This window comes from Nanorana parkeri, unplaced genomic scaffold (assembly GCF_000935625.1).
Source record: "Nanorana parkeri isolate BGI_ZX_2015 unplaced genomic scaffold, ASM93562v1 scaffold59, whole genome shotgun sequence".
NCBI lineage: Eukaryota > Metazoa > Chordata > Amphibia > Anura > Dicroglossidae > Nanorana > Nanorana parkeri.
The window spans coordinates 888,650-960,738 of NW_017306327.1; positions in this window are offsets into that span (position 1 = coordinate 888,650).

The window sequence follows — 72,089 nt, forward strand, 5'->3', positions numbered from 1 at the left end:
CGTCACCGGACTCCTCCCCCTTGCCTTCGTTAGCCGACGGAGCCACTTGGGCCGGTGTTGGATCGAAAGTTCCAACTTATCGAGTTTTCGGACCACCTGACTTCTGGTTTACTTGGAACTTAGAGGTTTGCCCAAGAAAGTTATTCTGCACGAGCGCCAGCCAATGCATTGCCCTATACACATACACCACAACAACGAAGTATTAAAATGAGCTAGGATCACAGTACTCCAGCACGTTATTAATCTGAGTTGTCCCACTCAAGCGGCGGCCATATTGAGTGGGGCACGTGAGATTAATAACGTGCTGGATTAGTGTGATCCTAGTTCATTTTATTACTTCATTGTTGTGCTGTATGTGTATAGGCCAATGTAGTTGGATCTGTATGTGCGTTATAATTAATCGAAATTAATCGATTAAAAAAATTTCGATTAATCGAACACGAAACTTTTAATCAGTAACAGCCCTAGCAAAAACATGTTTATAAAAACTCTTTTCAAACAGGTTAAAACTTACCTGTGTCTTCGTCGCGCGCTCCCATCCAAACATCTGAAGAGTCTCAGGCAGCCGCAAAGGATCTTGGGGCGGGGCGCATGCGCACTTCAGATGTTCGGCCGGGAGACGAGGAGAGACACAAGGTAAGTCTATGGAGCAGCATGCACCCGCACAGACCCGTGGGACAGGAAGCACCAGCTAACACAGAGGAGTCAGCGCTGGATCGGACACCCGCACCAGCGCAGGAGGGACAGCTGAAAACGACAGTAAAGAAGATGATCGGATTAAGAGGCATAATTTAAGGTAAGTCCCTACAGAAGGATTGGGAAGGGGCAAAAACACGTGCAGTTGGAAAATTAGTGCAAGCTCAGGTGAAAACTGGGGCACATGTTAAAAGACAAGTTGTGTTAAAAGATTTGCACATTAAAAAAAAATGATCTAAGAGGCTAAAACTGTCACAATTGATTTGATAAATTCCCCCCCACTTTGTTTATTAGTTTAATCAGATGCTCATTTTTAAACAATTGCCTGATTTTTAATGAAACCAGAAATGTTCTTTAATCAATTCTTAAGTGCTTTCGGTGCAGTCACTAATTGGTCTTCACAACATAAACCTGAAAAGGCAACATATCACTTTTTTTATGGTTACTCATTGACTCATTGATGCTTGTTTTTGGTCTTCGAAGCTGGTCTTCGTTTTGCTGAATTGAGCCTCAAGTGCTTTTGTAGTGACAGAAAATGATACAATGAGGGGAAATGTGGCAGAGGTCTTTCCATTTGAGGTGACCAAGAAAGATGGGAAGGGAAAGGGCAGAAGGACATGAGAAAGAGCTGCTGTTATTCTAGTGTCACATTACAGTGTCTGAACTGGGTTTTCACCATGTGGTCAGCCACTGGTAATTTATATTCTTGAAGTTCACATGTCACCACATTAAAAAGCCTGACAAGACATAGTAATGAGAGAATATTAATTTGCACCCTGCATGACTAAAGTCTTATACAAATACAATCTTCTTACTGTCTACCAAAGCAGTCTAAGCATTGTTAATTGCTCTGAAATGTTATTTGAACTGTTTTAGCTCCTTTCTACACAGTCTTCAGTTTATCTTACAAAGTGCTAATTCTTAAAGTGATACTAAACTCAGGATTTAAACCTTGAAAATGCATTCAGGTACTTCATTAACAAAAATGTATCTTATTTTGTATCACTCAGCTGTAGATACTCAAATCATCTCTGAATTCATGCTGACGCTGTCCTTCCTTCTGAAGGGTGGCTACTTTTGTTCCCCATGGTCCCTGTGTGTGCTGTAAAGTAGTCACCGCTCCAAGCTCACTCCTGTGATGGACTACAATCTCAATATAAATGAGTAAACTAAACATGAGATTGTAGTCCATCATGGGAGCGGTGACTACTTTACAACACACACAGGGACCATGGCGAAAAAAAGTAGCCACCCTCCAGAAGGAAGGACAGTGTCAGCACCAAATCAGAGGATCTACAGCCGAGTGATACACAAATAAGATACATTTTTGTTAATAGTTAAAGTGACATACATTTTTTCCCTCCCCCCAATGTTAATGTTAGCACTTACCTTAATTGATGTCTCTTAATCCAATCTTCCACTTCTTTCCTGATGTTTTCATCTGACCCTCCAGCGGTGCTGCGGCTCTCCGATCCAGCGCTGACTCCTCTGACCTTGCAGGCACTTCTGATCCCAGGGTGTCTGCATGCGGGTGCACGCGTCCATAGACTTATCTTGCTTCTCTGCTCGTCTCCCGGCCGAGAATCAGAACTGCGCATGCGCCTGCCCCAACATGCTTTGCGGCCGCCCGAACAGTTTCGTTTTCTCGGGCGGGAGCGCGCAGCGAAAATAAGGTAAGTTTAAACCGCTGTTAAAATGTTTTTTTTTTTTTTTAACTGTTTGCCTATATCTACTGCTTGATAGCAGTAGATATAGGCAAAAAAAACTGGAGGGTTTAGAACCCCTTTAAGATACTTGAATGTATTTGTAAGGTTTAACTCATGAGTTTAGTTTCACTTTAAGTACAGTAACCCATGGCAACTATTCAGAATACAAGTAACGATCTCTCACAAGTGGAGTAAACTCTGATTGGGTTCTACAGATTACCATACTGAAACCTGAAGCCAAAACTTTGTTTTAGTTTTGTACAGAGAAAGGGTGGGTATAACCCGAGTCAGCTTCTTTTTTTTTGTACATCTGTGTCCTGTTGGGGAGATTTCCCTTCACTTCCTGTCCGATAGCCACAACAGGAAGTGAGAGGAAATCCCTCCAAAGAGGGAAATTCCCGGTGGTAAGCAGGGTTACTAGAACTAGTTGCTCTTATTGGAATATTTCCCATCTATTCCTTTTCAGATAAAACCCCAAAATGTGGGGTTTCTTTTCACTTTCAGTGATAATGGTCACCAGGGCAAATAGTGAGACCTCCCTAAGAGGACACAGTAAAAACCTGAAAGGTGTTTTAAACCTTCTCCACTCTATCCATAACTATAAAAAAATAAACAATAAAGTTTTGGCTTCAGTTCATTTTAAAGCTGAACTGAAGGCAAAAAGCTGAAATACATATGAGGGAGCTGTTTATTTGCCAAAGGATCTATCCCGTGTTAAGATTCACACAGCTCTGCTACAGCTCTGACTGGCAAGGCAGGAGACCTATTTTTTCACCCCCTAAAGATCATGTACCAATCCCAGCCTGTGACTGGACAGTGAAAGGAGAAGAAGCGGACTAATTAACTAATTTTCACTGTCTGTTCTCTCCTCCTATTAAATTGTTCCCTCTGCTGCAGCACAACTGATTGGCTCCTTATCCTGCTTATTTCTCTCCCACTCTGTGCTCTGCTGTATATGTATTGCAAGAGACTGATACCAAGCCAAATTCAGTTATTTGCACTGCTTGCATTTAAGAAAAAACATTTCAAGATGTATTAATAAATACAGATCTGCATTCATTTGTGTCTATTTTATATCTGCCTGCCAACTCTTTGCTGAATAAAGCAGTTAGTCACTAATTCTTGCAACGGTGGGTAATACATTTAAACTAGAAACTTTCAAATTGGGCTGTTTTACTGTTTTTTACTGTTTTGTCTTAGAATATATACTTTCTGTAGCTGAGTCCTATAGTAAGAATCATACATAATGGTTTGTCCTTCTAATGTTCATTATATGTTTGTTTTAGGCAAGCATGGGATGCTGTGCTTTATATAAAAAGCTGCTTTTAATCCCAATCTGACGCTCCTCTGAGTATTATAAGTGCTATCTTGAAGCAAAATTGCGATTTGTGGTCTTTAATATATTAAAATGTTATTGGAACTGATAAGAGTAACTCCCTGACGCGAGTCACCAGCTAATACAGTACTCTTTCTGGAAAGGGTTGTGTTCCTTTATTTCCTAGGAAACCAGTTCAGTACATGCAAACACAACATAGTTAAGAAAGTGCTGACCAATCAATTCATTACTACCTATAGACTAGTATATTATATGGCAAGTGGAATATCTATTTTACAGGCACAGCAATTAACCTTTGTTCAGCTTTGTTGACAGCTCTCTAGAGTTCTTTAAATCAGATTAAGCTAAATAATAATTACAATAAGAGAAAAACCATGTAAAAATGGCCAAACAGTAACTGAGATTTCACATTACAAATTTTTTGGGTATCATTTTGCAGTAGACTCTGCATATCCTAAAGATAGAATGAGCAGTGTCAGATCACCATAGTTTTTGCAAAGGACATTTTGGGGATTATTCACTAGAGGGTGAAGAGTTTGGAGAAGGCAGAAGAAGTAAACAATCTAGGACAAAATAGCTCAACTGGAAAGTGAGCTGAATTGGAGACTTTTTCCAAATCAACTATTTTGTCCTAGATTGTTCACTCCTCCTACCTTCTCCAAACTCTTCACCCTTTTGTGAATAACCCCCTTTATCTTTACTGATCTAACAGAGATAAACAGAGATAACCTGCTGCTCTCCATCACTACAGACAGACATGTTAGCCATTGCACTTGAAACAACAAGCAGCTTCTATATATGACTTTAGACCCGTGGTGCCCAACCTGCAGCCCAAAGGACATATGCAGCCTTTTGGTACTTGTTGTGCATCCCTCAAATGCCAGCAGTCTGTATTGTGAGCATTGATTTGTAAAGGGAGTGCAATGGTGGTGATCTCTAGCAGTCCTTTGTAAGGTGTCTCCAGTCTCTGTCTGTGTCCTGCAGAATCTCTATTCTCCAGGTGTGGTGGGCTAAGGCAGCAATAGCCAAATATGTCTCCCATGGGGATATTATTGCCATAGTGCAGCAGGAGCCAGAGCTTTGGGACACACAACATCCTATGTACTGGGATCGAGTGAAAAACAGAAGACCCCATTGGAGGTGTACAAGGCACTAACACCAGATTGCGAACTCCTCACCATAAAAGAGAATAGGGATAGTTGTAATAATTTAGGCAATAGTACCATATACCAGAAATGGAAGAGAATGTGAGGATAGTGCAAAGTCCAAGTAAGGAAATGTACCGTACTTATCTAAAAGACAAAATGGTGGCAATGGAAAAGCAAAGCAAAAGAAAAACAGCTTCATTTGAAAGTGTACAAAATATTTATTTGAAATAGAATACTGTAGTGTAACCACTAAACTATGTATTTGGAATGTTAACAACATACTGGGGGTGGGGGACTAGGTCCAGGTCTGGTATTTGTAAAAACATTTAATGTCCCTGGCAGTCATGGCGTTTTATATTGTGCAAGTATTTTTAATGTTGTCTCGCCTTCTTCTAGTACAGTGGTTCTCAACTCGTGGGTCGCGACCCAAAAGTGGGTCGCGACACCCTCTGCAGTGGGTCGCGGCGTCATGTCTGAATAGACCGGCCTGAGACTGAATAGAGAGGGGGAATTTGTGGTTCAGCCTGTGGAACCTCATGTCAAACTGTCCCCTCTCTCCCGGCCTCCCCAAGGCTCTCAGATAAAGTGATATGGCCCGTGGAGAGAGGGGACTATGTCCTCACTTTCGGGCCGGCGCAATAATATCAGGAGCCGCGGCTCCCGACAATTAAGTTATAGTTCCGGCCTGCACTGGAGAGTACAGCAGATATCAATCCGCTGTATCTACTGTACTCTCCAGTCCAGATAGTTCAGTCGGCTGGAATCAGAGAAAGGTAGGCAGGCAGACAGGGAGATGTGCACTGTGGCAGGACAGGGGACACTGATGGATATTATATTTTAAATTAATTTACTATCAGTTGTTTACTAATCAAAATGTTTATATATATATAATGTTGCTGAATACTGCACAAGTTGTTTTGTGTAATAAATTTAAATGTTTCAGAAATGAAATCATTTTTGGGTCACGCCTTAATGACCAAGGAAACATGTGGGTCCCGAGGTTACACGGGTTGAGAACCACTGTTCTAGTACAATGTGGAGTTCCCTCTTCTATGAGAGCCCCTCTCACTGCTGAGTACTTGGGTCCCTGTTGCAGGAATTTGGCCTCATCCTTCAGGGCCCCCTGGTCTCACCACTGGCACAGTCTACTCTTCGTGGGCTTATAGGCCTGCCTGTCCCACTCATTTTTTATTTCTAGGGTGTAGGCGCTCAGTATGTAAAATCTTTAAAGAGAGAGTCTGTGGACACCACTTTCTTCCCACCTCAATCTAATTCTTGTCCTTGTCCTCATTGCACACAACAATGGGATTAAGTGAGAACTTAATGGGGTTTGTCTCTGTAGTTATTGTTCCCTGTAATTTTATCTCTGTAGTGAGTTGTATCACTGCAAACCACACAAGATAAACATGTTTTAATAGCAATAGACTGTCATCAGGATTTTTTTTCTTACTATTTCATACAGAATTAGCAAACAAACTGTTGTAAGCAAGTGTTTTTGGAAAAAAAAAAGGTTTGTTTTTTTTTCAAAATGATGCTCTCGTCACTTTTTTCTGCAAAACAAATATAAGCACAACTTGAAGCATGCTTTATTCTATAAACTACCTAACTGTTACAATTTATACTAGAATCTGCTTTGGTAATCTGCTAGTAAAAACAGAATACTGGTCAGCATTACAAACAGCATAGAAGAATGATGGGTTAAAAATTATCCTTTGACAGGCTTGGACATATAAACATCAGACAGTTACTGAATGAACCTGTCAAATCATCAGGATCAAGTGATGATTGGGTTACATAAAAGATGTAAAAAGGCATCAGGATATATAAAATGATCTCCAGGAATAGGCTGTAAGAAACATTTCCTTTGATTCTGAACTTTTACACAAATGCATAAAAGGAAGTTATCCAGACAAATATGAGCAGTTCAAAGTAACATAGTAGTTGGAAAAGAGTTGTTCACCAAGAAGATTAGATGTATATCTCAGTGTGAATGTTCTTTTTAGAACTCAGCTAGATAGCAAACTTTTGTAGTAGCAGCATACCAGCCTACTGGGTTATGTATTATCCTGTATGTTTAGCAGCTTGAGTTGCTCTCAACACACATTTTTATGTTTTGGTATGTTGGCTTGTCCTTTCATGAACCGAAATGAAACTCAAACGAAAACAAGCCACAGGACAGTATTATATAAATCTTTAGGGCCGGTTCACACCATACCCAGTGCGTTCCGGCGCCTCAACTATGACCCCTGGCATCCCCAGGGGGGCCAAGCGTTATATTCAGTCTATGAAATGAGACTGCTGACATACTGCAAGATATGGTCAGAGACTGAGGACATGCTACGAGTGAGGTTGGAGACTGGAGATTTGCTTTAGAAGCCATTTAGAGACATGTTTTGGGTACGTTTTATGGGACATGTTACATGACACTGCTAAAGATCATTGCTATTGCAGCATCATTTAAACTAGGGCCAGAGGGTCAAGCAGTAAGTACCAAAGGGCCACACCAGGAATCTATAACATATAGTTTGTCTCCAGATGCTGATGCTGTAACAGCAATGTCACTCCTGTAGAATAAAAATAAGAGTTCATAGATTACATTTGTAGCTGTTGCTGCCAATAGCAAACAATCATGTATCATCTGGGCACATGGGCATCACATATACCTTTATGTATAACTTCCCCATACAGAGTACCTTAACATTTACAGGAATGTGTATTCAATAGTCATGGGAACATTTCTACACCGTAAATGCCTCCTGACCAAATCCAATGTTTAGCCTATCGTGCTTCCACTAAACCACACCTTCTCTTGGACTACTAAATATAAAATTCAACCATATTATTGATGCAGCTAAGACAACGTTTTCACTATGTTTTATGATAAGAGTGAGTAGAGTTGCTCTTACACTCAACATATAGAGCATCAGCCTGTATAACATTTTATATACACTATCTCTGTGTGTTAGCAGATGTCCACTGTAAAAGGTTTGAGTCCGAACCCAAATGAACCCAGATGTTTCATATATGAAGGCTAGTGCACCCAGGAACCAGGGTTGCTATTTGCTAAGGGAAAGTACGTATTGACAAATCCTACGCATACACTAAAATTGATGAAGCTAAAATGAGCTATGACTTATTTTCAAATGTGACATGTGACCCATTCCTTTTCAAAAGATTGTGCATTAGGCGTAGGTTTTTTTTTAAACTTAGCATTAACTTATTATCTTTACTTGGATGGGTAGCTTTAACCTAAAGGGAAAGCTTTTATTTTCACACTTTACCTCGTCTGGTACACATACTTTCACTTGGAGTTAGGTGTGGTTGTCGTCCCCCAGTTTACAAAGTGTGAAAGGTAACATTAATTAACATCACTCTACTTTACCCTGGGACATAGTTCATCCCTAGGTCGCATCGATTAAAATCGTTTTATGTGGCCACAGGTCAGACATCAGTAGAAAGAAGAGAAACAACACAAGCTGTAATTTGGTACAATTAGAGACTACTGCAGTACAAAGCCCTACAAAGTGACATGGTGCATGCCCTGAACTACCTCTCACCCTATAAAAGGTGCTGACCCCTCAGACCACAGACCGAGGTCAACAGCAGGCCAGCTGAAGGAAGGAGTCCTGGCTAATAGTATAGTCATGGTATGGTTTATAAATACCATGGCTTACTGAAAAGTGCAGAGTTGTCAAGTGTTCATGCTTTCCAAGGCCAGCTCCAGGTTTTGAAAATGATTCTTGTAAATAATTGCCACTAAATAAGATCCTGAGTTTTAAAACTTACCAACTGTAGCATAAAACCCTTTTGTATATTACATATATGAAATGTAAATATAAATAATAATTTATTAATATTTTTAGGCCTTTTTTAAAGTAAAAAAATTACCATGGAGAAGTATTTATAATGTAAAAAATATAACTTTTCCAGGTGAAGGGTATATATTAGTTTTGAATACAGTAGGGAAATATTAAAACATCTGTCTCCGGAGACACCTGCGCCAGTGGCAACTGTGTAAGTCAGTGGCATTCCCGTGACTTTGTAGAGATTTCTACCTAATTCCTGTTGCTTCTCTCAGACAAGAATTGAAGGGAAATCTCTCCAATGCAATGCAGGCATCAAAAGATAAATGGATGGGGGTTTTAATGCTTCCCAACACTATCCAAAACTAAAAGTTTAAACTATATATACATTTTATTATGCATATATTTGCCACTGAATGTTTTGTGTTTCTTCGAATGCCCAAAACTCCAAGGTGGGCAGGAACAGAGCAAGGGAATATAAAGCAGATATCTCACTAGAGTGCCCGAGAGATAAAAGATGCCTTCACTGGGTGACTTAGTCCGCTAGACTCCCTTTTTAATTCAAGTATCACTATAATGCACATATGCTGTTTGTTTTGACCTGTTATAATGTTATTAAATATACAGTATATTAAATATACTGTACAAAGAAAGGCTAGGAACTGTTTTCAAATATAATAGCCACTATTAAAAGATATTAAAATATATCTACTGTCCGACTCAGGCTTCCTGTTACACGCCCAAATTGTAATGAATATGGTAATTTTTTCTGACTCTAAAAACCTAATACAATTGCTGTTCTGGGAAACAAAAAGCAGACACAAGCAAAAATCTATTTATATTGAATCCTTTTTTTAATTGTTGTGTTTTTTCCTGGAGTTCGCCTTTAAAAATGGGAGGGAAATTGTAAACTATATTCTTACTGTGCACTTTGTTTTAGATCACAACGTTATTTGGCTGGTAAGGCATACCTGGACCAAACGCCCTAGCAGGACTAATGCCAGAGGTTGCCAATGCTTGTTCTAGTTGCCATTGTCTTCCAGACTGAGTTGATGTAGCTTTAATCAGCTGTACAAATGTTATACATACAGCAGTTTTAATTACATTAATTTAAAAAATGATATCAAAGTAATATACTACTATTACCTGTCTGCTAGGCTTACTGCTCCTGGGTTAAGTGTTTGCATTTTTCACCAGCAGTCTAATTGACAATGCAGACTAGTAGGGATGAGCTTAGGGCTCAGGTTGGCCATGAAATCAACCCAAACCCAAGTAATTTGTGGCTCAAGAAAATGGGGAACTAATGTGGCTCTTTTCATATATAAAGGCAACCAGTTACTAATAATGCACTTCATGGCCTCTGAACCATGATCACGTGGCTTTGAAGGGGCAATTATGTGGATTTTCTTATGTGCCATCCCTCTCCCTATAAAAATCAGGGTTCCAAGCAGCCCTTATTCAGTGTGTGTTGGAGTAGACATAGAGCAGTTAGGGAAAGATCACAGACTGTTTGCAGGGAAAGCTAGTTGGTTCTCCTATTTGCTGAAAACCTCTATATTTACATTGACTGTCCAACACTCATTGTGTTTACACTAATGTTTATTTTGTAATTAAAAGCTGGCTAGTGTCTCTCATATTTAATCGAGGGGCTAGTGAAAGTGGTTAAATACTGTGCGTGTAATCACTACAATATTTTGGGGGCATTTTTCAGTCAGATAAATAAACTCTGTTTTTGATTTTTTGATTAAAAGCTGGCTAGTGTCTATCCTGTTTAAAATGAGCTCTAGTAAAAGTGGTTAAATACTGTGCACAAAGTCTCTACAATATTTTGGGGGCTCTTTTTTAGTAAAATAAATGCACTGTAATGTTTACAGTTTAAAGCGGCCAGTGTCTTTCCTGTTCAAAGTAGGTCCTACTGAAAGTTGTTAAACACTGTGCATGTAGTCACTGTGACATTCTGGGGGCTTTAGCTAAATAAATACACGTTAAGGTTTATTTTTCTATTAAAATTTAGCTAGTGTCTCCCCTGTTCAAAAAGCGGCCTGGGTGACAGTGATTAAATATTGAGCATGCAGTTTCCAAAATGTTTTGGGGGTTTAGTCAGCAAAATAAACACACTGTAATGTCTATTTCATAGGTAAACCTGGTTAGTGTATTTTCTGTTCAAAATGGGGCGTACTAAAAGTGGTTAAATACTGTAATTGTAGTCACCAAAATGTTTTGAGAGCTGTTTTTAGTAAAAACAAAACAAAAAAACACTGTATTGTGCTGAAGTAGTTCACAGCTCATGGAGGGGGGATTGGGGACAGATAGAGCTTTCTTTTGGTGGTATTTAATCACCACTGGGGTTTTTATTTTTTACTATATAACAATAAAGTTCCAAAAATATAGAAAAAAAACTGTTTTCCACTGTTATGTTATAAAACATCAGTACCCAATTTTTTGGTAAAATATAAAAGACGGGGTCACGTCGGGTGAATAGACACCAAACATGTCAAGTTTTTAAATTGTGTGCGCCCGCGAAATTGCAAAAAACTACCATGCCTGAAATTGGCCATAGGCGACGCTTTAAAAGCTTTTACCACCCATCAGTTTAGTGTTATTAGTGATTAATGGCCCAAAAATGATTTCTCACACTCTGACATTCACCGCGATATGTAAAATGTGTGGCACAATCAATGTTTTTGCACGTAGGCCCAACCAAAGCATATTTACATTTATAAGTGCGTGCACGCAGGGGCGGGGGGCTTTAAAATTTTTAGGGTGTTTTTCTTTTTTTTATGTGCGACTCATTTTTTTTAAAACCTTTCTTTTGTTTTTAAACTTTTTTTTTACACTTATCTTGATTGCTATCACATAGGGGGCTAAAACGACCCTTATGTGATAGCCAATATACATTGACAGGTCCCCTTTATGGGGACATCAGGGGTCTCTTTGGTACCCCCACAGAAGCAGATGAAGCAGAGATCTGCTTCACCAGCTTCTTCTCTGGCTATAGCAGCCAAAGAAGAGACAGCTAAAGGCGGAAGAGATGTAATACACATTGCTTCTGCCTTTAGAGAGAGAGGAGGTGAGATAAGCGGTGGGAGAATGCTGATCTCTCCACCTTCTCTGTACAGGCAGCTGCTGTGCCGGTCCCAGGCCCGCAGGGGGGACATCGGAGCCCGGGATAGCTGGCAGCGGCAGCAGAGGAGGGGGGGGGGGGGGGGGGGAGAAAGTGAACAGAAAAAAAAAAGACCAAGTGTCCTCCGGCCAGCTCGTCACGCCGAAGCAGCAGGTCGAGCTGGCCGGAGGAGACGAAAAAAAGGGGGGGGCTGCACTGTGAGTGGTTAAATAAAGTGATAGGCTGGCTGTAGAGCCAGCAAAATGCTTGTATGTAACAGCCAGTAATGGCTGTTTACACTCCCGATGGGATTCTGTTCGTGTGCGCCCACTAGGGGGTGCTCGCAAGCAGGAAAAAAAATCACGCACATGTACGTCCACCCGTACCTTAATTTATTTTACCTTTATTTTTATATGTTTGCTGGTGATATAATCCCAATTGTTCTACTCAAGTTAGGGTTGTTCTATTTTTTTGTCTAAACTCTTTCTCTCATCTTTAATAGATCACATTGGATCTGTGTCTAAATAAATATCAGTTTAAACACGGTTCACCAGGTCAGTAAAAAGCATAGACTATTGGACAAAACTTGTGAAAAATAACTATTGGCTTCAAGAAATTTGTAAGCAATTCTAATAGTTAATGGCTGTCCCATTTTCACTGTCTTCTCCGTATAATTCTTCCTTTCTTCAGCTCATATGGGATAGCCATTAATACGAGTAGTGCCCTCAGGTGCGGACTGTACAATTCAGCGCCACCTCCCCAAACAATAAAAGGCCTTCCTTCTTTCATTAACTCCTTGTCCTCATCAAATGATTTGTCAGCTGCTTAAAGGTTCCGGCAATTTATTTCTCTAGCTCCAGGCAAATAATTTGACAGAGGCATGAGGTTCTCAGGAAGCTGATAGCAGTCTAAATTACTTGGTAAATGCGATAGCTATGGATAGCTAGTGAGGATAACAAGGACTTCTTCATCATTGTGTGGGAACTAGACAGTGGTGCAACTGATCACTAGGCTCAGTCAAATGGATTTCCCTATTCTGAACTTGCATTCCTGTGATGCCAGATTCCTCTGCTTCATTAGTAAAGGCTATGTGGAATTTTCTCACCATAAACAGAAAATATAGAGTTTTATTTTGCTGACATTGCCCAAATGTCAGCTCTTTGGGGCAAATCTTCCTCTTTGAAATCAAGGGCTCCGTCCATATTTCATTTAAAATGTTTCCATATGTATTTTCTGATGTGGATGGATTAATCCCTTAGTTGCTTCCTGTGGTATTTGTTGATGCTAAATTTAAAAAAGGCTAGTCTATATATACATTATGTATACATTTCTGCTACAGGGCTCTGCAATGTTTGCTGCTGCAATGCTGGTAAGACTATCCTACTGCTGTATGCAATATGTGTGTAATAACATCTGATAACATGGTGCAAGATCATTTATCCCTTCATTAGTAATAAAAGTGATTTTTTTTTAAATTCATAAACAGAATGCAAAAAAAAAAAATTGTTGCGCTTTGGTTTTTTTTTTCAAATTCTCTGGCTCTTATCTGGCTTAGCCCTAACATTGCTGTTGAATGCACATTCATTAAACATTCACTAATCACTTAAACCTCAGCTATAGCCAAAACTTGGTAACTTGGTTAAATCTTAAATTGGGGACAAATGCAGAAATAAAATGTTTAACTGCTCCATTTAGTAAAGCGTTTTGAATTGTGGCATGTGTCCCCATTAGACAAATTTCTCTTTACTTCCTATCTGAGTAACACAGAGATAGGAAGTGAATCTCATCAATATGGCTATAGACAACAATGCACATTTATTAAATATTCACTAAGCACTTAAAGAAGAACTCCTATGTGCATTAAAAGATTAAATAAATGTCCACACATGTATGTCTAAATATCTGTGTTAGCCTCTCCAATGAAACAGTATTGAACTCTGAAGAAAGTCCCTTCTGTATTTCTTGCTTTCAGGCTTCTCTGCTTTTCACCTGATAGAAGACTGATTTGGGGGCATTACCAATGTACCCTGTCCTAACCCTGGCATGATTTTAACAACCCTGCAGAAATTGTATGTGTACATGCTTTGCACAAGTACATATACATATGCGCTTGGATCTATTTCACATTTTTCTCCAAAAAGACCCTATATATTACCGGCACTCTGAAACATTTGTTATGTTGCTGGGCTGTACAACATAATTGGTTGTTATGGTGCAGGTGGCCTGGTTGCCCAAACCATGAAAACAAATGATGCTGTGTGTGGCCTAGCTTCCTGCGTCCTAGCAATCAATAACGCTGCCCCGGTTTAGTCACTCAGGATCTTCCCGGACTTCAGTGTGCAGATGATAGCGGATTTGGGGCTGGCGGGGCTCCTACCAAGCCAGGGTAAGAAGGAAAATTAAGAAAACTAAAGTATGTCCTAAAATTGTCACTGCAAGCAGGTTTCCTTTAATCAGGTAAAATAATATGCTTCCAGTATCTAGAGTAATGTTGCATTGTAGTACTATGCTCACTATGGGTGTGATCATGATTAATTAATCCTCTGTGTTTAGGCTCCAGTTGGAAAGGAGCTCTCATTGGAAAGGGAGATCAGTGTATATTTTGGATACTGGATATAGAAATGGCCCTCATGCTGAGTTGGTGTGTTATCTCCCTTGGTTATACAGACAGTTAGCAATCTGTAAAAATGTTTTTACCAAAATCCCTAGCAGTGAAGATTCTTACAGTCAATGCCTGGTATGGGCTGTACTAGTGAAATGTTAATGTTGTTTTCCAGTGTCAGTTGCTGGGAAAAACTCCCCAGCGCATAACTTCACACTTCTGCAATCAGAACCTTTTTTGCCATGTGTTTGACCAGTTTTCCATTATGTACTTCTGTTTGTAAGCTTGACATTTTGCCGGATTTCTATTGAACATTAAGTTGCACCCCTAATAATAAGGGACCAGTAATAGTATAGGGATTCATTCTCTAAGCTACCTGTTTAGTGTGGTTTTGCTCTTGCTCGACCTAAGAGGCTGCATACTAGCATAATGTACTGCTGGGATTTGTAGTTCTCTATAGCTGGTGGTATTCTGCATTGCTATATATTGTATTTCTGGGATTTGTCCCTCTGCCTTGGAGTCAGTGGCAGAACTGCCAGGGGCCCAGCATTTGCAGCTAGGACCGAGCCTTGGTGCTCCACCACTGTCCTGAAACCATTAGTTTGTATTATTTTAGAAAAACTGTCACATTACACTAATTGGTATCGGTAATTGGTATCGGTGAATACTTGAAGAAAAGTATCGGTACTTGTACCTGATCTTGAAAAAATGGTATCGGTGCATCTCTAGTACCTACAGACATTAGAAATAGCTTATGTTGTTTGAAGCTGTTTATGATCAAATTGGGTAACATTAGTATGTATATGCACTTTTACCAAAACCTTATGGATGGGGCTTCTTGGCGAAATATTGATTAATCAGGGTGGATTTTTTTCCGGCTGATAGCTATTGTTGTTTCGTGACATAGGCATTCCCTGGTGGAGTCAACAGACTGCTCCCCCTGCCGCTTTATTAGCAGCAAGCATACATGTATATTTGAGCAGCACTAACTGAAGTGTAATCTGATGACCATATCATAGCCCCTTAGGGTTTATTGAGCAATTGTGTAAATGTAGCCAACTTGCCCTAGGTTGGGTGACTACTACTACTATGCTGCAGACATGGATGAGTATGAAATAAATAAAAAAATAAAAAAACACGTCATTAGAGAAATACAGAGGCTGCCTCCATGTTAAATTTCTAGTTGCCTGGCTTTTTTTTTTATATTCATATTAGTATGTAAGCACTCATATTGCCTTCTTTAGAATCACTGTAAAAAGTAATAAATATAAATGAATGCTTGATAGTCAACAATGTGACAAAGTGGTTTGTGGTCATCAAGATTTTCTAATTAATAGAAAATGTGTCTTGGGAGGGTGTTGCCATGAGATTGTATAGTTCACAAGATGTCACCCAGGCCTGCTGCTCCTGCTTGGCTCTGAAGTTCTCCACTCAAGCATACCATTAACATTCTTTAGATGCCTCAGGCTACCTAGTCTCTATGACATTTCCATAAGCATGCTTTTCTTTATTTCAGTCTGTCATCCAGGTGCCTTCCACTATAAAAGTACACCACTGAAGTGATATTAGAGTAGATATAAAGTGAAAATGCATCTAATTTTATGTGCATAACAAAACTATAGATTTGCAGGTAAAAACCAGTGTTAAGAGAAATCACAAACAAAATGTTGTGACTAAGTTACAAACCCTGTTTTGAGGATAATATGCCTTCAATCCATTCCACCTGCACTGTGTTCCAGTCACAAACATTTCAACGCGTGCTTAAGAGAGGCAGGGTAGACTGCAAGTGACAGTGCACCAGCCGACCACGGCAAGAAAAAAGCGATGTTTACACAAGATGGACACCTAACCTGCTCCATACTATGTATTTACTTCCAAAGCACAAATTTCCACTTGACAACCACCGCGTGCACATCTGTACATTTTAAACTGTATGGCCATTGGGATTAAAAAATAAATTTGCTTGTATCTCCAGGTACATAAAGCAAGTGACTTGGGGGGTTATTCACTTAGCGGCCGAAGGCAGCCGAGTGAATAACCGAGCCGAAGGGAAGTGAGCCGACCACTGTACGGCTATTCACTTCAGGTTTGTATGGCTGATTTAAGCCGTACATCGGCTAAAATCAGCCATACGTCAGCTGCCTTTGGTTAGCCGAACATGCTCTGCATGTAAGGCTGAGCTGAAGTGCAGAAGGAGTTCGACAGCTCACTCACTCCGGCAGCTCACTCACTTCAGCTCGGCTATTCTGCTCGGTACCAGAGTCGTCCTGGCCAATGAATAACAACTGGGCGGAGCCGACCATGACGGCTCCACCCAGTTGTTATTGTTTAATGACAGATCAGCGCCCCCAGGTCATTTGGGGACGCTAATCTGTCATTACAACTGGGCAGAGCGAGCCGTGAGCCTCCCAGCTGTCATTTGCGTGGAGATCGGTCGTCCTCGGCCGACCTTTCTACACGTTTCGCCCAGTCGAGCCGAAACATATGGGTTCAGCTTGGCTGCTTTACGGGCTATAGTGAATAGCCACTACCGCAGCCCCTTGGTTCGACTGAACCAAAGGGCTCAGGCGGCCGAAGCGAGCCGAAGGATCAGTCGAAGCTACAGCTGGATCCTTTGGCTCCTTCGTGAATAACCCCCTTAGTCCCCTGCCACCTAAGTGACAGTACTGGTGCTAGGTGATTGGCTGATCATGCACCAAGCACTATAAGGTGTGGGGAATCCTGAGCCCAGTGCAAGTTCCAAATCTTACATGAGGCTTCCTCTTTTCTTTCCAGATGGCCAAATGGAGTGGAGGGACAGAAAGGAAGGTTAGAATGTACAGCTGAAGAGGGCAGCAGTTAAGTAAATCTGCAAGCACAAGTTCGCTTATCATATCTACAATTCATGGTAAAATAGAAGGATAAAGAATATGGCACACCTAGGATATTTTACACCCAGTGATCCCTTTCTGCATATTTTAATAATAATCATGAAAATATATGAATAATAACGTCCAGAAAATTATCCCAGACTGTGATATTTGTAGCGACCTCTAACACTTGTCATTGGAAAAGTGTCACCTTTACATGTCAGGGGTTATATGCCCCCTTACATTGGTAGTCAGTGTAGGCCAGAGATCAATCTATCATTGGATGGTTGATTAAATGTAGCTACACTAAGAGTTTCCTAAAAATGTACAAATAAAAGAAAACAACCATAAAGAGTCATTGGAGCAATACAGTATATTGATAGCATAAGACTAACATTAAATGTTCTAGAGTTTTCCATATTCTGGTACCAAAATATTATGCAGATACCATCATAAGTGCAGCAGCATCATACTCTAAATGAATTGTGTAGCTTAAAGGAAACTCAAGCGAAAAATAGGTACATCACAAAAGACAAGAACCCAGTGATTCAAAGAGGGCACTCTTTGGATCACTGACTTCAAATGTAAGGAAATTTTCAAAGTTAACAATCCCCCCCCACACACACACACACACACTGAATCTGTCACAATATTTACCTCCATCTAACCCCTTCTTCCTGCTGGTGCACAGTAGAACCCCATAGACCTTGGGCCTTTATATAGAGTGTCTCCTGCTTTGGAAGATGGCCCCATAGATGCCTTTGGGGTTTAGTGGTTCCATAGACGTCTATGGTGTTTAGAGGTAAGAAGAGCCTTGCAGCATGTAAACACTGAGGCAGTGCATAGCTAAACTAGGACAGTATACAGCTGAGGTAGAGTAGGGTGGGTTAGATGAGCACACATTGGGGAGTAGAGGGGGGAAGGGTAGGTATACTTTGTTTGAATGTTTCCTTAGCCTTTAAAGGTGGTTCATAATAAAACAAACAGGGAGGCTGCCATTGCTGACCTCTTCATCTAAGAATGCTAGTTACAAGTCTTGATAACTCTCTTGTTTAAATGTTACTGATTAGGAATTGTGACTTCGTGTTCTGTCCCCACTACATGCACTCTGTGGTCTGTGTATAGCTCGATCGGCAGTTAAACCCTCCTGTTCTGCAATAAGCCAGACTGAGTGAAATCTTAATGCTTTTTTATTATTATTATACAGGATTTATATAGCGCCAACAGTTTGTGCAGCGCTTTACAATATAAGGAAGACATTACAATCACAATACAATTCAAGACCAGATGGTAAGGAGGGCCCCTTACAATATAAAAGATTGCTTTATTAACAAATCAGCGTGGGTGAAACTGGTGAAAAAGAACATAAAATCAATATGTGAAATAGAAAAATATAATGGCAGCCTGTCCAGCGATGCTGCCTTAGAGGGATGTAGGTCCTTTCCTCCAAACATGTGCTGCTGACAGTATTGGATTCTCTTCCTCAGTCTGTAAACTGGAGTCTGAACTCCCAGAATGCACATGTTCCCTTCTCCATGACCTGAAGCATGCTAAGACAACCAGTCTGAGGTCAATGTAGACAGAAGTGGTTTCCTTGGTCTCCATCTAGTGACCAAATTTGGAACTGCAGGCAGATATATTTGGAAAAATTCTCCAATTCAGCTTACTTTCCAGTTCAGCTATCTTGCCCTAGATTGTTCACTTCTCCTGCCTTCTCCAAACTCTTCACCCTTTTGTGAAAAACCCTGTTTGTGTTCTGCTCTAATTATTTAAAATATTGAAGACAGCAACTGCCAGACAACTAGTATTATCAGGCAAAGCTCAGGAGTGGCATCCTCTATATTTCTCTCTGTACAGCTTTACCTTGATCACACTTACATTGGTGGCCTGCATTTTTCTGCACTAGATCAACACAGCTCACTGCTAGTACACATAGAAAACAATGCAGTTCACACCACAATGTGGGTGTGATGTGCGGTGCAGTGGACTGGATGGTGCCGGAAGTCCTCACACCACAAAGCACTGTACTACTATGCAGAGATCTTGAATAAAGTGTAGACTTTGTACACTGCCAATAAAGTTGTAAAATGAAGTAACAGTGTCTTGTATCGTAACAACATTTTACCATGTGGCTAGTGCCAGCTTATCACAAAGTGTGCAATTCAACCAGCATATACTGAAATAATTTATAATCACTGGTTACCTCCAGTGAAAACTACATGCCAAAGCCATCAGTACATCTTGTTTACTATTCTTCTCCATTATTAGTCTTCCTGCCTATATCATAATTCGGATAGCACAAAAATACATTTGTATCATTTGTAAGCCTTCTTTATCAGATTTTCTCACTGCTCGCTAAAGCCTCGTTCACACCAGATTGTGCCTGGAATGCACTGGATCGCATTGCAGCCGGCTCAATTTGTTGTGGGGCAGGAGGGCTATTGCAAGCACTATTTTTTGGACCGGACAGCAGGCATTGATGTGCCTTGCATTCCCGTGCGGCCGGAGGGCGTGGCTATGGTGCCATTCACTTCAATGGACCACCACGCCCCCTCCCGCACCACAACAAACTGAGTCGGCTGCAATGTTATCCAGTGAGTAGATGAAAACCCTAACTAGATGACAAAAGCACAATATATCATAAATTATGCATTTTTTACTCCATAAATTAATCATCCTCATTTGCATCTTAGTGCTGCTGATCTTCTTCAGCCTTTTCAGCCACTTCATGTCTGCATTCACTCACTCCAGCTTTGCCTCCATATCATTGCTCAAGACTGACTTCCTGATGGTGACAATGGTAGACATGACCACTTGTAGTCTCAACCAGAGGCACATGTGACCAGGTGGCATAGCAGGAGCACAATTGGGAGTTGTCATCCCGATTATAGGTAGTGCTTGCACAAGGACCTTTGTAGCAGGATCACATTTTAAAACTCATTTGATACTTTATTGATTGAGTTTTCCTATCATTTAAAGAAACACCGTCACCTTGTGTCCATGCAGGGCAAAGTGACAGTGCTCGGGCATAACAGTTGGCTGGTAGATCTAGGCACTGTCATAGTGGAATAGGTAATATGCTCCCCCGTACCCAGAAGTGGTGGGTATTTTTTCTGGCTCCAGAGGGGCAAAGAGCTGCAAGGGGGAGTGGGTAAGGTAAAGTAACACTGTCACTTTATCCAGCATAGGCAAGGTGACAATATCGGTTTACCTTTGCTGACCTGAACTCACTGATACCCCAAAAAAATAGTTTAGAAACTCATTAAGATGATTCCCAAATAAATAAAATATACCCTATAAAGGTCATAGTAGAAAATATGCTATTTATGCAAATAATCTTAACCTGCAATAAGATGGAAGAGAGGAACTGAATGACTTGTAGACGCAGCAGTTTTTTAGGAGCTTGCTCATCCCTACAAGTGGTATATGGATAAAGTAAATAAACATACACACAAAAAAAACTGACTTTGCTTTTATTATTTTGTTTTATTAGACGGTCAAGTGATAGCAATATGGTAGTGCAAGCTAAATGCTGGCGCGCCCTTCAAAGTGACACTTGTATTACCACAAAAGTCATTAAAAGTTCAACATCAACATGCATGAGCAAAGTCCTACACCCTTATCATTAGATCAAATGAATGTTATAGCATTCACTCAGATAAACATTTGCTAGGAAAATCCACCTACTGAGTTAAGTCCTTTCAAGCAGATGTCAAAATATATATTTGCGGTCGTGAGAAAATGACATTCCTAATGTAATGTAAACTAATGGAAACAGCAACTAATCTTACCCAGCCTCTAGATTCATAGGTCTATAGAAGCTTAATGCAAACATTAATTCTTGTCTGTAAGAATATGGTAAGTGAGATGTAAAGGAAACCTGCACTGAGATACATACATAGGCTGCCATTGGTGACCTCCTTCTATTGCCAGGCTGTCTCTGGTCAGTACATTCTGAGCATCAGACTCAGAACAAGCATGCAGTATGCAGAGAAAGGCAGAACTTCTGGTATGCATTTTTATTATGGGTTTAGTAACTCTGAAAGAATTAAAGCATTTTAATCACTATCTGAGCCAAGCAACTAGCAATTTCAAAAGAGAAGCTCAGCAATGACAGTTTGCATATTTCCTATTTCTTTTACTAAAAATTTATATTATCCAACAGATATTTGTTCATGGTATTTTGTTGTTTTCCAAAGACGTTAATAGACTCACTGACATTTAGGTTGTATAGGTACATAAATTCCTTCTTTGGACCTTGGTTCAGCCATACATTATATGTAACACATGTGCTGTATATTACCACTGTACAGGACAGATGTGGATTATGAACTAAGGCCCCATTCACACTGAGCGATTTGCATTTTGCGCGATATCGCGTGTTTGTCCTGCGATATCGCGCAAATGCTTGCATTGAGCAAGCTAGAATCGCTGCAAAATCCGCTCCAAAAAGGGTCCTGCTGTAGCGACGCACGACCCGCGACAGCGACAGACAGTGCCCCATTGCCATGCATTGGAGTGCGATATCGCGCGGTAAATAGCCGCGATATCGCGGGGCCTAAAGGTCAAAAGTATTTTCCAAAACATGTAAGGTTTTATGGGATAAAGATGCTCATAAATATTAGGCATGCCTCATTTTCAGAAGTACAGACAACAATTCAGTTGCGTACAGAGCAGTGAAGACTCTAGAAGATTTCTTTGAATTGAACGGTCTAACACCCGGCTGACAATGGTGCACAGCCTGAAACTGCAGGTCGCCGGAGTTTTGTTAAAAGCCCAGGAGATATAGCTTCTCAGTGTACAATGAACTTACTAATGTACACTGTCACTGTCTGTCCAAAGAAAAGTCAACCACTGGATTTCAGACAGTGTTATGATCTGGGGTTGCTTCAGTTGGTCAGGTCTAGGTTCAGCAACGTTATGTGCACAAACAAATGAGGTCAGCTGCCTACCTGAAAATAATGACCAGGTTTTTCCATCAATATTCTAAGATGATAAAGCCACTATTCATCGGGCTCAGATTGGAGAAAGAGTGGTTCAGGTAGCATAAGATATAATGTTCACACATGGATTGGCCACCACAGAGTCCAGGCCTTAACCCCATTGAGAATCTTTAGGATGTGCCTGAGAAGACTTTATACAGTGGTCAGACTGTCCCATCATAACTACAAGATCTTAGTGAAAAATGAATTTTACTACAGATGGAAAAAAATTGTGTAACATTGTATAAGCTTATCAAAACTATGCTATGGCGAATCTAAAGAGAGTCCAATGTAATATTAGTGTGACTTTTTTTTTTTTGCACAGGCATTGTAAAATGCCATGTGGATGGCTCAAAATGTAGAAATGCTGGGAAATTCTATACAGAGATGTAGGAAACAGTCACATCTCCAAATTTGGGACATCTTAATTTATTAGTTCTGACTTTGCTTACTTTACATATTTATTTCATGATTGATTTCCTTTATGGAGCATATACTAATACTGTACAGATCTAAATTTGCATTAATACATATCACCCTAAAACAAGAAATTAAATGTTACCAAGAATAGAGCTGCTAAACATTTGTCCATTTCCAGGCAATTCCCACTTACAAAAGTGATAGCTGTATGATGAGCTGAAGGGCAGTGGTGCTAGATAGACAAACACCATACTGACCTGTTTTAACTATACTGGCAGGGATTTTCATCTGTCAAACTAGTAAGCTAGTTCTGGTTCTTCTGTACAGGTTGAAACCCAATCCATTGTCTCCACCTACTCAGGTTTATCTGTTTGGACTGTGGCTTATGCAGAAGTTCAGGTGCACAGATAAATACTGTATATCCCATGGCATAAACTCCTCGGGGTTGGTTTCCTAAAGGCAAATAGGCTGTTCACTTTGCAAGGGAAATTGCACTTTGTAGGGGAAGTTTCCCTTAGCTTAGGGAATGAGGTGAAGCTCTGCTGACTTTCATCATCCAATCACGAACAAGCAAAAATACAGGGTTTATTTTTCCCTTCCTTGCACGTGGGTATTCTGGCAAGGTGAAAATTCCCCACATTCACTAAGGTGAAAATTCTCCACATTCACTAAGATAAGGGGAATCAGCCTACTAACAAAATGAAGACAGTGCATGGTGTAGAAGTGGCTAGAGGGGTAGTGATGGAGAGATATACCAAGAAAAGTAGGGAGAGGAAAGACTAAGTATTTTACATTATCAAAATGCACGAGTAAGTAAAGCAACTCAAAATCTGTGTGTTTTCAGATTAGGTGAATAATGACTATTTGCTTCTGTGTTGTATGTAAAAAAGAGCATGTTCAGTCATGTATGTCGTCACCGAACTTAAACTTTTGGTGGACTCTTTTTCAAACTGTATACAGAAAACTGTCAGCTACAGTACAAGATAGTCATGATAGTATTAGTAATAATAATAACAACTCCATGAACATAGCTCACTAGTTCTTCACAGGTTTAATTATAAGCACTACACTTTGCCTTAGGCTAAAAAAAATATTCTACCTGTTATTATTATCTCTAGGTGTGGCGTGTCAAAAGTCATGCAAAACTAAGATAACAATTGCTAATGTTTGGTCTGTATGATCTGTCTGCGACGTGTACTGTAAAAGAGGAACGGCACTGAGAAAGAACATTTAAACTGTGCTCTCATTCAGTACTTCAGATCTCCGGGCTGTGAGGACATGCAGGATCTGGCCTGGAAAATCAGGGACCAGAACATAGACCTCAAGCTTGAGCTATTCTCCCGCAGGCTTTTGAGAAGTTGCGGTTAAACTGGGCATGCATGTGTGGTTAGACTGTGTTGGAAGCAGACATACCCTGGCTCCTGTGCCTGTTCTGGGACAGTAAACCTGTACCTATTCACTGAACCTGCTTATAACAGGATATCTCTTTACTTGGTCTCTTTACTCAAATGAACAGAGAGAAAAGTGAAAAAAATAGACTGAATGCTTTATACTCTATATATAGTAGACAAAATACACTATAAATGTTATCTTTTGTACATATTGGTTAGTTAAATTGAATGTTTATATGTGTGAACTTTGATAATAATGCACCTGTATGCCAGGGCTTCATTATGTTTCATCATAGTATGATCAGACCTTAAAACTATTTTTTTAATTTGATATGAACATCCATTGGACAGTGCACTTTAAAAAAAATTCTTACAAAAGTAAAAGTATCTCTTTTTTTAGCTGGCAGATATCAATCGCCCAACTTGTCTGATTGTAGTCACAGCCAGGGCTTTCCCACAAGGCCAACCAAGGCCCGGCCTTGGGGCAGCAGGGAGTAGAGGGGCAGCAGAGGTGTGGAATTCCTGTCTCCCGATGCCCGGGACATGCAGTTCAAGGCGCCTAGTTGTTTTATTCATTTAGCCCTGCTTTGGGCAAGCAGAGCTAAATGTACAGCGGGGAAGCCGAGATCACTTGTATGCAGCCTGCAGGTCTGCCATTCTCCAATGGGGGGGGAGTTTGGCGGTTTGGGGGGCGCATTGAGGAACCTGGCCTTGGGGCAGCAGAGAGAGTAAATCTGGCCCTGGTCGAAGCTACTAACTTTTATCAATCATTGTCAGTTCAAAATGGCAACTACATTTCTCACGCTATATTGCTAATAACACTAAATCTATGTGAGCACAGCTTGCTTTATTGTTTCTTCAGTTTCCAGATTAATTTAGGTATGCTTAGTGTCAGTTCACTTGAACATGATGCTTTGATCATTGGATCATGGAGAACTAAGAACCTGTACAGGTGTGAATTTCCAATTCTCTGCTACATTATTCACTGTTCTAACAGCACAGGTTACCCTACATAGGACAAAGTCACCTTAAATATGAAATCAGTAAAGCTGACTGTGCACACCTAACAGGCAAGTGCATGGTAGTTGCATAAAGTATATTATAAAATTATATTTGTCTAATTATCATCTTTATATTTGACCCACTTATGCCGGTGAGTGTTATAGATAGTGGTCTGTGCAAAAATATCTGTCCTGAGGGATATCAAGGTGTTCTAAGGCCATCTAATAAATATTATCTATCTACAGTACTGAAGGTTTACCCACCAGTTGGATATGCTGCAACACCTTTACCTAATTCCTGCCAGAATGCATCTTTGAAAAATGCCCAAGCAACCTCAGCTGGCTTTTCTTGGCTTGACAATGCAAAATTTCTATTCCAATGTGCTTCTGAACTGATTCAACTGTCAATAGGAATAAACCTAGCAACCACGCTCAAACTCATTTAGATTGCTCAAACTTGAAACATTATTTCTCCTATCATCATTGCTAATGCACAGCTAAAGATGAAACTCAGCTCATGCTTCCCTGCAAATGACCATAGACCATAGCTACTAAACTGCAGTTACTGATTGAAATCACCCTTTGCCATTATTCTTTTTTCAATCAGTCAAGTACATGAACCCTAGATACATCAACGTCCATAGGATATTAAATCAAAGTGAATCAGTGACATTACCTATCTTTCTTTAACTTACTTATTTAAACTATTGTGTACGCTAACTAAAGTGTTTATGAATGTTTCAATAGATATGTTAAAAAAGGAAAAAAATAGCTTTCTTTAAATGTACAAAATATATGAAATATTATGAATATAATACATTTAATAATAGATGGATCTATTAATACATGGATCTAGCACGACTATATGCTTACCTGATTGTCATCATAAAACATGTACAGTACATTCATTTATATCTTCATCTGTCTTCCCAATTATTTATTTAACCAATTCCAATCTGTTAGTGGTATATCTCTGCATTTATATATTATTTATTATCCCCCAAAAAATATTTACTCTCTTTTAGAATGATTGAATTACTTCCAAATGCAAATTAGCTATAACACTGATGAATAGAAAACATACAACCCCAATTCCAAAAAAGTTGGGACGCTGTGTAAAATCTACATAAAACAGAATGCAATGATTTGCAAATCTCATAAACCAATATTTTATTCACATAAAATGTATTGTTTTATGCAGATTTTACAAAGTGTCCCAGCTTTTTGGGAATTGGGGCTGTAAGCAAACACTATGCAAGCATTTAACCGCTTAGTGGTAATATTATATTGAACTCTGTTTATACAGTTTCATAATTAATGTGACATATGTAAAATGTGTTGCCATCTTCTTAATGCTAAGAAATCTATTGTAATGTATATTTTCCTCTCCTGAATGCATGCTAATTTTAAAGGAGAACTATGAGGTGAGTGCTTTTCACTTACCTCATAGTTCTAGCCGAACTGTGACAATGAGACTGTCACAGGTCGGCACAGTAGATCGCGAGGTGAGCAAACACATACCGGCGTTCGCTCACCTCTCGATCCTGTCACGGCTCTCTGCCGTGACAGGGGAGGGACTGGATTCCCCCCTCCCCGCTCTGAACCCGCCAGCGCTGACTGGCGGAACGTACAGGGGAGGGGGCGGGTACAGCTGGCTCTGCCTCTAGATAGGCAGAGCCAGCTGTCACTCACGCAGCTGGGTGGATCCAGACATAATTGTCGGGATCCGCTTCAGTTGTGGCGTCTCAGTATACCGCGAGCAGTAGCTCGCGGTATACTGTGGCGTCTCAGTATACCGCAAGCAGTAGCTCGCGGTATACTGAGCTTAGGGTGACGCTAGTTTGTGTCCTCCCGTTACCCTAAGGAGAACTATGGGGAAAAGCCTTAACCCCATAGTTCTCCTTTAAGTAAAATGTAAAACATTAAAAAAAGGATTTTAAATGTCTTTATAAATCTTACAAGTTTCCACCAAGTGTAAATTAATTGATTAATTATTAGTCATTTAGAAATGTGCCTTGGACAAACAGAGAAGAATGGCTGTTTAACAAAGTGAAACTATATATGTCATTAGAATATTATGTACTGCCAAGGTCATCGTTACCAGTTTATTGCTTAGCAATGTCATTTAAAAACCTTCAAGTAGTAAAAAACCAATACCAGTCTAAGGATTGTATAATAAAAGACAAGGGTGCTTTTATCTGCATGCTGAAATTATACAACTTTATAGCACAGCTCTCTATATAAAGGCTCCTGTAGATGGGCGTTTATACCCCATCTGACAGGCCATCCAAGTTATACCTGTATTCTCTCTAACTGAGACTCAAGTTCATTGAACTTGAAAAGGCAGGTCACTTGTGATGGAAGGCTAGACGGTTACCTTTTAAGACCCTCAATACACAAGCATTAGTAAACCTTAAGCTGGTCATGCACTGTAATATTTTCTTTGTTCAACCTGCGGGCTGAATGAAGAAAATATTACAGACTCCTCCATCTACACTTGTGAGCTTTGATCGAAGAGCCAACAACCGCTATCAGAATACCCAAACACAGCCAGCATTTAATTGGCTGCCCGTTCAAAGATTTTCTGACCAGTTCCTTCGATCTTCTGATTGAGGGATGCCGACTGAAAGGGTGCCGACAGTGTCACCCACTGTGCGAATTTTGTCCGGTTCATCAAGAACTGGCTGAAATTCGCATAGTGTATGGACAGCTTTAGTTTATAAACACTAGACTGTATAGAATCAGACTGAGAAAGCATTTGCGAATGGTTTTATCAGCTTCAATATTTTTGCTAACATTGCACCCTTCATCTCTTGACAGGTACTGGTGAATACAGGTCTTAAAATAAACTTTAGGCAGGATTTGGGGATGGTGTAAACTGTGATGAAGCTGATAAAAGTTTGCTGGAGCTAACATTGTTTAACGCTGCACTTAGAACACTCATTAGAGATGTATGGTATGTGTGGAGAGTATAAAAATCTTACCTTGCTCCAGCTCCTATACATAAGTTAAAGCTCGGCTTCCGTGCTCAGCGGGGAGTGAGGGATGTGTCTTAAGCAGCAAAGTGCTCCAGCCGCATCACTGACCCTCCTCGCTACTTGAGCATTTGCAAAATGGCTTGTATTTTTCTCAAAGAATACAAGGCATTCTGTGACTGGAGAAAGAGAGAAGGGGGCAGGGATGTGAAATCATCATCCCACTGTGGTGTGTAAATTAGCATTTTATTCCCAGATTTGGGCATCAACATAGTCAATGTTGATCTGATGCTAACATCCATAGGTACACTATTTTACTTTAAAACTAGAGATGAAAGAACACAGTTGGACAGATTAAACTTCAGCTTGGACTGTCATGTGTATAATTTGGAAGAATGTTCAGTTCTAGTTAGCATTACATTACTACTGTCCATTCATTATAAGTGGAAGAGTGACCTGATTATAATAGATGAGACTTAAACGCAGGTCGCCATAGTTTACATGCTTAAAGGATTTTTAAATTACTTAACTCATTTCTGCATAGGAGTAACAAAGTGGGTCAATAGTTAGTACTCCTTGTCTAGGGAATATTTTACTATATCCTCTCTACTTTAGACAGCAATATCAGGAATCTGGTCTTGTGATAGATTTAGACCAAGGAAAGTTCATGTCAATTTTACTGATATTCTGTATGACATGCAATATTCAGGTATCAGTCATCATTAAAGGATAACTAAACTGAAGAATAAAAAATGTATATATTGCAGCCTACAAGCCCTTAAATGTGATGACTGCAGGTTATGCAGAAATTCTGTATTTTCTTCAGGATACGAACATTTCAGCAAGTACAGAAAATACCTGTTAATATTGCAAGAAATGTGGAGTCCTTGTTACTTCCTGTGAGCTAACCAGAAAAAAAAAATCTCCCTCTGTAAACTACAGTAAACTCCCCATCCCTCATATGTAATGGAGATGATCAAAGGCAGACGTGTTTAAATTTCAGATTGGTTGGCAAGCATTGCTCTCTCCATTTATACAGTAAAGGAGTAAGTATAGCCATCCAGGCACAGGAAGTGTCTTAGTCATAGAATTACAAGGAGAAAATAAAGACAAATAATGGCATAAAAAGAAAATAATGCAGCCACGACATCTAAGGATTAGTAAGCTGCAAGATAATACATTTTTGCTTTTGGGTTTACATACTCTTTTATATCCAACCAGTCCGTCACAAGAAAGGCAACCACAGAGGCTTCTGAACCTCCACCACTTTTCCAGCATTGCACAGAACTGGTCACACAACGTTCAATCTAGTTGTAAGATCTCTTTTAGCTTTATCCAAAATTTTGTAGTATGTGTATTGTTTAGGTAGATCCTCCTACTAAATGTTCATTGGTAAATCTTAGGAACATTAAACAATTGTGTGTAATTCAGCTTAAAGCGAACATGTCCCCAGACTATGGACATGAAGGCATTTATACATTCTTAACAAACAGCAAATACGCTTTAAAATAAGCCCCAAATCACCTCTGTATCTATAAGCATTCTTGTGAAATTCATCCTCAAAGATGGCAGCGTAGACATGGCAGCCTTCCAGCCCTCTAGTGTAAACCAACAACATAAAGTACTTTAAAGTCCTTCCTCTGGGTACAGGCACACTTTAAATTAAATTCCTTAGATATGCAGATCAACACAGCTCCATATAGAGGGAATTCCATTAAGCATTCCTATCAGAGATGATCCTGACTGCATTTTTTAAGACATATTGCTGATATTATCAAATACAATCAGTTGTCATGGATTTTATTATTTTCTCTATAAATAAAAAAAAGGTGTGCTTTGTGTAAAGAAAAAAAAAAGTATGTACAACCTTTGACATACGTCTTTGCCACTAAGTGACTTTACGGACTAGCTAACTTAATCAATTAACCTGTGAGTATTAGCACCCACAGAAAAACCACAAAAATATAATGATAACATGAAACTCCATTTGTATAGTGTATCTAGTTGGAACCAGAACCACGGTGACACATTCAGCCACAACGCTCTAACTTTCATTAGAATCTATGATTTAGAGGTCATTACATTGCTAAAATTATCATTTTTTTCAGTTAGGGATCAAAATATTTAAAGATGGAACATTACAAACAAAATGATTTCCTATTTGCTAAAATATCATCAAAACATGCCAACATGTTTCAGCGAATTAATGTACCCTTTTCTTGGGGCTGCAGCTAAAAATTCAAAACATAGTACATATGTCAGCTAAAAGGCTGATGTTGATGAGGAACAATAATTACAATTTACTACATATTTATGAGATGCATTTTATGCAGTTATATCAGAGACCACTTTTGCTGATTCACATACAAAGGAAAAGGCATAATTGGGGCCCAAATGTAAAAAAAAAAAGCACTAACAATAAAGCAAATGCAACCTATACTAATCTTCCATAATGAAAGAACAGAGAAAAATTATGAAATTATATAGCCTAAAAGTGTATCTATACTGAAGAACAAAAATGTAATATATTGCCGCTTACCAGACCCTAGATATGGTGGCTTTCTTTTTTCAGGTTTTCTTTTCTTTTAGTAACACACTTCCTATCCTAGAGTGACAACACTTACTCACTGTACTGTATCTAAGGAGAGGCAGTGTTATCATTCTATACTGCTCACTCCTAGAACACCTCCCTCTCTCCTCATCAACAGGTATTTTTTGCATTTCTTAAAATACTTTTAATGGTATATTAAACAGACCAAATAGGATCAAATTAAATAAGTTAATTGTTAGGCTTTACATACATTTCAACCTTCAAAGACAGGCATTTTGCATCAAAGCATATTACTTTAAACAAGTACTACTGTAGTATTTAATACATCTGATTCTGTTTAGTCCATTATCGGTTTACTGATGGTATCAATCCAATATACCCATTGCAATTGATTGGCTTGTTATAATGACGAATAACAAGACTGTCTGTCATAAGAAAAAACAAGATCAATCTCATTTCAGACATTACTAGAGGAGTGGCCAAATCCAAGACAATTACAAGACTAATAGTGATTAGAGAAACGGACACTCCTTGGATAAGGAAAAGTCAATGACACACCTTGACAAAGCAGCTAAAGCAAAATAAAACATCACGGAAGCCAGGGAATGTGAATCAATCTCTGACAACTGCGTACATGAACCTGATAGTTCTGTTTGACTAGTAGGAGCCCTTGTTTAATATTTAATATCACAGGACAACACCTCAAAACACGGTCATCACAGCTCTATGACATGTTAAACAAAGATGGCCGTTAACATGATACCCAGGTTGATACTGATACTCTACACGTTGAGCTTGCTCAGTAAGATGAAGAGCAACCTAAAGAGTGCAGTAACCAATAGCAAAAATCAGAGAGCATCTTTTATCATTCCGGCCACTGGTGCGTCTAACAGATCTGATTGGTTGTTAGACGCTCCAGCAATGTTCTTAATGAATAAGTTTGAATGAATACAATACGCACTGGCATCACAATGAATTTGCAAAACAACAATATATCTACAAACTGTAATAGTCTCAGATGACAGTCATTACACAGCTGTATTTGTTCCTGGAGCTTTGAACATTTAATCAGTAAAAGGCCCCTAGGATTCATAATCTTGCCAAGCTAACGCCATAGTGCATTATTTACATTTTCCATCATATAGTCAAATAAGCTCTTGTCAGCATCACCTCTTCTTTCATCCTGCTTGCAGGTGTAACACATGTAAGAGCTTACCTCTCAGGAAGAGCCTTCTTGACAGCTTTCCGGGATTCCCCATCCTGATGGTAATGACCCTCCAGTGCCAGGGTGGACTGGAAATCACCACGAGCGTGAGAAACAGTACACGGGCCCAGAGAAGAAAGAGTCACCAGTAATGAGACAAAAGAAAACACACACAAGGTGCAGGCAGGTGCCTAAGAGCAGGACACCTATAGCACTGAAGCAGTAGCTGCAGATCAACAGAGTACAAAAGGCAGTTCAAATTACTGCTAAGCCACCAGCCAATCCTCAGTAAGCCTGGCCCTGCTGAGCAGAAACCATGACGTAAGGGGAAGAACTCACAGACATTAGACGGAATGAAGGCATTCAGTTTCACTAATGATTTTCTATTTCACTAACAGTTTTATTTTATTTAAAGGAAATTAGAGGAAGCTTAAGGCAGCTAGGGTGTGTATTACTGTAGTTTTTCTGCTTTCACGGTGCCTGATCTTGTTGCCAGATTGTAAATGCGTTATTCAACTCTCTAGAGATACAAGGAAGTAAAGTTTTATTGTGCTACATAATCCTATTGATTATTTGGTGACAATCAAAATGCTTTCATCGCTAGGGACTGTTTGTGCGTTATTTACAGTTGGCAACTACTGTAAAAAAAAAAAAAGCTAATATATTTTGATTAAAATTTAAAATCTATTTGTTTAATAATATATTGTTTAATACATTTAATAATGTTTTAAATTAATTTTATTTAAAAAAAATTAAACTATGCTTTCATTTCAATGATAAAGAAACACAAAACAAGTGAAAGCTGATACATTTAACACATAATATTGCGAACATCTGTCCGACAGAATGTTCAGTACAAAATAGTAAGGAAAGATGGGGATGGCAAATACAGAGATCTCACGGGATACAAAGTGTTTTCTCCAAACATCAGATATTAGATACTGTAATTTTGTAATCAGTACATTTAGGGTGATCAAACCAGGATTTCCATGACCCAAAAAAAGGATTTATAAGAACCATTCTTGAGGGCTATAATTTTCTCCATTTGGCAAGACGTATTGACATTGGCGATCACATTTTTTAAGTTCAGGTGGGGAAGTAGTAATCTACCTCCTGGTCACATTCACTTTAGCAGCAATCAGTATGTGAAGGACCACTGTTTTATGTGTTTTATTAAAAGAATCTATTCCAAGATCAAGCTTGAAGTCTTGTTTGTCTCCAGTTCCTGACCTGGCTTGTCTTGACTCCTCTGCTGCTTGCTATCTGCCTTTGGGACCTCAGCCTGCTCTCTGGACTTTTCCCTTGTATCTGTTCTGATCCTCTCCTCGTGATCTCGGCTTGTTTCCTAAATACACTCCTGGATTGGTACCATACTCTCCGGCTGGCTTGTGACTCCGACCCTGTCTCCGCCTTCTGTTCCTGCTACCTCGCTCTGCATCTGGTCGGCTCTAGTCCAAGCACCAGCGCTACTCTGAGCCCATACATTCCTTGTCACTAGGGATGCACTGATACTGGTATCAGTGCGGATACTGGGCATTTTCACGAGTACTTGTACTCGTGAAAATGCCCTGATATTAAGCGCCGATATGGGCGCTTCATATTTATAAACCAAAGCCTACCATGTAAACAGGACGTGCTTCACAGGAAGGCTGCCGAGGTCCCCATAAAGGTCCTCACAGCCTTCCTGTGAATTGTGGTGCTGGCGCTGACCAAAAGTGTCCTCCTCCATGCCGCTGCTCACAAGACCAAACGGAACCCTGGTAAGAGGCTGCACATACCAGCATAGATCCCGCACAGCCCAGCATATAGATAGCACAGCCCAGCATATAGATAGCACAGCCCAGCACAGAGCCTGCACAGCCCACCATAGACCCTGCACAGCTCACCATAGACCATGCACAGCCCAGCATAGACCCCCTAAAGCCCACCATTGACCCCACACAGTTACCTGAGAGCCCGCACAGCCCAGCACAGGCCCCGCACAGCCCACCATAGACTCCACACTGCCCACCATAGACCCTGCACAGCCCACCATAGACCTCCACAGAGGCCACCATAGAACCTACACAGCACACCCTAGACCCCACAGAGCCCACTATAGACCCTGCACAGCCCATCTTAGACCCAGCAGAGTCCCCACGAGAGCCCGCTCAGCCCACCATAGACCCCACACAGCTACCTGAGACCCTGCAGAGTTTTAGACCCTGAGACCCTGCAGAGCCCACTATAGACCCCACACAGCCCCCCACAGAACTTGCATAGCCAACCATAGACCCCATACAGCCACCTGAGAGCCTGCACAGCCCACCATAGACCTCACAGAGCCCACCATAGAACCCACACAGCTACCTGAGAGCCTGCACAGCCACCTGAGAGCCCGCACAGCCCACCATAGAGCCAGCAGAACCCACCATTGACCCACACAGCCCTCCTGAGACCTGCACAGCCACCTGAAATCCTCTGCTGGAGACATCAGGCCACCGGCACCCCAGGGGCTGCACAGAGTATTTAGCTTCATATTATTCTGCATTGATGTATAATACATTGCTGGGATTTGTAGTCCTCTATAGCTGGTTGTCATTCGGTATTGCTGTATAGTGTATTGCTGGGATTTGTAGTCCTTTGTAGCTGGTGGTGTTCTGCATTGCTGTATTATGTATTGCAGAGATTTGTAGTCCCTCTACAGCTCTGAGTCAGTGCCAGAACTATCGGTACTTGTACTCGGTCTGGAAAAAATGGTACATTCCTACCTGTGACCACATCCAGGAGTGTTGGACTAGAGATGCAAGAGGATCACCCCCTCTATTCCGTCTCCATCAAGGTACTTGACTATACATGACAGAAACTATTTATAACTCTTGTGGTTGGTGAGCAATATATTTAAAGGAATGTTTTTGTTCCTGGAGTTCAGCTTTAAAGTTATTATTAAAATGTTTGCTTGAAGCAAGTATTGTTTTACAATTGAATATCACCTTTGTCAGGTCACATTTAGAATATGCTGTACAGTGTTTGGTCCCTATCTACAAGAAGGTCATAGCAGGGCTTGAGAGGGCTCAAGAAAGGTTGCTATATAAAAAAAATTACAATAGGCTATTTGCTTGAGTACAAAGGTGTCTAGGAGATTCATTTATTAAAAATGGTGCTGTGCTTTACCCATGCAGAGAAAAGCAACATTTTAACTTTTATTTTCCAGCATAACATACCTGTCCTTTCCACCGCAACTGACTGGAGCAGGAGAATTCAGAGCTCACAGAGGGATATGGACTTATTCCAAGTATCAGTGCTGGTGCTTCGTGACTGGTCCAGTGTTGCAAACAGAATCACTGCTACTCCACACAAAGAAACAATAGTTAGTTTCTTCCGGGCGGGTGGGTGATTAAAGGTTAGGTATGTGCTCCTGGGCAAAGAGGGTGGATTTAAGCAAACATGTCTTGCTTTTAAGCGTACATAAAGCCACTTGGATGGAGTAGGGAATGTTTAAGACCAGTTTTTTTCTGCTGTCTGTGCCCCAACAGAGAGATTTCACTTTCTTCCCTTGAGGCACAACAGGAACTAAGAGAAATCCTTTAAAAGGGAGGTAAAATCCCATGTCAGACAGTTGACACCATAACAGGTGCCCTTACTGGAATATATCGCCTCACCTCCTTCTTGTGCCAACTCTAATATTTTAAATTCTCCATCACTTTCTGTACCAAGACAGTGGTTTCCAGGACAAATAAGGTGAATCCCCCAGTGGGGACATAGATAATAATGAAGACCTAACAGTAGGTTTATCCCTCTAAAACTCTATCCAAAGAAGAGTTTTGGCTTTCTAAAATATATTAGAATCCCAAATAATAAATGATCTAAGGAGCATGCCAAGCTAGGCGCCACATTGGCTTTATGTTATTTACTCTTAAAGTAAACGTATAATATATAGAAACATAGGGCTGCCATTGCTGATATTTTTCTAAAAATAAAATTTCATTGGCTATTATTCTCACCCACCGACATCAACAGTTTCTAAGTCACTGACATGGATGTGTGCAGATGAGGAAAATCATATTGCTTTTGGGTCAGTGACTCAAAATATGGAAGCAAGAGTTAGCATGACAGACAAGTAACCAACATTTTCAGGAGTCAACAATGATAGTCTCTATGTTTTTCTACAGGCGGGTTTGTAAAAAAAAAAAAACAGCAATGTAAAAAATCAAAATATACTTCTTCGCTAGTGCTAATGTCCTCCTTGGCCCTCCTCAAAAAAATTAATGAAGTCTTCCTGACAAACCCAAATGGTGCCTCACCTACTAAAATTCTGCTAACATAGCAACATTGAACTCTTGGTAAATATAAAACATATTCACAATATGAATAGTCTCATGTTGCCATGGCAATGTAAAAAGTATGACCTATACCACTGTGCAAGTGCTGAAGGGAAGTCTACCTAAACATGAACATAACCATTTGGTGACCATCATAGAAAGGAATTCCTCTGTATAAAGGAAATAAGAATTTCTCTGCCAAAGGAAGTTATGATGGTCAACAGTAAAGGTGAGTTTTAAAAGTGTAGTAGATACCTTATTTCACTAGCTTCACCAGTATACCTCTGAAAAATATCTGTGGATCATTGATATTAACCTGACTGCCATGAAGGATTTCTGTTCCCAGGATAATAGGTTTAAAGAGAATCTTTACTCACCTTCACCAAGGTTCCCTGTGGCTCTATTCCTCCAGGAGCCAAACCTTGTTTAAGCTCTGTGATACTGTTTGAACTCATACCTTATATGATTGATGATGTCATCCTTGTCAAGTGACAGCATGTGAGTCTGGCAAGTGGCCATTCAGGCCTGAGCACTGTATCCTATGAGTAGGTCACCTGCTTCCCCATACCTAGAAGCATTGGACATTTGTGATAGCTACTACGGAGTACTGGAGTGATGGGAGAGTATAAGAAAGGTGAGTATACGTGGAACAGGGCATGGACTAGTTACAACCCATTCAGGGCAAAGTAATGGATGCTCTTTAAGTGAATAGGTTTTTTTGACCCTACTTATTATGTTATTGTATTGCAAATTTAGTTTGATACAAATATATACTCATTGTTTTAATTCTGAAATGGAGTGCTTCCAGCAGATTCGGCTTTTGTGAGTACTTGAGGAAAAGTATCGGTACTCGTACTCGGTCTGGAAAAAATGGTTCTGGCAGAGAGCATTCAATCTGGTCAACCTTAGCTGGTTATCCAGTTGGGAGTAGCTTGAAAGAAAAAAAAAATGCATAGCCCATACATAGTGCATTTAATGAACAATGAATCAATATCTTTACAAGACTGTAGAACCTTGCATACATTTACTACTAATGAAATTACAAGTCCATAATTTAATTATGTGGGGTGTGTGTTTGTGGATGTTACACATTATCCAAATGTGACTCATAAACATAAATAGGGAGTGCAGAAGTTATTTCTTGGTGGGCTACCCCGTCATTTAATTTATGCTAGGTATCACGCCCAATACTAATAAAGGAGAATAGAATTTCTTGCTGCATGCTATACATTTCTTAGTGAGTAAGGTCATGAGGTCTTCTCCTTTTTGATAGATTTGAAAGAAGACTACTCTCTTGTATTACATGAATATGAATACAGAGCTTTATATTCCAAAAAAAAGGCTTCACATAGTTCTATATCTACCCTTTTGTGACAGTGGATTGTCATCTCAGTTCATTTTTGTGTTAAGCTGATGCAGAGGATGGGTAAGGTGGTGTCTAACAATCAGCAAGAACTATTTTAAATATATCTTACTGAATTAAATTAGTTTTGCAATCAGATTTTAAAAAAACTAGCTTTTGGAGACAGAAATTGTGCCTCAACCTTTCTCTGAAGCGAAAGACTACTGTAATACTGAACACACTAAATGACCAAATGTATTACTCATGATATAAAGTTGAGTATATTAAATGCGTCATACATGCACAAGCAACATAGGCTTATGTTAAATAATCTCTGTTATTACTGCGTTTATTAATATGTAGGTGGTAATTCCTATTTATTTACATTAATAACTGAATTATGAGGCATCATTAGGCATTATGCAATACATCTAGTAGATGGGAATGCTACCAGAGCAGTTCTGTGTGGTTAATTAAATAAAGGAAGTATTTTATTAATAGGCCAGAGGGAAGAATGAGGAAAAATACAACATAGGAAGTAGGGCATAAGTAAGTGGGGTGTGTGTTCTGTGCTACAAGTAGACAGCTAAAACTACTGGCACTGTTAAAACTAGATATTTCTTTAACCCCTTCATGACTGAGGCCCTTTTTTCCATTTTTGCACCCATGTTATATTCCAATTTCTGAACAGATTCTAAAGCATCAAGCATCTTTTGGATCCCTCTGGGTCTAAGACCACATATAAGCCTAGATTGCTTGTCTCCTACTAGAAGCCCTCTCTCACCTGCAAATTAGGACAGAACTGCTATCCAATCTTCTTTTAGTAAGTCAGGGTCCTTTGTTTACTCACTCTGAATACATGCTCATGTCTAAATTGGCAGAAACATATGCACACTACATTGAAAAACATATTGGGACACCCCTCCAAATCATTGGATTCAGGTGTGCCAATCACCTCCATGGCCACAGGTGTATAAAATCAAGCACCTAGGCATGCAGATTGCTTCTATGCTTCTACAAACATTTGTGAAAGAATGGGTCACTCTCAGGAGCTCAATTAATTCAAGTGTGGTACTGTGATAGGTTGCCACCTGTGCAATAAGTCCATTAGTGAAATGTCCTTGCTGCTAAATATTCCACGGTCAACTGTTAGTGGTATTATAAAAAAATGGAAGCAACTGGGAACAACAGCAACTCAGCCATGAAGTGGTAGGCCACATAAATTGACAGAGCGGGGGCAGCGCATGCTGAAGTGCACAGTGTGCAGAAGTCGCCAACTGTCTGCAGAGTCAATAGCTACAGACCTCCAAACTTTGTGATGCCTTCAAATTGGCACAATAACAGTGCGTAGAGAGCTTCATGGAATGGGTTTCCATGGCCGAGCAGCTGCATCCAAGCCTAACATCACCAAGTGCAATGCAAAGCGTCGGATCCAGTTGTGTAAAGCACGCCGCCACTGGACTCTAGAGAAGTGGAGACGTGTTCTCTGGAGTGACGAATCACGCTTCTCTGTCTGGCAATCCAATGGATACCTCTGAGTTTGGAGGTTGCCAGGAGAACGGTACTTACCTGACTGCATTGTGACAAGTGTAAAGTTTGGTGGAGGGGGCGTCATGGTGTGGGGTTGTTTTTCAGGGGTTGGGCTTGGCCCCTTAGTTTCAGTGAAGGGAACTCTTAAGGCATCAGCATACCAATACATTTTGGACAATTTCATGCTCCCAACTTTGTGGGATCAGTTTGGGGATGTCCCTTCCTGTTGCAACATGACTGCGCACCAGTGCAGAAAACAAGGTCCATAAAGACATGGATGAGCGAGTTTGGGGTGGAGGAACTTGACTGGTTGCACAACCCGAAGTAAACCCGATAGAACACCTTTGGGATGAATTAGAGCGGAGACTGCGAGCCAGGCCTTCTCGTCCAACATCAGTACCTGACCTCACAAATGGGCTTCTGGAAGAATGGTCAAAAATTCCCATAGACACACTCCTACACCTTGTGGACAGTCTTCCCAGAAGAGTTAAAGCTGTTATAGCTGCAAAGGGTGGGCCAACTCAATATTGAAGCCTACGGACTAAGACTGGGATGCCATTAAAGTTCATGTGCGTGTAAAGGCAGGTGCCCCAATACTTTTGGCAATATAGTGTATGTATGTATGCATGTGAAATAAGGACCTTAGATTGCAAGCTTCTTGAGGGCAGGGATTAATATGAATGTACAGTGCCTTGCGAAAGTATTCAACCCCCCACTCCTTGGTGTTTTCCTGCTTTATTACATTACAACCTGGAATTCAAACTGATTTTTGGGGAGTTGTACAATATGTCCACCATGTTGTAGGTGCAAGATAATTTTTTTTGTGACACAAACAATGATTAGGCCAAAAAACTCAGAAATCTTGATTATGCATAGCTATTCACCCCCCTTTGTTATGAAACTCCTAAATAAGTTGTGGACCAACTAATTGACTTCAGTAGTCCTACAAATATTTTGATAAAGGCCAACCTGAGTGCAATCAAAGTGTCACCTGATGTCAATATCAATACATCTGTTCTATGGGCCCGAGTCTGCTACACCATTAAGCAAGCTATATGAAGACCAAAAAGCACTTCAAACAGATGAGAGACAAAGTTGAGAGTTGGGTTTTAAAAAAAATATGCTAGACATTGAAAATCCCATAGAGTGGCAAAATCTAAAAGAGAGATTTAGCTGCCTGCCATAAAATTAACCTTCCGTTATTCCAAATTGTCAGCCAGTTTTTAGCTGAAGCATCGCTCCAGCGAAAGTCCCTCGACATCCTCGTTTCCAATACACTTTATTGGACATGATAACTCACAGGACTGCTGGAGCGGAGGGGAAGTGAGGGTGCAGAGACCAGTCTAGCAACCAGCCGGCTATGATGTTCAGGAGATCATAAGAGTTATTACAAAGCTGCCGAAGGCAGCCGAGTGATTAGCCCAGCTGAAGTGAAGCCAGCCGATGCTGTTTGGTTATTCACTTCTGCTAGGTACGGATGATTTCAGCCTTATATCGGCTGCCTTCGGCTGCACTTCAGCCGAAGTGCAGAAGGACTTCGACTCAGCCGATCCAACATCTGAATCAGCTGAGCCGAAGCTCCGGCAGCTCACCTGCTGCCTTTCACCCCTATTCACACTGAGCGGCATTCGGCTTGGCTATTCTGCTTGGTACCTCCGTGGTACCAAGCAGAATAGAAAATCAATGAAAAAAGTTTATAAAACAAAAAGGTTGAAAAAAAGATTTTTAGAACGTAAATAAATAGTAGAATGTAAATAAAATAATTAATAAAACATTTTTTTAAAGAAAAAAAATTGGGTGGAGCTAGCAGTGACAGCTAGCTCCGCCCAAACTGTTGGGCGATGCTGACTTGTCATTACAACTGAGCGGAGGCGGCCGTCCTCCTGTCATTTGCGGGGAGAGAGGCCGGTCTTTGGCAGGCCGTTCGCCCTGCTTCGGCTGTCACTTCGGCTCAGTCTAGCCAGAGCAAATGCCTTCGGCTCGTCTGAGCCGCTTGGCCACCTTCAGCTGCTGTACAGGCTATTGTGAATAGCCCATACAGCAGCCCTTCGGTTCTACTGCACCAAAGGGCTCCCGCAAACAAAGCTAGCCGAAGGATCAGCTGAAGTTAGGGCTGGATCCTTCGGCTCCTTTGTGAATAGCCCCCTAGATCTTTGTAATTTCCATCCCTAAACGAAAACGAGCATTTAGTTCTTGCAGTGTTGGGATAGCCCCACAGCAAGGGTAAAGTATAAATCTACCCGGAGTTCTTCTTTAAAAACCTTTTGACTTTAATATTACTTTAAATTAGTCTTAAAAAAACACAGAATACATGTAGCCTAAAGTTTCCACCTCCCTGTTCTACCATTTACTGCATGAGTATTATACTTGAAAAACACTTTTATATTTGAAATGTTTTTGTTTACACTCGACCATAATAACTAAAGAAAATAGATATAGACCAAACCACCATAATTTGCCTTTAATTCAACAAAAGAATATTTATTATAGGTATTTTACAACCGAAACGAAACCGAAATAAAAAACAAATGTCAGGCCGAAACCGATACCGAAAATGTTTTTTATTTTTATTTTTGTCACATTTTTTTTATATTTTATTTTTTATAAAAACATTTTTTAATTTTTTTATATTTATTTTTATTTATTAATTCATTTTTTATTAAATATTTTTATTTTTTACCTTACTTTTAGGGGCTTTGGGGAAATATTAGACCCCTCTCGTCCTGCAGCGCTTGGCCGGCTGTCACTTTCTTTTCTCTCCGCTGGAACAGCACCCAGCGGGGAGAAAAGAAACCAGGGATGTGCCGATGTATCGGCCGAAACATGGTTCTTTCGGCATTATGCCAAAAGTGCCATTTTCGGCGCCGATATATCGGTGCATCCCTACTTTACATAGTTGCGCTTCACATCAGTCCCTAACCTGAAGGAGCTTACAATCTAAGGTCCCTAGAGAGGACTCTAAGGCCAACTTAGAGAGGAGCCAATTAACCTACCAGCATGTCTCCGGAGTGTGGAACAAAATCTGAGGAAACCCACACAAGCACAGGGAGAACATGCAAACTCCTTGCAGATAGTGACCTGGCCGGAATTTGAACCGGGAACCCCCAGTGCTGCAATGCAGAAGCACTAGCCACTACGCCACTGTGATTACCTCACACATCATAAAAATATATTTACTACTGAATGTCTATCACTCTTATGAGCCTTAGAAGAAATTGTTGGTTAAAGCCACATGATTAAGTATTATATTACACTTGATTCTGGTCACTTGCCATCTGAATTTTTCTATAATACTGGGTGATCTTTCAACCACTAAGAAAAGTAACAAATATCTTCCTTTGGCAGATTTTGAGTTGACTTTGACTCATGCAAAGGGCATAGATTCAGTACATAAACTCTATTACCATAATGATGCCGTGAAGCTACACCCACACTCATACCTTCATGGCCATTTCATTGACTGACACTTTAGTAGATAACTTAATGATAAGTAGGCTAGTAATATGGCATTACCTCATCTTCTTTACATGCATCTTTTCATTAGTTATATGTATGAAAATATACACTGTTGATTTTGAGAAAGTAGCAGAACTTCTTGGAAATATTATCAATAACAGCATAAAATTCTACACACAGTAAGCTTTGCCTAAAACTAGAACTCACACTCTATTTTAGTCTGAAAAGCAAAGATTATGTAAACATTAAAATTTAATACAAATGTAAAGTAATACAAATACATCTTTCAAATGTTTTTTTTTTTTTTTTTTTTTTATAATATAAACTGGACAGCATTCATAGTATGACTGTAATGTTAATAGGGAAGGGTTGGGTAAGGAGGTGGTAGCAACCTCTTACCTGTTTGTTTAGGTTCTTTTACTATTAAGATATGAGCATCAATTCTCACACTGCCTCCACTGGCTTGCCTTCTTCCCCTTAGTGCATCCTGGTGCCACCTCTTCCCCAGGCAAGTGATGCACACGCACCTGGGAATCAACATGATGTAAAAGAAAATGAGATTCATCAGATCAGGCCACCTTCTTGCATTGCTCAGTGGTCCAGTTATGATGCTCACGTGCCCATTGTAGGCACTTTTGGTGGTGAACACGGGTCAGCATGGGCACCCTGACTGGTCTGTGGCTACACAGCACCACACCCAACAGACTTGGATGCACTTTTCTATTAGAACCAGCATTAACTTCTTCAGTAGTATGAGCTACAGTAGCTGTTCTATTAGATCAGACTACACGGGCCAGCCTTTGCTCCCTACATACATCAGTAAGCCTTGGCCGCACATGACCCTGTCATCAGTTTACCAGTTTTCCTTCCTTGGACCACTTTTGCTAGGTCCTAAGCACTGCAGGCCGGGAACATCCCACAAGAGCTGCAGTTTTGGAGTTGTTCTGAGCCAGTTGTCTATTCATCACAATTGAACTCTTGTTAAAGTCGCTTAAATCCTTAAGCTTGCCCATTATTTCTGCTTCCAACACATCAACATCAGGGACAAAATGTTTATTTGCTGACTAATATATCCCACTGACTTCCAGGTGCCATTGTACACCTTACCTTTCAGTGGTCATAATGTTGTAGCTGATGGGTGTATATGAACTCCTTAGAGGTTTATCAATTTTTATTTCTAGCAGGGTATATTATAGTTAACCTGCTCTTAAAGCAAAAGAAGCTGGAATGGCATTTACATGCAGTCCTTTCTATGAATGCCCCATCTTATATTTTTGTAGAGATTTACGTGTATACAAAAAATTATTTTAGACAGATATAGATTTAAGACTCACTGGAGTTGAATTGCTAAAGGCAAATTGGCTGATCAATTTGCAAGGGAATCTTCCTTTAGCTTAGTGCAAGCAAAAATAAAAAACAAAAATTCCTACCCTATTTTCCTTGCTTGAGGGTATTCTTTGCAAAGTGAACTTTTACCAAATTCACTAAGCTAAGGGAAAGTTCCTCTGCAAAGTGAACAGCCTATTTGTTAGCCTTTAGTAAATCAACCTCATTCCATCTGATACCAGCGTAGGAAAATGAAAACCTATCAGCTAAAAAGCATATCAGTTAATGCACGTTTGGAAACTAAATATCTGTACCTACAAAAATGAATAAAAATAAAGTATCTGTTTTCATTTATAAATGGCTGTAAATAATGCAACAATGTTAGTTTTAAAATAAGCTGAGAATTAAACCAAACAAAGCATATGTCATGGGAATATCTCATGGGACCACCGGTGCTGGTTATGGTAACCAATCGACAAACTTTGGAAAATGTTCTGCCTTAAACCTGTGGTCAGGGTGAGGTTAGAGACGGTATGGATAAGTCACAAAGGAAAACTTAATGCTTAGCAAATATAATTCTGCCATGTAATTCTCAAGATGTATTTGCTTGTGTAGGCTGTTAAAGCTTTGTTTTAATTCTTCACTTAATTTGAATGTTTGTGTAACAAGGTCTGGCTATGTTGACATTGAAGTATACCTGTTGAAACAACAAAGTGTTCTGCGTTTCAATTATGCATTAAACAAGTAGTTATACTTTAAATGTACAGAGAAGTTGTAAATGGTCCAGTTCATATCATACAATGATGACAATAATCAGGGATGTTGCTAGGATTATAAAAGTGCTATGGCACCTTAAAGTGGAAAAACATATGACGCACCACAGCAAATTATGAGCATAGCTACAAGGTGGGTGTGACCCAAGAGAGTATGGTTAAATAGGGACCAAGCTAAGCCTACATACTTTATCAACTGTATGAATATTCCACAACCCTTGTATCCTCACAATATGCCTTAATCGGTCATACGCACACACTTATACCACAACAAAAGGTCATTTTTATTAATTAAACCCTTGCATGATGTATGTATACTTTTCCTTTCACAGAATAAAGGCATACATTTTAGCTCAACTTAAAGGAGAACAAAAATGTCAAAATAGGCAAGTGATTGCTGAGACAATGGATGCTGAGACTGTTCTTATAATGGTGGAAGATTATTTTATGTATGGTTCATTACAATAGTTAAAATAGAAAACGTAATGCCAATTGCATATAATTTGAAGACAATCAAAACAATATTTACATTAGGAAGCATAAAATATACTTAACAGTATCTAAAACAGCAAATAATATAATCAACAAAATTATTTACATGGGCCTAAATACATGTCCCTTCTTGTGCCCAGGTGTCTTAGGTTGGTAGGCTTGTCTTTCCATCCTGCCACCTGGATCTACCTTTAAAACACAGAATGGCATGTGGACCTTCTGGTTTTACTAGCTTAAATTTGAACTATGAACTTAAAGTACACCAGTCAAGAAACATTTATAGAGGCTGCCATTGCTGAGAATGGTCCTTGGATATCATGCTAATATAGTGGTTTTAATACTTTAAAATTACTTACCCAAAACAGGAATACAGACAATAAATTCAAGCACCACTCACATGCTCCATACTTGTCTCATGTCTAGACACAGCCAGACAACTAACATTTTGAGAAGACGAACAGTACAGACAGCTCCCTTACTTCTCTCTTTACAGCTGCACTTTGATGGTACCTTGGCATCCTTTGTGCTGCAAATTATATTACTGCCAACAAACAGTTGGTTCTCTTAGTAGCTGGGAGATTTAATCACCTGTGTAGTCTTAGGAAAGGATAAAGGTTATTCCAACTGGACACTTTTTTTGATCCTATAAGACCCCTTTCACGCCTGTGAATTTCGATCAGTGTGCACAGATCCCCTGCTGATCAGAGCAGTTTGAAACGGATGTCACTATTGTGACATCCGTGTCCATCCAGTTTTTTCCTCCATCTCACAATGATCTTGCCTTCGATCTTGCATATGCCTTCGGCTCGACTGAGCCGCTAGGCTAAGTTCGGGAGCTGTACGGGCTATTGTGAATAGCCCGTACAACAGCCCTTCAGTTCTACTGAACCGAAGGGGCCCTGGGGGCGAAGCTAGCCAAAGGATAGGCCGAAGCTACGGCTAGATCCTTCGGCTGCTTCGTGAATAGACCCCTTAGTGATTGTAATATAAGCAACAGCCCTGGGGATCCTGGGTGACATCAATTACCAAATATAGCCATGACCATATTTGGCCACTGATGTCTACCGGGATCCCTTGCTATTTGTTTACAGCAGCTTGGAGTTCAGGCAGACAAACTAGCGAGTTTTGGCCAAGTAGTTTGGTAGGTCCTTAAATGGCCTGGGTTTGGATCACACTCACATTCAACCCAAATCTCATCCCTAATAATATGGTATCAATGGTGAGTTTAGTGTACCTCAGTCCTGAACAAAAATATGTCTTTTGTATTTGGAGAAAACCAGGTATGTGCAATTTAAAATTAATCCTGATAGCGATCATTTGGTAGTGATGGGCCCCAAAAAATATATACGGAGGCTTATTTACTAAAGGAGTTGTGATACTTCACATGATAATATATTCACTTCAACTATGCAATTCATGTGTAAAGCAAATTCCTGTTTTCTTATTTCATCTGCACACGATTGGATAATTAAAGTGAATATTAACACAATTTATTGCGTGAAAATTCTCAACTCCTTTAGTAAATCAGCTCAAATGACTCCTAAGTGCGGCTCTACTAGTGAGTGTGCCTTTAAAGATGGTGTTCCGGGTCCTGCCGATCTTCCGGCGTGACTCAGTTGCTCTAATTGCTTTTCTTATGAAAGCATTGGATGTCAAGACTTTTGTAAACTGTTTAATATTTTGACGGCCATTCCAGTTTAATGGTCTGTACAAATAGGTTTATTTTTAGCCATACATAACTGCAGTGCAGAGAGGCCGTGTTCTTGTAGATGACAATCTCAAAAGCCAGAAAAACAACTTTTTCAATTGAAATTGACTTACTTTAGGAAAAATCTTTTGAAATCCTAACTGTGTTATTTCCAGGGAAAGAGTGTAACTACGTTTTTTTATACAATTCATTCTCCCTTCTGGCAGGTGCATTTTTGTTGTTTGGCAAAAGGCAGCATAAATGAGCCTTGCAGTATTTTAAAAAATGCACTGGATGAAAATGCATAGACATAAATTGCTTTACTATAAGGCCTCATTCACAGGAATGGGCACTGCTGTACAGTACATCCATACAGACTGCCTGCATCTAAGAGTGTGCATCCAGACCTGCATGGATGTGCATGTTTGGGTTAGCATGTAGCTCCATGCAGCGGCGTCCTATCATTGAGTTGTACAGACGGCTGCATCTGCTTTACCTCTCGAGCACAGATTTCTGCACAGACGTGTGCATTGTACAACTGTCCGCATGAATGAGGCCAAAGGGCTTGTTTACATTATGTGTAAAGGGCCTGTGATTCTCTGCACTTGAACTCCACTATGGTACATACGGTAGTAATAAATAAAATGTAATTTTGTGACATTTCAATAAAGTGAAAAAAAGGTAAACAGTGCCTTGCATTGATAAAAAAACAAAGCACTGCTCCCCCACCGCCGGCATATACAGACACTAGCCTGCATGCTGGACTAGTGTGAACAAGCTTTAATTGTGCAGATCTCAATATTCATTTTGCATGACATTCCACATGCATTCAACTGAACCAAAAATACATAAATTATATTATTGCCAACATAGCAAGGCCCCACCACCAGCACATACAGACACCAGCCTGCATGCTAAAACAGATTGTTTGAGGGTACAGGCTAGTGTGAACATGTCATTATTTATTTTATGTGACATTCCACATGCATTCATCTGTACCAAAAATACATAAATTACTAATGCCAACTTAGGAGCCATAGAGAACTTGTGTGTAGTGTCGTTTTTAGACTTTTTTCAGAATCTCAAAGTGAACCTTCAAGACTTTTCAACACTTTAAAGTCCTGCCTTGAAGCGGACACCATAAAATGGCACTATTTACCCTTATAAGCCAGAAAAGCTTCTCTCTTAATGGTTTCTTTTTATTACTGCTGCTTGTCTGTCCCTTACTTCTAAGCTGAGCCTCAGCAACTGTCATTCTTTTGTATGGATGCAGGTCAGGTGCAAGGTTTGGGGGAGGGCCCACTGACAGGGGCGGATTTGACTGGGAGGTAATTGCCCAATGGAATCTTCAATGGGATATGGCACGCTGGGCAGCACGGAGGCTGTCAGTGTGCTCGGCTGCTGCTGTCCTCCCGCTGAGGGGGGCCCATATACCACCTGCAATGTATATGGTCCAAACAAAATGCAGGCGGTATACGGGACACCGCCGGATCACTTCCCTCCTGATGCGGGCACCATGTCACATGCCCGCCCCCTTAAGACCATGTGGTCGGGATTATGTTGGGCTCTGGCAGCACTACAGTGCTGCAGAGTATAAAGTATGTCACTAAGTCAATGGGGATGGGGATTGGGGGGGAGGGGGGGGGAGTTTGATGTGGGGGTGCCCAGAAACTGCACACAGTGCTGTAATTTCATGTAATTAGAGAAATTGATTATAATAGAGAACATTACACTGTAATGTTCCCTATTATTGTATATTTCTCTATCCCAGTGTTGGATAAAATATTGCACTTTCTGTGACACACAGCCGCCATTAACCCTGCAAAGTCCAGTGCATTACCAAGTCCAGAGTCCAGTGTGTTACTAAGCCCGGAGTCCAGTGTGTTGCTAAGTCCTGAGTCCAGCGTGTTACCAAGTCCTGAGTCCAGCGAGTTACCAAGTCCAGAGTCCAGTGCGTTACTAAGTCCAGAGTCCAGTGCGTTACTAAGTCCAGAGTCCAGTGCGTTACTAAGTCCAGAGTCCAGTGCGTTGCTCAGTCCAGAGTGCAGTGCGTTGCTAAGTCTAGCACCAGGGATCTTTGTTCCTTAGGCCCACCACTGATACAGGTAACCCACCATACATAGGTAGGTGACCTCACTATTTATGTTAAGTAGCCCCGATTGGATAGTGAAGGAACAGCAGTACACTGATCAGGTAATCAATTATTGACATTATTGTGCAATGTAACAGAGCCCTGACTGGTGGGCACTGCTGGCTATTTTTAAGTGCTGCTATGCATAGAAGTGCTAATATAAAAATATTTACCTAGCTGTATTCAAAATACGTTATAATTTTAGTTTAATATACTGAATAACTAAACTAAATAGTACTCTTTTAAACTAAAATAATAATACATATTTTTAATACATTTAGTGTAAATACCTCATTTTTGTTTTATATTAGCTTTCTGTACTTCTATGCACAGCAGCATTTGAACTTTTAGAGGGCTATTCACAAAGCTGGCGAAGGCAGCCGAGTGACTAACCCAGCCGAAGTGAAGTGAGCTGAAATCTGTTCGGCTATTCTCTTCTGGTTTGTACGGGTGATTTCAGCCATACATTTTCTTTTCTTTTTAAAAATAGGGGTCCTTACTAACTTTCCTAGCAGACCTAAAGGGCCTGGTATGGTTTGGGAAGGGAACCCCACGCTGTTTTTAATTTTCTTTTTCCTAAAAATGTTTTAATTAGTTTTATAACATTCTTATTTATTTTTCTTTTTTTTACAATTATTTAAATGGTTTTTAACATTTTTTTTTCTTTTGCAAAAATATTTTCTTTACATATTTTTAAATTTTTCATTTAAACTTTTTGGCTGCATTTGGCTATTCACTTACTGCCGTTAGGCCCCTATGAGTATAGGGGTGAACGGAAGCGAGTGAACTGCCGGAGCTTCGGCTCAGTCGATCCAGTTGTTGGATTCGCTGAGCTCAACTGCTTCTGCACTTCGGCTCAGGCGAACACGCAGAGCATGTTCAGCTGACCAAAGGCAGCCGATGTACGGCTGATTTTAGCCAATATGTGCAGCTGTGTGAATAACCCTCTTAGTGTTTGGTTCCTCTAACCGCCCTTTCATGTGCATTTGTGCCTCTATAGTGTTTTAGCACACTGTTTATTCCACCGCTGTAATGTAAGCCTTTACTCTGCACTATACATTAGTCATTTAACCAAACATTTACCAACATTTTTGCTAACAATAAATATTAACCTTTTCCTGTGTCTCTCCCATTTAATGTACATTAACCATTTACTGTGCAAACCCCAGTCACTGCACATTTCTAGTTTACTATACATTTCACAGTCACTGTACTTTAACCATTTATTCGGCTCTCCGAATTCAGTATAAATTTACCTGTTACTGTGCAATTACTATTCAGTGTACTTTATCCTTTTACTATGCAAGCCTCAGTAACTGTTCATTAGCCCTTTTCTGTGCAATTAGAATACATTATAGAGTACCCCTTTAAAGTCCACTTCATGTTCATTGTACATTAAACCTTTTCCAGCCACTTCCTATAAACTGTACATTAAACTTTTACTGTGCAAATTACATTAATTATAATATTTAAAGTAGAACTAAGGGGTAACCTTTTTTTCCATAGTTCTCTTTAGGGTCATGGGAGAACATACTGTATACTAACGTACTCCTGTGACCCAAAAATTAGTATAGTGCCCGCTGTACCGAATACTTTCGAGATCCACCTCGCTGGCTGATTGACAGTGGGCTCTGCTGTGTTTTATTTTTAAATTATTTTTATAGCATTTTTATAGATTTTTCTTTTTTTTACACTTATTTAACCACTTCCAGGCCACAATACGTCTATAGACGGCGGTTAGCAGGAGTGGTTAAAACAAGAACACGGCTGCTGCTGTGTTCTCGGTATCGTTTTTAACGATTTAACAGACGATTGCTGTTAATGTACAAGTATAGACACCGGATCGTTTTGTACCGTGCGGCGCCCGGGAGTGGCACGGCGGGTCTCCCTGCAACAATCAGAGCTTCCAGCCGCTAATCTCTCCTCCGATCACTGGACCCGGACGTGATTCCAGTGTCACTCGTTACAGTCTCTGACTCCTAGAGCCAGGAGAAGAAGCCGGGGTAAGCAGATCTCTGCTTCCTCAGCTTCTTTGAGGTCCCAAGGTGACATTAGGGGTCTGAAAGGCCCCTGATGTCTCCATAAAGAGGACATGTCGCACCCTATCTGCTATTACATAGGGTGCTTGTTAGCCCCATATGTAATAGCAATAGGGTTAGTGTAAAAAAAAAAGTGTTTAAAAATTATAAAAATTAAAGTAACATTTAAGAAAAATTTAAAAAAATGGAAACCTTTTTTTGCTTTTTATCACTGGAGAGATATGCGTCAGAATACATAAATGCATAACACACACTTCATACTGTACAGAAAGCATTGTTGGCAAAGACAAATGTTTCTCATAAGATCTGAGAATGTATTTATTGTTTAGTGTAAGAAATCAAAGGGCTCCTATGTTTACATTGTTATAACTTTGCCAATCTGAGCTGTCTAAATGATGCTGCATTTACATATTTCACACGCTGAAGCATCTCTTTATTGTATTTTGCTGTGGGCACATAAATACTGTGTGGGAAAGTATTGCCAATGAAAAATTGTCATCAAGAGTATAGCATGAGATTTTCCTATGGAAATAGAGAGAACGACATGAGTCATTCACTTGATTAGCTACATCAAAAAAGAGCGACTATACTAATACATGGCTTTCTATGTTAGCCATACACAGCAATCTTCAAGCAATTTCAACCTCTTTCTGCCAACCTATGAATACAAATCAAAGAAGCCTACCTCCTACAGTCTCTTTTGAAACTTTGGTTCAATAAAAATTGTTGGTGGTAGGTGTTTTTTTGTGTGTGAAATCTGGTTGAAAAGTGTTTGAAATTGTCTGAAAATGTAGACAGTGTTACCCAGCTTTAGACATGCAGATCTTTCGTTAGGTGGTAGGAGACCTGCATATCCTCTTGAGTTATATGCTACTAAGACTTACTGTAATCTAGACCAGCAGTTCTAAACCTTTTTTTAGTCAAGGCACCCTTTAAAAGTATTCAAAATCTCGAGGCACCCCAGTCTAAAATGTCATAGATTTTAAGGGGCAGCCCATGCAAACACAAACAAAAAAGTTGGCTTCCAACTACCACAAAAGTGGCACCCCTGAAGAGGCCAGGAGGTACACCAGTGTGCCACAGAAGCCTGCTTGAGAATGGCTGATCTAGACAGGCTCCTGGGGATAAAATGTAATGACTGTCAATTTGTTACATTTTACAACATTTTAGAAAGCCACTGCATGCTACAATGTATTGATGAAATAATACTTGAATGCTTGCATTGCTTACATTTATAAACAAAAATAAACCATTTCTGTGGGCCAAATTCCCCATATATATAACGATCAGGACAATCAACCCAACTCAAGCTTGAGTATGGGCAATCCAGGCTTTGACAAGTTTGCTCATACATATTTGGCAACAAAGCTAAATTTCTGCATTACAAAGGCAAATGAGGAAGCAAACGATGGTCATATACATAAGCTATTTTACTGTATATCTGCACAAATATTTGCTGGCTTTTTTGTTACATATAACCCATACGGACATGATTCATTCACCTGATGGCCAAGTTGTGCATATGCACCATTTAAGATTCTATAAGGCTACATATGATTTTCTAGAGTCTTGTACCTATTAGAATTTGTCACCATCCAATAAACAACATTAAAGTGAACCTTTACACTCAAAACTCAAATCCCACCAATGCATCCCTCTATGTATGATGATTAATAATAACATAGACATGTCAGGTGTAAAATGCTGTGATATTGAAATACTTACACTTGCAGAAACTGCAAATTACTTCAGTTTGCCAACGCAATGTACACTGGGATTGCATTGTCATTGAAATTGGATCTCGTTCATGAAAAAAAAAAATGTCTGCAAGATCTCGTGAAATTACTCTTTGCAGCATGCACTGTGGATCGGTAGTTTCGTTTTATCATGTGCGCATGCGTGAGAATAGCGGCGCATCGTCAGAAGGGGGTGTGGCCATGGTAAATAATGAATGATTTACCTTGCTAACGCAAGAAGAAGGCACAATAGGAGTGGCTTTTCCCTCTAGGTATGTATAAAAGAGGATAAAGCGTTTTAAATGTGCTTAATTTGTTTATTGTTTATTAAAGTTTCTGAGAGTATTTTTTAGATATTACATACTGCAGTGTAAAGGTCCGCTTTAAGTGCTTTGTCACAGCTGGCCTATAGCATGGGGTCCAGTGCATGATTTGCATGAGCTGCTCAATTCTGAGACAAAGATTTCCATACATTTCCATGATAACTCATGTCACAAACATTAATCACCGCTTCTGGCAAATATCAGAGTTGCCTCAGTGCTAGTCTAGGGCTGAATAATTCTGTCACACCAGATTTAAAGGAGAATTATTGGGTGAGTGAAAAACGCTCATCCCCATGATTCAGGCCAACCTGTGACACTGAAGTTGTGACAAGACGGCTCTATTGATCGGGAAGTCAGCGAACACATATGGCCGATCGCTGACTTCCCGATCCTCTCCCCGCAGAGAGCGTGGACTGTCAGTCACCACTCCCCACAGGGATTTCCCCCTCCCCACTATGTTTCTCCAGCGCTGAATGGAGGAACGTATTGGGGAGAGGGTGGCCACATCTGGCTCTGCCTCTAGAGACCCAGCTGTCAATCAGCCAGAGGGGTGGATCTCGACACTATTGCCGGGATTTGTCCCCGCCGGAGCTCTGCGCTCTCAGCATATATGCTGAGTTTTGGGTCCCCGGAGGACATTAGTATATGTCCTCCCGTGACCCTGAAGAGAACTATTGGCGAAAAAGGCTGCCCCATAGTTCTCCTTTAAAGTGAGCCTTCGGCTTGCCAGCTCGCCATACATCACTTAAATTTTGACTGAATCCTGCTGACTCTGCTGAATTTGACCAATGTGTGGCCCCATCGGGAAATACCCGTCCCGCCCTCCTTGGCATGTTCAACAGAAGTAAATTTTGACAGTTTTAGAAAGATTTTCGGTATTCTGAGAGTGGCACACCAGCTACATGCAAGAACTGAGAGTGTGTGCATTTAATTTACAGGTTCCCTTTTAGGTTTGTTTGAGACCGCCAGAAATTTACTGTATGAAACTCAGAAATTTCTTGAGGCAGCATAATGCATGTATTTGGCGCATGTGCAACCATTTTTGTTGCCTGATATGGAAAACAAAATGATTTAAAGGCAACAAAGTATGTACAGATGTAACTATCAAAGACTGAATGGTTCCCACTAATCAACATTATTGAAGAGGCCAGATGGAACACATGTTTGTTTTAGTCAATGGTCAAAGAAAGCCATAACCTATATGTTTATATAGAAAAATATGAATGTTTTATTATTGAACTCCCAAAAAAGGGCCCCGATCACATATATGTGCAAATATCTAATTCCCCCCCCCCCTCCCCCACATAAAAGACAAAACAAAACAGATGATAAATGAAAAAACTATTCGGCTCAATGTGCATTCCTGATGATTGTACAGGTGTAAGATAAGTAATCACTTATCACCATCCACTTGGGTTGGAAGAATATGTATACATGATGAGCAGCCAACTTGGATATTTATCTGTCCACATAAGTGAAATCCATTCCTTCAAGAGGACATAATGTAGAAACAGATCCACTGAAAAGACTTTGATTGGTGGAGTGCCGTTTGACAAATAGAATCTCTAGAATTGAATTTGTGTAACCAATCTCGGGCTGCGTTCCGGCGTGGAGCGCAGCCGGCGTCGGCGCAGTGACGTATATCGGCCGCTGCTCTTCACGGTGGAACGCGGAAGTGCTGTGATCGGCGTGAGGCTCCTCCCCGCCGCACGTCCGCGATTCCCTTTAAAAACCGGTTCGGGGGTATGGCAAGGTGTCGCTTAATCTGGATCTTACACCTGCTACCCCCAAACGCCGGTAACCCCACCAGTTGACCTCCAGCCTGTACCTTCCGGAAAGCCTCCACGGGAGACCCCCTCCAGGAACGCACCATACCTGCAGCCCTGCACAGTTCTCAGCCTCAAAGCTGTCCCCAGCTAAAGCACCCTCTGTCTGGAGTTCCCACGCCAGGGCGGACGTCCCTCTCCACTGGAATCCATTGCTCGGAACCCGCACCTGGAACCGCAAGTACCCTGCTATTAAGAACAGTATATAAACTCATATGCGTGCATAGATGTGCTAGTATCAGTTCTCTACTACTTACCTGAGATATAACCTATCTAGCAAATTGCTATGACATTGTACTGGACTGTAGCTTAAACCTCATACTGGGCTCTGCCGTGCGTATGTTGTCCTACCATTGGGGTCATTGCTCTAGGGGGCTTATTCTTGCTTAGAACGCTACTTGTATGTTTACCTGGTAGAGCTTCACAGTAAGGTATGAAGTAATACCTTCCCCTCTATCCTCTGAATATTCAGGCTCTATCCAACACACGCTAATAGGAAGACAAGGGGCTAATGATGTCAGCAACTCCTAACTCTCCGCTCTAGATTGAGAGTGACGCCAGGAGTTCCCGACTGATTGCCCTCATTAACTCCATTAGAGCTCCAGGTTCCGCCACTGGGGTTCAACCACGCCCCCACAGAAGTCAGGTGCTGACAATTTGTATATCCAGAACAACTTCATAGGAGTATGGTGACGACACCCTGCGCATCTTGAGGCACTTGATACTACAAGTACCCTGTTACACAGTGTCCATGTGGATAATATTTGACATCCAACAATCCTGTATAGCCTGTATGTGAAATATAAAAATTCAGTATACTTTCATCATTCCATTGTAAGATGGATAGTATAGGATGTGAGGTCAATACACTGTATAAACCACTCCAAGTACTAGAGGTTATCCAGAATATGCCATCCACATCAAGTGAACTTGAATAGTCACTCCACAAATAACACAAGAAACAATAGGCTTTCAGAGTGTGAGATCTCACCCATAGCTTGATTTCATAGGACTATTAGTCGTGCATGGAGTCCATGAAAGTCCCACTTGGGAAAGAGTTGCATGCTGCCTCCAAAGGGAATCATGCCGTGTTACATACTGCTGACGCGTTTCAATCAACTTGAACTTCTTCAGAGCAAAAGCATCACTGGTTAATTTCTAACTTAAGCAGAAATATATAAACACCTACTAATTGAGGGTGGGCCAGAGGAGTCATGTCGGGATCACAGGAAATCACATTTGCTACCAGTAAGATCACTTCCTCCCAATGGAACACAAAAACTATTTTAGACTGGATCATTTCCTTTGAATGGAGCGCAAAAACTACTTCTGGTAGGTAACTTCCGCTATTTGCAGTTTAAATGTCCCTTTAAAAAACGTATATTAGTACTATATTATCCACTTGGATACTGTGTAACGGTACTTGTGGTATCAAGCGCAACGTGTCATCACCATTATTAATTATTATTATACAGGATTTATATTGCGCCAACAGTTTGCGCAGCACTCTACAATATAAGAAAGATATTACAATCACAATACAATTCAATTCAAGACAAGATGGTAAGGAGGGTCCTACCTGTGAGGGCTTACAATCTAAAATGGAGGGGGAAGTGATACACGAGGAGGTAGCTCTGTGGGGATGAATTGTTTGAGAACGTGATGGTTGAGCGGTTAGGTTGAGGTGGGATAGGCTTCCCTGAAGAGATGAGTCTTTAGGGAACGCCTAAAGGCAGTCAAGGTGGGAGACAGACGGACAGGTTGGGGTAAAGAGTTCCAGAGGATGGGAGAGACCGAATTCCTGGAGACGAGCATGGGAGGAGTTGACAAGGGAGCTGGAAAGCAGGAGGTCTTGGGATGAGCAGAGCGGATGGTTAGGGTGATACTTTGAGACAAGGTTAGAGATATAGCCGGGGGCAGAGTAGTGGATGGCTTTGTAAGTGATTGTTATTATTTTGAATTGAATCCTTTGGGCGAGCCAGTGTAGGGATTGACAGAGGGGGGTTGCAGACACTGAACGGTTGGTTAGGTGAATGAGTCTAGCAGCTGCATTCATGATAGACCATACTCCTATGAAGTTGTTCCGAATATACAAATTCAGTTATGGAGATTCTATTTATCACAATATGTGATTGGGGGCCTTTTTTGGGGGTTTGATAATAAAACATTTATATTTTTCTATATAAACATATAGGTTATGGCTTTTTTTGACCATTGACTAAAACAAACATGTGTTCCATCTGGCCTCTTTAATGACGTTGATTAGTGGGAACTCTTCAGTCTTTAGGTGCACATACACTGCACGATTCTCGTACGAGAATCGCGGGAAATCCCACGATCGTACGAGAATCGTGCAGTGTATGGAAGGCATGCGACCGTTTCTACTGTACGGTCGCACGTCTTCCATCGAACCAGCATGTTTGAAAACCCGCCGGGAATCGTACGATTCTCGGCGAGTTGGTGGCCTGCTGGTTCGACAACTGCCGAACGGGCCGGTGTGCGCACGCGCACACTGCCCGTTTGCAGTCAGCGTAAGCCCGCCCCTCATTACAGTCTTCGCAAGCCCGCCCCTCAGGGGGCGTGGCTTGCGATGATCGAGAGTGCGATCTGCCCGTCCAAGATGGGCAGATCGTACGTTTTTTTAATCCCTTTACAACCATCGCAAGACCTGTACAGTGTATGGCCACCTTTTGATAGTTTTGTTAGCAACGTAAGAGTCCATTTGGAAAACAGTTTATAACATGTGTGTACATATACATTGAATTGTCCTGTTCTAAGGATTTTTTGAACTGTTGATCCACTAGCCTTGCGTTTGGAACACACATATATATATTTTTGTTTTCCTTTTTTCCTCTCCTTGGGTTCCTCAGTATTGTAACTCTTTAACAACTGCTTCTGCAACCACTTGCTATGTTCTCCATACACTATTGTATAGGAGTTCTACATTAATAACTTATATCTGTAACATTTGCAATGCGCTTAGAGCGCCAAGTCTGTTGTAGATCAGACCACACAAACTAATCGTTATCTTTATTTAGTAAGACAGAAAAGACAACTAACTATATGCATAATTATCTGCAGTGCACCCTTACATTGTAGCAACCTAATAGTAATCTAGCAATGGACTGTGGAAATGTTCAGTCCTTTCAGTTCTTCATGACCCCACTTTTGATAGACTAGATGGTGAATACATTCAGCTAAGTTAGTTTAACTGCATTAAATAGCTAACTACTGCATACCTTTATTTCCAATTAATGTGTATTTTTATTTTATTAACCATTATTTTAATTCCAATCAGAATGGTTTATTTTTATGCTCTCTTCAGCAGATACCTTGCAGAACCCCACAAAGGGATATATTTTATTGGCAGGGCTTTCTTGAAATACACACACTTTTGTTAGTCAAAATGACTATTGCGCTAATTCCTGGTTTACCATTACTGTTCTGGTCAGAGGTGATGATGATGGTTCACTGTCTAATGAGAAATATGGAGATAGACAGATGACATAAGGAGTCACAAAGCTGAAAAAAAAACCTCTTTCAATGACCTTTAAAGTAACAACAGCACCTTTTCCAGGAGTGAAGGCCGTTGACTCACCACTGTGAAATCATAATGCTGCCAATGGAACCTCTAAGATGCTGTAAAGATTCTGCCAATGTATCCAATGGAAGTGTCCTCATGACATGGGCACCCAAAGAAGGACCATCCTACTCTGCAGTCTAGAAAAAAGAAGACTCAAGACCTAGAATGTCTGATAACTAGGAATTCGGGTAAGCATTTTGATCATATAGTTTTTAGGGACCTGCCTTGCATAGGAATGGCCCTAGCCAAATTTATTGTTGTTTGAAGGTAGGCTGTAACCAGTCTGAGCTTTGTTTATATTATTGGTGCTTAATAGATTTCTCCTAAGCTCAGGGCATTTATTATTTTAAGGAGTGCTTAGGGAAAGCATCTGCCAGATGAACATTGCATGGAGACCTCAGAATTCAACATGTTAAGTTACCTGTAACTTAACAGGTAACAGTACTTGCATAGAATCAGGGAGCCAACCACTATTGGGAGGCTGCTACTAGAATCTGCTACTGAAGTAAATAGATCCACCGTCAATTCTGTTGCAGATATAAGAAGGCATGGAATTTGCTGTTTTTTGTATCCTGTGCCCTAACCCTTGCTCCATACGTCTAATAAGCAAAAATACAGCAGAAAAGACCAAAGTGATTGATGCCTCACAAAAAGTCAAGAGTCCACCCAGAGAAGCTGCTTGGGGTTAATTTCACACTGCCTAAAGGTGAAGAGTGCCATAGGTTATTTTTTTGTATATACTGGGGCTACCTAGAGAGGGTGTGTAAAGTTTAGCACTCCCTGGCCAGAGTTCAGCTTCAAACACAGGTCACCTGTCTGGCTCTGTAGTGGACAAAAGCTGTTTTAATCACAAGATTAACTCATCAAAATTACAAATCTTTTTGGCAGATAAAACAGTAAATGTGTAAGTACTTTAACTGGACATTTAGGTGCCTGTATTAGATTCAAGCAAGCAATAAAACCGGTAGTAAATGGAAAACAGTATTCTCTTTCATAAAGCTTAGCAAATGACTTGTAATGAAAAGACTGCAGGTGTTATACTTTACTAAGCTGAGCCTTATGTAACAAAAGAGACTAAGATTGACTGAAAAGATGCCAGTAATGCTTGGCGGCATTCATTACAAAAAGCCTAATGGTAATGATACACAAACAAAAACAGTACAAAATAAGCACTATGATCAGCATTATCGCTTTTGCAACATGAGGACCATATTACTCCATTCTTGAAATTCCGCGGGTTATATTAGAGCCTATTTCTCAGTATAACTCGTCATCCTTTATAAAGTAACAGCAAATAATTATGTGTTACTTGGCACCGAACAACTACAAATAGAGTTTCGGAGTACAGGACTTTTTACTGCTAATTAAGTGTCACTATAAACTTCCTCATTCCTTAAGTTTGTGTTTCATTTGTTTGTTCACATGTTGCCTTCGTACACAGCCACACCATGGAATTCTTCAGAAAGATTAGTTTTTTTTTAGGAGAGCCATATGATTCATTTCAAATATAGTCACATATGATTATGTAAATTAAGACAGGCATATAGCTGGAGAAAGCAGCTTATATTTCATAACCATCTTTGCAGTTCAGTATATGACATACTATATATGATAATAGACAGGCTTTTTCAAGCAGAGTTCCATGGAACCCTAGGGTTCCTCCAGAGGTTGCTAGAGGTTCCTTACAGTGTATTTAAACCTGAAAACAAAAATGTAATATATTGCAGCTTACCAGTCCTTAAATGTGATGCTTTCTTTTTTTTTAACCCTTATCTTCACCTGGTGACTTGGCCAGTAACACACTTCCTGTCTTATGGTGGCTCCACATGGAGGTGCAACCAAACATCCCTTGGACAGCAGCATTGTCAGCCTGCGGGGAGGGCAGTGTTAAGCTGGGTATACAAGTCTCTATTTTTTTCATTTAACCCGCAGGCTAAACAAAAAGATAGAACATCCTCTAATGTTTGCATTGTATTCTGATAGTGGCTGATGGCAGCCAGCCGCCATCAGAATACCTGAATGGAGCTAGCAACTGATTGGTTGTCAGGTCCATTCGGCCTAGAATTTTCCATTTGGCACCTTCAATCAGCTGATTGAGGGATGCCGGGCGGAAGGGTGATGACAGCAGCACCCACGGTGCGAATTTCAGCCGGTCAGGAACCAGCCGAACTTCATCCTGCGTATACTCAGCTTTAGATGCACTACCAGACTTAGATGGGCTTGACTAACAAATTAAATCTCAACTGCAGAGAACCTTTTTAGGCAGTTCCAGCAAAAGTTGAGTTGTTTTTTTTTTAGGATAAAGGTATTACAAAGGATAACCTTTGTAAGCACTCCTATCATTGTTAAATAGTTTGCCTCCACCCTATGTCTGCCACTTTTGCTAAAGGAAGTTGAAAGATAACGAACTTACTGGCCAAATCACCAGGTCAAAATAAAGGAAAACTGCCTAAACAAAAAAAGTTATTGTAGCCACCCCTTCTAGGGAGTAGTAAGCTGCAACATTTTGTAATTAGATATGCTTTAAGCAGTGAGAAATGACAGACTGATCTCTCATATAAAATGACTACCAATGTAAGGGGGTCATTTCCCACTGCGACTCAATGTAAGTGGCTACTTACACACTGATCTCTATTGCAGGAGGTCTTTTTTCCATTGACGATCAATGTAAAGGGGGCATTTCTCCACTCACTACTATCAGGGGACACATTTTCTAGGGTCACTACACATTTTCACAGTCTATGTTTCTTTTTTGCCCACCACTATTCATTTTTTTATGATCATTATTATTAACATATAGAGCAAGGAAGTGCTGTAAATTAATTGGCTCTTGGTGTCAAATATTCTAGGTATGCCTTATTGTTTATCCTTTTATTTAAAACTTTCAATAGCTAACTGATCATGCTATTTTACTGTGAAATGTAGTAATGTACTAATATTTTTTAGAATAGGTTTCCTCAAAATTATTAAAAAACTATTTTCCAAAAATAGTTTTTCAATGTAGGAATGGATTACTACTGTTGAAAAATATGTGTATACACAAAAACTACAGCCGGTGGTATATGCTCTTCGAGTGGGCAACACACAAAAAAGTCTGAAAGACCTTGTGAGATAGCAAAGCAAAAAGCTGTATATGTGGCGAGGGAAGACAACCCCATCATATCCCCCTTTGGACTTGCAAGAAGACGGGCGTTTAATTGGATACAAGAATGGATCTCTCCAGTACAACCCCACTCTGAATACCCTCATTCCACTCATCCTCAAACTAGCAAGCTGAAAGTATAGTCTAAACCAGTGGTTCTCAACCTTTGTAACCTCAGGACCCACATTTGTCCCTGGTCATTAAGTTGCGACCCAAGTTGCACTGCAATGGAATGCACAGCATTGCAGTATCGCATGTTCCGGTGCAGGTGATTAAACTGTGGGTGGGAGGTGCATTTGGGGTGCCATTCAAAAGATCCAACCAGTCTCCATACCTTACGAGAACTGGAGTGGAACCTCAGTCTGGGGTCCAGTGTGGGCTGCTGTACTGTGACTGAGCTCCATCCATATGTGCTTTGTTTGTAAAGCTCCCTTTGCCTGCCCTGTAGGTAGCCAGAATGTGACACCACTCTGGTCCAGGCACCTCTACAGGACACGTGAGGGAGTTGTCCCTATAGATGTGGCTCCCTCACGGCCATAGCCCCAAGCCCATCCCACCTCAAGCTGACACTCGTTATGGGGAAGTGTATTTTGAATGGCTGTTTGGCGCAAGAACTGACAGTGCTGTGCTAGGGGGAGGCTGATGAGCTTTTCACCTAGAAAAGTGGAAGGCACGCAGCAACCCACGGAAAATCGGGTGGCAACTCACTTTTGGGTCATGACCCACCAGTTGAGAACCAAGGGTCTAAACCACAGTAGATGTGGGAAAAAAGAATTGTTAAAGGAGACTGGAACAAGAAACTGACAAATGTTCAACTACATGGAACACAATGCTGACACTCGGCACCGGGCAGCATATTTGAAAAGTCTACTTGGTGTGAGTGCTGCGCTCGGGGGAGGCTGAGGAGCCTCTCACCTAGAAAAGTGGAAGGCATGCGGTGACCCACTGAACACGGGGTTGCGACCCACTTTTGGGTCACGATCCACGAGTTGAGAACCAAGGATCGTGCTGGTATGTATTCAATATATTTTCCCTAAATTGTAGATGGCGCTGTTGTGTAATTCAAACTCTGCTTTAAAGAGACTCTGTCATGGGGAACAAAAACCAAATCTGCCAAAGGTATAGAGTGCATGAACCCAGCAGTGCCTGCACATACCTGCTGTAGCCTCACAGTCCCTTCTGTCATGACTGAATCCCAGGCTGTTTTGACAGGCCAAGCCTTGCTGCTATGGGCACCCTCCCTGGCAGGTAAGCTTTAGGACTCAGAAAGTGCTAAAGGTTTGCCTGTCAGAATGGAATAGGATTTAGTGTTTTGGGAGGCTGCTGCATGTATATTCAGGGACCTCTAGGTGCTTAATGATTTTTTTAAAATTATATTCTGTTTTTTAAAATGGACCTATACTTGTAATATAATAAGGTAATGTCTGTAAATAGAGAAGTTTGTTTCTAGAACATTTATCGAACAGATGATGAATTCGACATGGAGGGAGCAAATGTGGATAAAATAAAATTTCATCAAAGTACCGCAAAGTCCATCAGAAGGAAAATGTACACTTGCTTGAACTACGTTGTTATTCTATATAAATGTCTAGCTGCTAGAATGAAACCAGCCAGAGTATTTTAAGTATGCCATGTAAACTGCAACAATACAAATAAAGAATATCTATATATATATATATACATATTCTTTATTTGTATTGAGTGACATGTCTTTTCATTTTGAGTGACATGTCTTTTCATTTTTTGTAATTATGTAATTATTGTCAGTCAGGAATGAATTTCCAACATGCTGTCAAAATTAGCCATGAAGCTACAAGGCGTGGATGTGCAAAACTTTTTGAATCCCAATAGAGTTTGTAAAGTATTTCAAATTATTCATGAGATGTTCACAAATGTTTAAACTACTGACTAAACAAAGTGTACTTTTTAGCTACTTAGCTACATAAAGTGTACACTTTATGTATAAAACCTCTTATTATGATTTTTCATAAAAGTTTCACTTTAACTTTGGACCATTCGTTGTCCCCTGCAGAGCCAAGGTGAAGTGCTTTGGGATCAGCCATCTGGCTTTCTCTTTTAATTATGGGAAATTAGATTCCCTTTACCTTGTCTTTTATATTATGACAGGTTCGTAGACAGCCTGGTGCTATGACCTGTTGCCTGATTTATGGGTCATTAAATTTCATTGGTTTATCACGATCTTGCAAGCTTATTTTTCCTGCTCAAACCTTAAAACTGCACAAACAGGTCTAGTTGGGAATCTAAAATTTACCTAGCTGACAAAAATAGGCAACATATTTAAAGTATCAATTCTTGACATCAAAGTAAAAAATTATTAAAAACTGAATGCATTTACCTATTCTCTAAAGTAGCCTTTCTCAACGTTTTGATCATGAAGGAACCAGTGAGATAACTTCAGGTCTCAGGGAAAACCTGCTAACAATTACTATATCTACAGCTGATGGGACATTAGTGTAACCAGTTAGTTGTATATCTAGAAATAAATAACAGGATTTTTGTCTTGTAAAAATTCACATGCTGAGCATGTTCGGCCGACCCGAAGCCACCCGATGTACGACTGATTTCAGCCGATACATACGGCTGAAATCAGCCGTACCAGCCTGAAGTGAATAGCCGAACGGTGTTCGGCTCACTTTGCTTCAGGTCGGTCGTTCACTCGGCTGCCTACGGCAGCTTAGTGAATAGACCCCCATGTCTTGTGAATAACACCCGTCAAAAGAAAAGTCATGTTTAAATTCCAGGCTAGTAACATAAATGCCACACCCACTGGGTCTAGTTAGCCCCTATGAAATGTATGGCAAACTTTATTTTTAAACTTTAAAACTCAACGTTAATTAGATCAGTGAAAATACTACGATTAGCCTGGATCAAAACAATTTATTAGAATGGGCCCGATGACATGTCATGACTAGTGCAGCATGGTACATTTGCCTTTTTGACAAAAAGATACCCACCTTCGCCCTAGCATAATAATACGGTCCTTGCGCCAAAAATACAAGGTTTGCTTTTTGCTTACACAGTTGTACACAGCCTCCCCCTATACCAAAACACTAAAGCATTTTAGCCAATGAGGGGAAAAAGGTAATATACAGTACTTACAGCTGTCCTGGCTTATGCTCGTGGAGCCTGAGGGTGACACACCATCCCTTTTAGTGAGATCACATGCAGTGCTGAGTACCTGAAACCTTGTGAGAAGACACTGTACTGTGCTGAAGTGTCTTCTCGCTAGGTTTCAAGTATTCAGTAGTACCTTGGATCTTGCAGGAAAGGATGGTTACATCCTCCCTTGCAGTTCTGAAGCCTGGGGATAAGTAACTATACAGGATAACCTTTTTTTCCCCACAGAATTTTAGTGATTATAGCCAGATTATGGAAAAATATTTCCTGTGTCATCTACTATTTATTTTATAATCTTCTAAACTCTTTTAAAAATGATGTCAATCTTTTTAGTACGTGACTGCTTGCTATGGTTGCCTATGTTTTTCTTTTCAAAGCTACTAAATATACATCCCTGTCTACAGCTGAAGATATTTTTCTGTTGTATTTGTTTTCAGACTTTTGTGATTTACTGGGTAGTTTGACGTTTACTTCCACTGGACTTGAATACCCACGACTTTCCCTTTTCCTGCCTGTGAACATAAGATATCCAAGAGAAACCAGACAGAACTGGGCAGTGTTGCTTGTCTTGCCCCAGGTAATGCTAAAGGAATGTTGGGTGATTGTCCCTATACAAAGCAGCACGGGAGCCTTTTTTACTTGCTCTTACAATAAACATTCAGCAGCTGAAACTGGAAAGTAGCATGACAAAGTCTCACTTTTCAGATGGCATACACATCCAAGAAGTGTGATGTCTGGTAAACACACAGTTCAATTTAAACTGAGCAAACCAGTTATTAAACACACAACCCTGTTTAAAGATCTTTTCATAAAAATCAACAAACAAGGTGTGAAATAAAGAGAATACTTCTATCAGAAACCCCTCTGTTTACTTTCCACCAACGGCCTCTGGTACGAGACTGTACTGCTTAGTAAAAATGTAAAATCCATGTATACCTCTAGTATATATGAAGAAATGCAATACTCACTAGAGCTAATTCAGGAAGCCTGGTAAAAGAAAGAGCATTCTTTTCATTCCCTTTACATCCAGGGCAGGTACTCTTTAAAGTGTGTCACTGGGTCAAATATTTTTTTTTTACATTTTGGAGTGGTTAGACCTCTGGTCTTATTGACGAGAGTCATCCCTCTATTTGTATTGGTGACTATTGTCATCTAGAAAGAAAGTGAAGGGAAATCCAAAATTTTAGAGCTGTCCCCAAAATAAGAGGCAAGGGGGACTCTTTAAATGCAGTCACCTTTTACAGGGACAACAATCTAAGAGGGTAATTCCCCTCATTTTCCGCTAACTTCCTGTTGCATCTCTAGGAAGGGAAGTGATGGGAAATTTTCCCAAAGCTACATGGACAGCAAAACAAAAAAAACAATAACTTGCAGAGGTTTTAATTCCTCCCTACTCCAAAACAAGAATTTTTGGTTCTACATTTATTTTAACATTTCTACAACTGTATTTATCTTACTGTCCAACACATGGACACAGGTGGGGTCATGAAAATAATCCTCTTTGCTCATGCCTAGAATAATAGAAGACTTTACTTTGTCTTATTAGGTAAAAGTTTTTGGAAGATATATTTACATATACATTCATGTATTTTGTCTACTTGTTCCTATTAATACAATAGTATATGACTTAAAGTGACATTAAACTCTCAGATTTTTTAACATAAAACAATACTGTAATGTGTGCCTTACTGTAATCCATGGCAGTTTCCCTTCTCTTTGCTGCTCTTCCTTTTAAATCCGTATCTCTTCTCATGCTGTGCAGAACATCTGTTTTGCAGCAGACTGCCTTATCTCTGAAATGGATACATGGTGTCTGTGTGAAGGTTCACAACCTGAGCCAGCACTACAATAAGAGGCACTCAGCTGCAAAGGGAAGTTCTCCCCAAGCATGAGAAGAGATACAGATTTAAAAGGAAGAGCAGCAAAGAAAGGGGAAACTACCATGGATTACAGTATGGCACACATTACAGAATTGTTTTATGTTAAAAAAACTGAGGGTTTAATGTCACTTTAATAGAACGCTAGCAAAAAAATGTTTCGTTTTGGAGTGAGGAATGTTTAGAGGGTTTTATTGCTGCCTGGTCTCTGTTGGGAAGATGCCCCTCTCTTTCTGGCAATATAAATGTTTTAATGCTGTTTGTGCCTTCCTGTTCCTGTGGAAACTCCTCCATACAATTCTTTTGCAGCTTTCACAGGGACAAAAAATATTAAAGAGAAATTGAATCATATCTTTAAAATGACAACAAAGACACCTTTAGAAATGTTTAGTAATAGCAAACTACAAACACATACATCTAGATAATTGCCGGCTTTTATTTTTCTTTTCTGCCCCATTCTGCTCGCAGTGGCCATTTTTACTAAAGGCAGATTAATATATCTCCCTACTTCCTGGAACTTTGACACATGTGACTAGGACAGGTAACCATGCACATCATCTCAGGAGAGGAAAATGCCTTTTCGTGAAATCTTATGAGATTACAAATTAGATTTACCAGCAATGCACTGTGATGTAACTTTCCCAGGATGCATCTCTTAGGCATGGGCTACATCACTAATGCCTACGAGGACCAGGAAGTGGAAAAACAGTAACTGTAAGTAAAAGAAAAATGTTTTTGTTTAACTAATGAATATAAGACAATTTCATATCAGCATGCAGAGCTGTTTGCTGACGTGATTTTTTAGTGAAAGGGGGTAAAGCTCCATTATAAAAATGTTTTAGCTCTTTTCAACCTTCTCTAAAGCAAATCTTGGTTGGAGTCCAGCTTTTTTCCCTAATAAAGAATTGCCACCGCCTTTAAACAGCCTTTAAAGGAAAAGGTGAAAGCTGATATGCTAGCAAGCTACATTCTTGAACCAAGTTGCTCAACTGTGCACCTGTAAAATTGTTAATTCTCCAGTCATGTCAGAAAGATATATCAAATGTTCAATAAACAGAAAGCACTGACCCGTGAAGCACCTTCTCAAAGTGCAGTACATGTAAAACCTACATTGACTGCACAATATTATGGGCTAAGGCTATTTATTCTCCATATAATGATAGAGCTAAACTAGATATATATAGAACAAATGTATGTTAGAAAAAAGGCACACAGACAAATATTTAAAAATCCTTTAGGATCCATTTACATTTGAAGAGCGCGTGCATCACCGTAAGGTATGTTACATATGTTGACGCATTGTGGTGTCATTCATTTTGAATAGCACCCCCCGACACACTAAGGCAACACACACAGATTGCAATGAGCTGCAAAGCATGGCAACATGCCATCGTGTGTTGCAGCAAAGATTTTGTGACATGTTTGATTTTTGTAATGTTTTGGTGCATGTGAAGTCTATTGATTTCAATGGGCTGCCTTAATGTAACGCACGTTTACAAGTGACATAACGGGTGTTAACACACGTGCATTATTGCACCACACCATTGTAAGTGGGCCCTTAAGCAATTTTTTTATATAAAATAGCTTTATAAATAATAATAATTCAATATAATTTGTATGTCATTGTGGTAATGCCGCCTTAATTTGTATAGCTAAGTAGGTCTCAGAGCTAGAGCTTTTTTTGCTCTGCTCTGGTATGAACTGTCCAGCAGTTAACATAATATCACAAAAGAATAAACCTAAATGTGTAGTAGAGCTAATTTGCCAATGTTTGCATTTTGCCGGTTTTCCTACTGCAAGTCAGAAAAAAGGTAAAGTATAATTTCTTTGTCATGAATATTTCACTATATTGGTAATTAGACCACAACCAGATTTCTCAAACACAAGGTTGACGTTCCCCCAGTGGGTGATATTTTCAGGTTTTCCTTCATCTAGCTAAGGTAAGTTATTCAGAATGACAGGCCCAGTATTAACCTCATTTACAGCATTGGAGAAAACATGTTGGGGTACTTGTGGAATGAAATAACAACATGCAGATTTTTTTGTGGGCTTACTGTTGTCAGCCCTGCCCAGGGTCCTCTGCTAAACTACTCAACCACCCCAACTCTAAGGCCATTTGGCTGGTGGTTGCATGCTGACATCATGCACATCCCGCAGAGTAGAGGTGAGTGCTGGAGCCTGTTGGAGGCTGGAATAAGGTAAATATTACACCTTATTCCTATACCCCTATATTTAACTAGCATTTAACTCAACTGCAAGGGTCGTTTTTTTGTTAACTATCCTCAGGTTGGGCTTCAAGTTAACTTCAGAGCAAAAATGGGCATGTTTAACATGTCAAAAAAAAAAAATGATAAAAATGGCTCTGGCAGTGAAAGGCTTATGTGACAATGCTCATGTTATTTATGCTTGGTTATGTAATCTAATATTAAGGCATACCATCATGGTGAGTTTTCACTGGACAAGTTGACAAACTGAGTGTCAAGCATGCAAGCAAACATCAACTGTAACATGTCGTTGTCAAAACAAATCTGAAGCTATAATGTGTATTTTGTCTGTTCAACATGACCAAGACCCCTTTTTATTGCTTTATTTATCATCAGCTAAACAGGTACCACATTAGCTGTGATTTTTGTATTATTTGTCCTGTTTACTACACTGAAAGGACATGAAAAGCACAGACCTTACTTACCTAGTCCTAAATACAGCCCCCTGCCTCTGTTCTACTTTTAAACCCCTCCTAGCCATTTCCATACAGTGTGTAGGAACATGCCAGACTGCTCCATAGTGCCTTCCCCTTCACTGGGAGCTTAGACATAAATTTACCTGTGCAATTGCTGGATTTTAGAAGGCAGAGACCTGCTGACAGTGATTAAAGCAAGCAGGATGAATGAATCCTATGTGAACCAATGAATCGTGGGTGAAAGTTGTGTGAATAATTGTTTCTCGTGAGTAACAACCATGATAAACAGACACCATAGACTGTCAGTATTTCATAGTGTCAACATCCAAAAAAAAAAGGAATCAAATCTGATAGTAATTAACTTATGATTAGGCATAAGAAACCCTGAAACATGAACAGTCATGTCAAATACAGTAAAAACATAATAATAATAATAATAATATTAATATAATAAAATAAACTGAACTGAATGAAATGCTCTAAGGTGATGATAACTAACATGACCACTTAATGGTTCACTTTGTGAATACATAATTCAGAACACGCATAATGTCCTACCTCCGTACAACCAGCTGAAGATTCTTGTAGGAACCTTTTACAAGTGAGATGGCTTCTCTTCTTGAACTGCTTAGTTCCACATCATTGATTCTCACCAATTCATCTCCCACTAGGAGTTGGCATTCCAGGGCATCAACTTTCCCTCCTTCCTCAATCTGCAAATATAAAAAAGGTATTAGGGAATCTAACATTTAGACATCAGATACTAAACCCCCCCCCTCCCTTTATCCTATATTCTCTCCCTATTTCTCTTATGACTAACCTATCATATACAACCCCCCTCCCCTTTTCATATGTCCCTCTCCCTATTTCTCTAGTGTCTAACCTATCGTATGTATTCTAAGTGTAAACTAATCCCTCTTCTTCTAATCTAATCTCACCTCTCTATGTTTGTGATCCTATTCTACATATACTTGTTTATTGCCTTCACTACTCCATTATTTTAATCAGTGGAAATCTCTAAAACCGCAGAAGAACTGTGATAATAAAATTAAGATATTAAAATGTTGTCATCCACTCAGCTTGTTCCACCATTAATTTGTCAGTAAAATTAAGTGACAAATTTGTTCTAAGTAAAAGACATACTGATTAAATTTACTTGTATCACCAGCAGCTGTTGGAAGTATAATTAGGGCAGATTTCCCTCTACTCCCTATTCTGGAGACACAAGAGTGGAACCCTCCCTAAAGCAAAAGGAAATTTTACCTTTAGCAGTTGTTTCCAGAACTGGCATAATTACTAGAAGATATCTCCTTTTTGCTTTTCTAGTAAGAATTGTAAAAATTAAGAATTTCCCTTACTTTTGCAATTTGTGAAAATGTAAAGTATCTCCCCAACAAGGAAACAGACAGCAATATCATCTAGACAGGGATTCCATCCTTTTCCCTCAATACTTGCCCGAAGTTCACCTTAAAGGCCCCATTCAGACCTATGTGTTGTGATAATGCACATTTTAATGCAATTTAAATAGCATCCCAATGGACCTTGCCAGCACCCCAACCCCCCCTCCGCACGTTCCTTTCGGCGCACCTCAAACCATAGATGTGGGTCATCTGCGCATTATGGTGCGATGTATTAAAAAAGAGAAGTGCAGGCCCATTGTTCATGTGTTGAGGTGCCATGTCAGTCCATTTATAATGAATGGACCACCTTAACGCAACCTGTCAGAAAAACACATTCATGCAGCACATAATTTTTTTGCACATGTATGTAAATGTGTGAATACGGGGGGGAAAAAAACGGGGTGGGGGGTGTGGGGGGGGGGGGGGGGGATTGTGTAAATCTTGTGTGAGAACATTAATAAAAAGACTCCATAGTGTGAAACTGGCTTTTTTATTTAGTTAAATATTTTTTTTACAAAACATATTGCAAGGCAATATATTATTAGAAATGGTTATACTCAGTTGAGCATTGATAACATACTTTAGTTTATTTTAGCTTGATAAGATGGGTTTTTCCCCAATGTGTTGTAATTGTAGCTGGCTCGTTAGCATTCTTTTACATTCTTGCCAGCTTTATATTCTGTAAATGCAAAGACCATTATTTTTTAATCCTCTAAACTTTACCCCCACTGACATTCTTCCTTCAGGTACAAAGGCATCTTAGGATCACAGCAGAGCTGAAAAAATCTGAGATGAAAATGTTTGCACCTACTGAGAAATGTGAGACACCAAACTGGCTCCAAAATGAAAGGGAACTATGTGTAACATACCGTAGTCATCAGCAGAAGCTATTTATAATAGGGGAGACTGTTTAAACTTTCAAATTGTAGAGATAATCATGGAACTCAGTTCTTTAAAATTGTTTTAGAACTTTTAGAATTAATCCTTTAGTGCTGGTTCACACCAGTCAGCCGTGCTGAATGCATAGATGCTGGAGTGCGCTGGAAAGAACAGTGCCAATGCACCAGTCCCGGGGCATCGCACTATTCCCTTTTGTTTTCTGGTGGAAGGGGGGGGTGTTAGAACTTTATAGAAATTAAATTCTATACATTTCATTCAGTCCTATGCACCTCAGAAGTGATGGGATGTGATGGTTTGCACCACAGGCTGCACTGTAAAAGGTTCTGCAAGCCATACTTTTTCCGCGCTCATCACCGCCATGCTGCGGTGTGAACTTACCTTACTGAAACCAAGGCTTTTTGCCTTGTCTATGCCAGTGCAGCCCTAATGCACCTGTTTATATATGAGGCTGAGTTTGCCCCAGCCCGCTTAAAACTCTGACCGCCATGCCCTTCTCCCAAACCAATTAGATGCAACACTTGTGGTGGGAAGGTTTCACACCCCATTGTGATGTATAGCTGCGCGTGGGAAATGTGCCTTCCTGCAACTGTTGGGATCAGGAGGGCAGTCAGAGTTTTCAGTGGGTTGGGCGAACTCATAC